This window comes from Chiloscyllium plagiosum, unplaced genomic scaffold, assembly GCF_037043375.1.
Source record: "Chiloscyllium plagiosum isolate Xiang-an unplaced genomic scaffold, Cpla_swu_hap1 HiC_scaffold_8, whole genome shotgun sequence".
In the NCBI taxonomy this organism is placed as follows: Eukaryota; Metazoa; Chordata; class Chondrichthyes; order Orectolobiformes; family Hemiscylliidae; genus Chiloscyllium; species Chiloscyllium plagiosum.
The window spans coordinates 111,912,064-111,984,152 of NW_028270146.1; the positions used below are offsets into that span (position 1 = coordinate 111,912,064).

General features: G+C 45.2%; 1 long non-coding RNA gene across 1 annotated transcript; it reads left to right on the forward strand.

The window, feature by feature from the left end:
* The first annotated feature begins 17,683 nt into the window (after nt 1-17,683).
* Nucleotides 17,684-48,036, forward strand: LOC148149508 (uncharacterized). The gene is made up of 4 exons (XR_015757785.1): nt 17,684-17,873; nt 24,983-25,117; nt 40,526-40,645; nt 47,663-48,036. It is a non-coding gene; the product is annotated as an uncharacterized LOC148149508 (long non-coding RNA).
* The last annotated feature ends 24,053 nt before the right edge of the window (nt 48,037-72,089 follow it).

A 72,089-nucleotide genomic window follows, 5' to 3' on the forward strand; every position in this document is an offset into this window, starting at 1 on the left:
AGACCATGTAACGATCCACAACCCAACACACATCCCTATCTCTGGAATCTAATCAAAGACGCTTTATCTCTCTAACTTCCTCCAAACAATAAAAACTTTTCTCCTGTGAACATTCTGTAGCAACTGTAACTATGTTTAACCCTGCAACATTGTCGTGTCCCCAAACATCTCTCCCACTCTGTGACCTCTATCCATCCCTCAAAGGCCCTCTCTCGGTGACACGCGCCATGCATTTGCAGCAAGGCAGATGGAATGACAGCCTTAACTGAAGGGAACAGATATGATCGAACTGTTATTGTGGAGGTGTGTCTGCAGAATGACCATAGCTGGGATGTGATTATTGAGGGGTTGTAGGGATTTAGGCAGGATCAGCAAACACCCAAACAAGGTCCCGTTTTGTTGTGAAGAAAGGACGCAGTCAGTGCATTAGTGAGACAGACAATTTAATCTGGGAATCAAAATATAGAGTCATTTTGAATGGACAGCTTCCAAATAGCAAGGGGGATCTGGAAGATCAAATCACAATCCATGCCCGTTGTTAAGTTGGATACAATATTTTCTTGGTGATAGTAGACAGAGGCATGTGGAGTGTTGAATTCTGATTGGACGTCTGTGGCCAATGAAGTTTCACAAGGATCTGTACTGCGATGTCTGTGTGTAATTTATATCTGAGATTCAGATGGAAAGGTCAGCAGTTTGATTAGTATTTTGCAGACGACATTTGGAAAGGCATGTAATGATTAGGGGTAGTTAGGGGAATTGTGGATAGTGAGGAAAAGTGTTAAAGGTTGCAGCAGTGTGTAGATCAGCTGGAACACTGTGCAGAGAAATCGCAAATCGAATTTCATCGGGACAAGTGTGAAGTGATGCATCTATGAAGTCAAATGGAAGAGAGAAGTACACTCAATGACTAATTGGAAACATTGATAAACAGATGACCTTGGATGCAAATCCATAGCTCCCTCAAAATAACAACACAGTGGGATGTGGTGGTAAAGGAGGAGTATGGTAGGCTTACCTTTATTGGTCGCAGTATTGAGTACAGATGTTTCCATGTCATGTTGTGACTGAAAGAAACTTCATTCGGCCATGTTTGGAATGTTGTGTGTCGTTCTCATTGCCACACTACAGGAAGGATGTGGAGGCTTTTGAGAGGTTGCAACAGAGGGTTGGCAGAATGTTACCTGGATGAGAATGTGTTTACTGTAAGGAGGTTGGGCGCAGTTGGATTGTCTTGCGAGAATACCGGAGACTGAGGGGTGACCTGGTACAGGCATATAGCATTAGGAGGTGTGAATAGTTGGAATCCTTCTTCCAATGTAGAAATATCAAATACTCGGGCGACCGGTTTAAGGTGAGCGTGAGAAGTTTTAACTGAGATGAATGAGGCCAGTTGTCTTTACCGAGAGGGTGGAAGCTGCTCAGGAGGTGGGAGAGGTGGCAATGAGAGCAAAGTTTTGAAGTGGCATTTAGACAGAAACATTAACAGGCAGAGAATAGAGGGATATAGCCCATGTGCAGGTAGATGGGATTAGTTTAGAATAGCATCATGGACAGCACAGCCATGGTGGGCCGAAGGGCCTATTACTCTGCTGTACTGTTCTATTTTCTAACTTAACGGCATCTAACCTGTCAAAGCCCCTCCGAATCCTGGATGTTTCATTCAATTTCTCTCCCATTCTTCAAAACCCCAATAGGTTCAAGGTCCATCTGTTCATTATAACCTAGGTGTGGTCTGACTTGTACCTTGCATCGTTTTAGCAAGACCTTTCCATTTTTAGACTCCGTTCCCTTTGTAATAAATGCCAGCATTTGATTTGCCTTCTCAATTACCTGCTGATCCTGTAAACTACATTTTTCAGATTGGTAAACAAGAACTCCCTCAACCCTTTGTGCAGTCAGTCTGAAACCAAACGGTGTTAGCCTGACAGTAAGTCTGGAACGTGCTGCAATGTGTTATAAATGTTATGACAATAAATGGTAACCGGATGCTTAGAAACAATGGGAGATGCATGATTTTATAAAAAAAGGGGATATTTTTAAATCTGTTGGATTCTATATTTTGGTGTGACCATAAATGGCAGAATACATAAGGGTGGGGGAGTCTATTTGTGGTAGAGGGATATTTGAAATTTCAGAAGCATTTTGACAAGTTTCAGCAAGGGCTAAAAATTAGCTTAGGAGAGAATAGGGCCCCTGAAAGGTCAATGAGGCTGTCTGTGTGGAATCACTGCTGATGGGTGAGATACTGACCAAATATTTTGCGTTCGGATTTACTCTGGAGAAAGACATGGAAGCTCGGGAACTTGGGAAAATACATAGTGATGGCTTGAAAATAATGCACATTGGAGAACAGGAGGTGCTGAATGTCTTAAAATGCAAAAAGTTAGATAAAACCTTGGGACATGATCAGATGTATCCCAGCGCCTTGTGAGAAAGGAGGGAGGAAATTACAGGGCGCCTTCCAGAGATATTTGTATCATCGACAGCTACTATGGACCAGTGAGACTGATGCAGGGGTGGTAAGTTGTTGGAGGAGATTCTGAGAGAAACGATCATCGTGCTTTTGGAAAGGTAAGGACAGGTTAATAATCGTCAGCATGGCTTTGTGCATGGGAAATCATGCCTCAAACGTTAGTGTGGAGGTAGACAACTGACAAATCAAAGCAGAGCAGTACATGATGTCCACATGAACTTTAGCAAGACCTTTGGCACGGTTCTGCATGGCAGACTGGTTTGTATGTTTAGATCACACATAACCAGGTAGCACTCACCAACTGGATACAAAACAAGATTGACGGTAAGAGACAGAGCGTGTTCATAGAGGGTTGCTGCTCAAACTGCAGGCCTGTGACCAACGGTGTGCCATGGGGTTTGGTGCTGGGTCACTGTTGTGCATCATTTATATAAACAGTTTGGATGATAACACAGGAGTCATGGTTAGCAAGTTTGTGAGTGAAAATGAAATGGGTGATAAAGTGGACAGTGAAGAGAATTATCGAAGAGTGCAATGGGATCAACAGTACTGCTGGACCAGTGAGGTTAGGAATAGCAGGTGGAGAAATACAAGATGTTGTATTGTGGTAAAGCAGACCAGGCTGGACTTGTACAGTTAATGTTCGGGCCCTGGGTCGTGTTGTCAATCAGTTCAGTGACCCAGGGATGCAGGTACACAGTTCTATGAAAGTAGCGTCACAGGTAGACAGGCTGGTGAAGCAGAAGTTTGGGACGGTTACCCTTCATTGGGCAGAGCATTGAGAGTAGGAGTTGAGATGTCATGGTGTATCTGTACAGGACATTAGTGAGGCCACCGTATAAACATTGTTGATTATCTGGTAAAAATCAACTTGTTCACGTATGTCCTTTAGGGAGGGACATCTGACATTCTTACCTGGTCTGGCTCACATGTGACTCCAGACCCACAGCAATATGGCTGACTCTGAGCTGCCTCTGGGCAATTAACAGGAGGGCAATGTATGCTGGTCCATCCGGTGACATCCTCAGGCCATGAATGAATCAATGAAAAATACATATGTCCATCCCTACCTCTGCAAACAGCTCTAGCTGCAGCAATTCTGGTCTTGTTACATTGATCAGGCCTTTGCCCCTCTCTGTAACACTCTCACCACCTCCGGCACCTTCACCTCTCCCTGTTCCGATCATCTGATTAAATGCTGACAATGTTTCCTCTTCCTACTGTACTCCTGCTAGGAGAATCCCTAGCGATCTCTTTAACAAATGTGTCCACGTTTCTAAACATTGGCTTCTTCAGAATTGATCGTTTTTTTTCATAGAACATAGAACATAAAACAGTACAGCACAGAACAGGCCCTTCAGCCCACGTTGTTGTGCCGACCACTGATCCTCATGTATGCACCCTTAAATGTCTGTGACCATATGCATGTCCAGGAGTCTCTTAAATGTCCTCAATGATCCTGCCTCCACAACTCCACATCTCTTCATCAAATCTGTTAAGTCCTGGGCCAAGACCATCCGAAGTGGGGAAGGAGCATTGGAAAGCTCCACGAGACTTGCTGTGGGGAAAATGGGAATCCAGGAGAAAACAGCACAAGGAGCGTGCTGTCACCCCAATGCCCCACCCACCCCCTTTCCATGTCCACCTTCTGCCCCAAGTGTAACAGAGTCTGTGGAAGGCCACATTGGTCTGTACAGTCAACTCCAGACTCCTCCCCCACCCCCAGCTGAGAGTGGGAGAGAGTCAGCCTCATTTGTGATCTACCGCCAAAGAGATGATAAGATACCAAGGTTGAATCCCCTCACAATTCTCCCAGTGCCTTTGTTACAAATTCAAACAATTCCCTGCTAATGCAGTGTCTAATAATGTGCTATCACTCAGTATCTCTCCATGTGGCATCCCTCGCTGTGTCGGTCTATTTGCTGCCTTTGTCAGCATTTCTCCCTCTTACAGATGGTCTGAGATCCTGAGTCAACAGAATTCTCCACTCCAGAGAGATGCAGCAGCACAGGCAAGGGATGGAGACTGGGATTTCCGCGATCTCTGCTGGACTCAGTGCCACTCTGCATGTGTTATCCTCACTACATCAGTCTAATTTCCCATTCTGTCTATTTCTGTCCCATGCAAGTAATCAGGATGTTCCTAACTCCTGTCTCATCCATCGCCTCATTGAAACTGGTTGGTCAGCCAGAGAGAGATGGAGAGGGAGATCTGGAGCCTTCAGTAAATCCTGCAGCCGGTAAGATCACTCGCAGTAAACAGTACAGGGTGGAGGTAGTAGACTTCTATATTCAGACCCAGAAGACAGGACATGGATACAGAGCTGGGCAAGGAACAGCAACATTCTAGGTTTCATTCCCACCATCTTGTGAGGGTCCTGCTTTCACCTCTGCTGTACTGGTCCTCAATGCGACAGCACAGGGGATCGCAGGCATCAATCCTGGCCCATGCTGTGTTAGTCATCTCTGTAATATTCTCCAGTCCCAATAATCCTTCCTCTGTTTGGAATCTCCACACCATTCTCTCTATCTCTGTCTCTGTCAGGTTCTCCAATCCCTAACACCCTAATTCCTAAATTTCTGCAGTAGATACTAAATTCCTTAATGCCTGTAAACCCTGACAGTCCTGTCTATCCCTGTAGCTCCTCCCACCAATACCACCCTCCATGTCACTGTATTTGCCTTTAACCTCTCCATCGGTCCCTACCTAGGTAATCTTCTCCAGTTCCTACAACACCTCATTAGCTGTGAAAAAATTGTAATCTGCTTATCCTTCTCCAATTCTTTGATCTTTATCTTGTTAAATTTCACCCTCATTCCCAACACTATATCCCTCCTGACCACAGGAACCTCTTTCAGTTTGTGCAACGCCCCCATTTGTGTAACTGTCTCCAACCCAGTAACCTGGCATTCTCCATTGCCTTCCTATCTATGTAGCCTCCAGAGCCTAGAAACCGCCTTATATCTGTAAACATCTTCAGTCACGACAACCTTCCATATCTCTGTTAGTATACACAATACTCTCCTAGATGAAACAGCTCCCTGTCTGTGCCTCTCAGCCTGCCTACCTCTTCCTTTCTCCATCCCTATCCCTATCTCCAGAATCTAATCTAGCTCCCTCTATCTCTGTAAATTCCTCCAATCCCCAAACCCCTTTGTCCCACTGATATTCTTGACCAGATGTAACTCTGTTTAACTCTAACATCCTTGAGGCCCTGTACGCCAGGCTTATGAAGAAGGGCTTATGCCCGAAACGTCGATTCTCCTGTTCCCTGGATGCTGCCTGATCTGCTGCGCTTTTCCAGCAACACATTTTCATCCCTGTAAGCCACCCTATCTCTGTAACCTGTACCCATCTGTTCAACCTCCCCACTACTGAGGAATGACTCCCTGTATTCGCCATAAGGCAGATGGAATGACAGTGAACAGATATGATGGAACTATCTGTTAGCTGCAGAATGGCCATCGCTAGGAGGTGAATGCTGAAGGTTTGTTGGGATAGAGCCATAGAGTCAGAGAGATGTACAGCATGGAAACCGACCTTTCGATCCAACCTATCCATGCTGAGCAGATATCCCAACCCAATCTAGTCCCAATCGGCAGACTTGGTAAAAAGCCAACAAGTTGTGAAGGAAGCATGCAGTTAATGCATTAATGAGACAGTCATGTGGATCTGAATATGAAAAGTGGAGCTGAGAATAAGCAAGCAGCAGCAACCGTTAGCAGGAATTCTTTTGTAGGCACCAACCAGTGATGGGAATGTCAATATGGTTACAGTAAGGACACTGAATGTACTTATGGCAAGGGCAGTACAGTAACTGTGTGTGACAGTGGTCTCCATGCCGAATGATACAGCAATGAGTATCAGTGCTGTAATGGATAGAATCCTGGATTGTATGTGAGATGGTTTTCTATAACATCATATCATATTTGTAGATCAAATGCTGTGTACTAATAAATATCCAATAATCCCATTATAAAGGAGTTTTGAGAGCAGAGATCCATAATATTATGCAGGACATATTGGGTTTGTGCTCAGACTATGACATGTAGGAGGGGAATGAGGCCATTTGGCCCATTGGGTATGCTCTGTCCTTCAATCAGACCATGGCTGATCTGATACTGCTCAACTCTACTTTCCTGCCTTTTCCACAAAACCCTTGTTTCCCTGATTCATTAAAATCTGCAGTAGTTTACAGAACAGTTGGAGAGATGGACAGAAATAGCAAATTGAGTTTAATCTGGACAAGTGTGAGCTGATGTCAAATTCAAGAAGAAAGTTAGCATACTGAGGGATATTGATATACAGAAGGATCTTGGTGCAAGTCAGTAACTCCCAGAAAATGGCAACAGAAGTGTTTCAGATGAGAAGGAAAGCAAATGGAGCACTGGCCTTCATCGGTCACAACGTTGGGTAAAGTGGTTTGCATCTGATGCTGTAATTGTATCAAATGTATGTTTGGTCACATTTGGAGTACTGTGCCCAGTTCTCATCTCCACAAAACAGGAAGGATGTGGAGTCTTTGCACAGGGTACAAAAGTGGTTTATCAGCACGTTACCTGTTATGTTTTTAAGGGTGTCTTAGGTGTTAAGAGGAAATTAAACAAAGTTGGATTGCTTTGTGAGAGTATCAGAGGCTGACAGGCGACCAGGTATAGGGATATAACATTAGGACAGGGATAGATAATGTGGATAGTCAGAATCTCTTTTCCAATGTGTAAGTTTCAAATACTAGAGCGCAGAGATTTAAGGTGAGAAAGAGAAAGTTTAAATGAGATTTGTGAGGCAAGTTTTTTTTTTAACAGAGAGTGGAAGTTGCCAAGCAAGGTCATAGAAACAGAAATGTGAGTAAAGTTTTGAAGTGGCATTTAGACATGAACGGGCAGAGAATAGAGGGTTATGGACCCATGTGCAGGCAGATGGTATAAGTTAGAATAGCATCATGGACAGCATAGACGTGGTGGGCAGAAGAGCCTGTTGCTGTGCTCTACTGTTCTATTTTCTAACTTCCCAGCATCTGCCCGATCAGAGCCCCTCAGAATCTTGGATGGTTCATTCCATTTCTCTCTCATTATCTAAACTTCAATGGGTTCAACCTCAACCTACTCCACCTCTTCTCATTAGAAACTCCCTCCATTCCCAGGATCAGCCGAGTGACCCTTCTCTGGACTGCCTCCAATGCGACAACATCTTTCCTTCGGGCACTCACACTATTCATAATATTCGAGGTGTTGTCTGACTTGTACCTTGCATAGTCTTAGCTTGACGTGCCTATGTTTAGACTCCATTCCCTCTGTAATAAATGCCAGCATTTCATTTGCCTTCTCTATTACCTGCTGAACCTGTGGTCTACCTTTTTCAGATTGATAAACAAGAACTCCCTCAGCCCTTTCTGCTGTCAGTCAGAAACCAAATAGTGTTAGCCTGATAGTCAGCATATTGACATTGTTAGAAAGGGTATGTCAATATGCAATAACTGGCCATTTGGAAACACATTTGATAAAAGAGAATTTGTTTTTGAGCCTGTTGGATTTAATTTTTTGGTGTGAATATAAATGGCAGGTTTGAAAGGGTGTAGAAGGGGTGGAGTGGTATCGGGGTATGGTGTATTTGAATTAGCAGAAGCATTTATGCAAGTTTCAGTAAGGGCTAAAGAGTAACTTGGGAGAGAATAGGGCCCCTTAAAGATCAGTAAGGTCGCCTATGTGTGGAACCCGAGGAGATGGGTGAGATATTAGACAAAATAGTCCTGTCAGTATTTACTGTGGAGAAAGACATGGGTGCTCGGGAACTTGGGGAAATAAATAGTGATGTCTTGGAAAGAATCCTCAACAGAGAAGAGAAAGTGCTGGAATCTTAAAACAAATAAAGGTAGCTCAATCCTCAGTAGCTCATTAGGTTTATCCTAGAATATTGTGGGAAGCTAGGGAAGAGGTTGCAGTGTCCCTTACAGAGATATTTATATTATCAACAGACGCAGTGAGGTGTCGGAAGACTGGAGGGAACATTATGCTGTTCCATCACATAAGGTCTGCAGGGAAAAGCCAGGAAATTACAGCCCAGTGAGCCGAGTGGTGGGGAAGTTGTTGGAGGAGATTCTGAGAGAAAGGAGCTATGTGTATTTGGAAAGGCAAGGGCTGATTAGAGATAGTCAGCATGGCTTTGTGAGTGGAAAGCCGTGTTTCACAAACTGAATTGACTCTTCAAGCAAGTGGCCAAGAGATTGATGAAGGCAGAGCAGTCAACATTGTCCACATGGACAGCGAAGCATTTAACAAGGTTGAAAGGGATGTAGAACATCGAGTCGAGAGGAGGAAGGAAGCTTTTTTTAGGTTGAGGAAACAAGGATCAGATAGGTTTCCAGAGGAAATAGCACGATGGCCCAGTGGTTAACACTGCTACCTCATAGCACCACGCACTCTATTTCGATTCCAGCCTCAGGTGACTGTCTGTGTGGAGTTTGCACGTTCTCCCCGTGTCAGCATGGGTTTCCTCCGGGTGCTCCGGTTTCCTCCCACAGTGCAAAGATGTGCAGGTCAGGTGACTCAGCCATGCTAAATTACCCATAGTGTTCACGGATGTGTAGGTTTGGTGCATAAGTCGGGGCAAATAGAGAGAATTAGGTTGGGGGAATGGTTGTGGTTGGGGTACAGTTTGGAGGGTTGATATGGAGTTGTTGGGCCAAATGGCCTGTTTCCACACTGTAGGGATTCTCTGAAGGTACCAGGAACGAACTGAAGAATGGACTTAGGACAGAGAGAAGGGGGTATGAAAAAGCTTTGTTGGAAAGGATTAAGGAAAACCGTAAGGCATTCTCCAGTTATGTGAGGAACAAGAGGATGGACAGAGTGGGGGTAGGGCCGATCAGGGATAGTGGAGGGAACTTGTGCCTGGAGTCACAGAAGGTAGGGGATTTCCTTTATGCATACTGTGCTTCAGTATTCACTACTGATAGGGACCTTCTCATTTGTGAGGATAGCGTGAAACAGGCTGATATATGTGAACAGGTGGATGTTAAGAATGAGAATCTGCTGAGTATTGTGTAAAACATAAGGATAGATAAATCTATTGGACCAGACTTGATGTGCCCAAAGTTACTACGCGAAGTGAGGGGAGAGATTGCTGTGCACTTGGCAATGACCTTTGCGCCCTCACTGTCCACTGGAGTTGTACCAGATGGTTGGAGGGCGGCAAATGTTATTCCCTTGTTCAGGAAAGGGAATACCGATAACGCTGGGAATTTCAGACCTGTCAGTCTTATGTCTGTGGTGTGCAGATTATTGGAGAGGGCTCCGAGACAGACTTTATAATTCCTTGGAAAACCATAGTTTGATTAGAGATAGTCAGCATGGCTGTGTAAGGGGCAGGTCATGCCTTACAAATCTTATTGAGTCATTTGACGATGTGACAAAACACCTTTATGGTTCATTCAGAAAGTACGGAGATATGGGATACAGGGAAACCTGTCTGTCTGGATACAGAATTCTTGGTCCAAAGAAGATCGAGGGTGATGATGAATGGAAAGCATTCATTCTGGAGCTCGGTGACCAGTGGTTTTCTGCAGGGAGAGGTTACAGGACGTCTGCTCTTTGTGGTTTTATAAATGATTTGGATGTGAGTGGAAGAGTGGGTTAGTAAGTTTGGCAATACCACGAAGGTTGGTGGAGTGGCTGGTGTAGGTTGCAACGGGGAAATGACAGGATGCAGAGCTGGGCTGAGAAGTGGCAGATCGAGTTGAATTTGCAAAAGTGTGAAGTCATTCATTTTGGAAGACTGAATTTGAATGCAGAATGCAGGGTTAAAGGTAGGATCCTTGGCAGTGTGGAGGAAAAGAGGGATCTTGGGTTCCAAGTCCAGAGATCCCTCACAGTTGCCACACAAGCTGATAGGCTTGTTAAGAAAGAATATATTGTGCTGGATTTCATTAGCTGGGGGATTGAGTTTTAAAGCCGTGAAGTTATGCTGCAGCTCTGTAGAACCCTTGGAATATTGTGTTCAGTTCTGTTCCCCTCATTACAGGATGGATGTGAAAGCTATAGAGAGGGTAAAGAGGAGATTTACCAGGATGCTGCCTGGACTGTAGAGCATGTCTTATGAAGAAAGTTTGAGGGAGCTAAGGCTTTTCTCATTGGAGTGAAGAAGGGTGCGGGGTGACCTGGTAGAGGTGAACACGATGATGAGAGGCAAAGAGAGAGTGAATAGTGAGAGACATTTTTTACTCTGACATAAATAGCTACTCCAAGGGAGTATAATTTTCAGGTGATTTGCGGAAGATTAAGGGGAGATTTCAGAGGTAGGTTCGTTACATATAAAGTGGTGGGTGAGTGGAATGCACTGCCAGTGGTGGCAGTAAAATTAGATGCATTCAGGTCATTTAATATACTTCTGGATAGGCACATGGATGGTAGTAAAATGAAAGGTAGGTAGGTTAGTTTGATCGTACAGTCAGATAAACGGTTGGCATGGCATCATGGCCGAAGGGTCTTGTGCTGTACTGTTCTGTGTTCTGTGTCTGGTAAACTGGGTAATAAGCTCAGATCACTGTAAAAGGATATGGCATTCAGGAGGACCGAGGGGACTGGATGCAAAATTGGGCTTAATGGTAGGAGACAGAGGGTGGTGAGAGACATTTTGTTTTTCTGACTGGAGGCATATGACCAGCGGTGTAGTGGGCCCACTGTTGTTTGTCATTTGGATAAATGGTTTGGATGGGAATATTGGTTTTGTGGTAAGTAAGTTTTTTGGGTGGCACTGAAATTGGTGGTAAAGTGGACAGTGAAGAATGTTATCTGTGGTTCAAAGGATGAACAGTACTGCTGGGATAGTGGGCTGAAGAATAAGAAATGGAGTTTAATTAGATAAAGGTGAAGTGTTCCATTTTGGTGAAACAAACCAGGGTGGGACCTGTACAGTTAATGTTCGGACCCTGGGTAGTGTTGTTAGTCAGAGACCCGGGGATGCAGGTACACAGTTCTTTGAAAGTGTTATCCCAGGTAGACAGGCTGGTGAAGTAGGTGTTTGGGATGGTCACCTTCATTGGTCAGAGCATTGAAAGTAGGAGAAGGATGTCATGTTGAATCTGTACAAGACATTGGCAAGGCCACCATGAAACCATTGTTGATCAGCAGGATGAACTCATCTAGTTCACTTACCTCCTTTAGGGAAGGACATCTGACACTCTAACCTGGTCTGGCCTACACGTGACTCCAGACCCACAACAATTCGTCTGACTCTGACCTACCCTCTGGGTAATTAGCAGTGGGGGCAAATATTGATGGTCCAATCAGTAGCATCCTCATCCCATGAATGAATAAATAAAAATACATATATCCCTCCCTACCTCTGCAAACCCCTCCAGCTGCAGCAATCCATACTGGCTTTGTAACACCGTTCAGACCCTGACCACTCTCTGTCACACTCTCACTACCTCCAGCACCTTCAATTCTCCCTGTTCCTATCGTTTCAATATGCCCTGACAATGTTTCCCCTTCCCAATGCCCTCCCCATGCTAGCAGACCCGTTGCAATCCCTTTTACACTTACGACGAAAACACTTTCTCACTTCAGAATTTTAAGTACTTTGTGGTGATCTTCTCAGCCCCATAATCTAGTATGATCCCTTTTGTCCTGAGTGAGGGAAAAGTGGGGATTTCTTGTTGAAGTTATGTCTATTTCAATGGAATGTCCTTTATTTGAATGATTTACACTGTTCCTTCAAATATTTTCCACTGTCCATTTACAGTCACATATTTCAGTCTGTTTAGCCTGTTTACCTTGGTCAGTTCTCCTTTCAAACTCATGTCATTGGCTGTTTTTGTTTCTAGTTGTAGCTTGCCCTTTCTGTGATTCACTTTAAAACTTTATATTTCTTTTCAACTGCACTTTATCACAATTTCCCAGAGGATCTCTCCAGGTGACATTACTCATTCACTAAGTTTCATCACACAACGGTCGCTCTGAGATAGTTACATCTCTAGCCAGTTGCACAATGTGTTATTCAAAGAAACACTAAAAAAAACCTCTGAACTCCTCTTCCAATATCACTCTTGTCAGTGTGAATGTCCCAGATTTTGGGAATATTGAAGTTTCCCAAAATTATCACAATGCTTTTATTAAAAATTCTAATTGATTATTGTTTATTGCAGTGATGAGCAACGAAATGCTGTTCGGTGGCTAAAACTGTTCTGCTGTTTGTGTCCTTGGCAAGTAGTCGCCAGTATTTACATTCAGACTGACTCTACTTCATGATCTGATGCCAAATGCTTTCTCTGTAATGCCTTTGTTATCCATTATTGTTAGCGTTACCCATTTTGCCTGAATTTCCACAAGGTTGTGAAACATTGAATATTCATGTTCCACCTTTTGTTCACCTTGGAACCATGTCTCACTGCTGTCTCAATCTCTTTTTTTCTCTGTGTCACAAATCCATCTACCCTATTGCAGAGACTTTGTCCATTCCAAACAACACGTAACGTACTCTTTCCCACAATTTCCTGTCACAAACCAATTCACTGATGTACAGTTTTAACTAAACTTTTTCCCATCCTGTTCCTTTCTGCTTGTCTTCAGGCACATTCCCATGCTGTTCCGATGCTTCCCGTTTCTATTTGGATTTGGAAAGCTCCTTTCACCTGAATCCTGTCTCTGCATCCTCTCGGTCAGTTTACAGCCCCGTCCATAAACCTACTGACATGATTGGCCAGGACACTGGTCCCATCATGGTTCCAGTGGGGCCCAGTGAACGGGATTGTTTTTATTAACTCGTGGGATGTTGGTCTCTCTGTCTGACCAGCTTTTCTTGCCCACCCCTAGCTGCCCTTTAACTGAGTAACTTGCTCGGCCATTTCAGAGGGTCATTGAGAGACAAACACTTTGCTGTGGGGATGTTGTGCAGACCATGTGAGGATAGGTAGGTGTCCTTCTCGAAATGACAAGTGTTTGTATTTTCTGTACATCAGCAATTGTCTCATATTTATTTATGGATTATTAATTATTATCTTTAAAAGTATTGTTTTCAAATTCTCCCATCTCTGATGGTGGGATTCAAACTTGTCTCCCCTGAACATTAGCTGAGGTTTTGGATACATGCTCGAGCAATAATACCACTAGGCCATCACTTCGCCTGCTCACAGCTTGGTCATTCCTGACCAGTTATACCATCATGAAGCAGAACCCCTTCTTCCCACACAATTGATTGATTCTGAAGCCTTCTGACATGATTGTTTGAGCCTGATACCTTCCAGCACTCTGGTGATATCACTCAGTATCTCTCTCCATGTGGTATCCCTCACTGTGTGGGTCTAATTGCTGCCTCTGTCAATGCCCCTCGCTCTTAAAGTTACTCCAATTCCTGAGTCAACAGAATTCTCCACCCCAGAGAGACGCAGCAGCACAGGCCAGGGACGCAGTCTGGGATTTTCCAGATCTCTGTTTTACTCAGGACCATTCTCTATGTGTAACTCTCACTACATCAGTATAAATTCCCATTCTGTCTATTTGTCTGTCTCCTGTAGGTGCTCAGGAAGGTCCTGACTCAATAGATTTCACAGCTGCGGGGTGTCTCGTCCATCACCACATTGAAGATGGTTGGTCCGACAGAGAGACAAAGGGAAGGGAGATCTGGATCCTTCAATAAATCCTGCAGTGAGGTAAGATCACGCACAGTGCACAGAGCAGAGAGCAATGAGAGGGCTCCATATATTGGCTAACAAGACATGACATAGATACAGTGCTGGAGGGGGAGCAGAGTACAGACACACCTCAGGCTCAATCACCACCCCTGCTGTAAGTTTTGTTGTACTGAGACAGTATCTGGAGTGTCACAGTTGTCAATCCAGGCCTGTGCTGTCTTAGTGAGCATCAGTATAACAGAGGGGAAAGTAGGCTTCCCAAGAGAGGGTGGGAATGCTGCCTGGGATTTCTCTTCTGTATTTCCCTCTCCAACATTGTATCTATGGCATGTCGCATGGACTGGTGTCTTCAATAATTTTTAACTCCTATAACAGTTCCTGACCCTGTAACCTCCTCCCTTCTCTGTCGTCCCTCCACATATTTTAAATGTACTGCATTCCAGCCTACCATCCCTATCTCTGTAACTTGCTTCAGTGTCTACAACATGTCTTATCTCGGTCGTCTCCTCCTCCAATGACAGAGTCATGCAGCACGGAAACAGAACCTTTGCTTTGATCCAACTAGTCGATGCTGAACACGGTTCCTGAACGAGTCGTGTTTCCCTGCAATTGACCCGTATCCCTTCAAACCTTCTCCTCTCCATGTATCCACCCAAATGTCTTTTTCATGTTGTCATTGTGCTTCTCTCCATCTCTTCCCCTGGCAGCCCATTCAATTTGTGCACCATGCTCTCTGTGAACAATGTTCTCCTCTGATCACTCTTAAGTCTTCCCTCTCCCACCTCACATTTCTGCCCTCTAGTTATGGACTCCCCTACCCTGGTGTAGAGATCTTCACTATTCACCTTACCTGTACCCCTCATGGTTTTGAAAATGTGTTGCTGGTGAAGCACAGCAGGTCAGTCAGCATCCAAGGAACAGGAGAATCGACGTTTCAGGCATAAGCCCTTCATAAGGAATTTTGAAGAGCTTCTGTGCAGAGGAGATGACCTGGGGTGTGCAGTGAGAGAGGGACTCACTGAAATCCTTGTAGAGGGAGGAAGAGAGCTTCTTCAAGGAAGGCATCCTTGTAAGAGGATTCGCAGTAAGTTGAAATCTTCGAGGAGAAGGTGAGGTCTGCAGATGCTGGAGAATCAGAGCTGAAAATGTGTTGCTGGTGAAGTACAGCAGGTCAGTCAGCATCCAAGGAACAGGAGAATCGATGTTTCGGGCATAAGCCTGGGATACAGTTGTTCAGGACCTAGGGTTTTTTCTATGTTTGTGTTCTAAGACATCCAGCACCATCTCTCCTGTAATGGGGACTGTTTACAAGACATCACTGTTTCTTTTCCTTTGTTTTCTAGTCTTTGTCCACAGTATGTTCTGACATGAAATATTCATTTAGGGTCTCGCACATCTCCTGTGGTTCCACACCGGAGGGGCCTTATTGTCTCTCTCTTTGCTTTTTTGTACTTGTATGCTGTAGAATTTCCTTGCATTCTCCTTATCCTTATCTGCCAAAGCTATCTCATTCCCACTGTTGTGCTTTCCAGCTTATCCATCCTATCCTTGTAAGTCAAACCCTCCAGTACCAGTAACATCTTCGTCAGTCTTTGCTCTGTGTACAGTTTCAGAAAATGCTTCCTAAATCGGGAAGATCAGGATTCTACACAGTACTCCAACTGGGGACCCAGCAATGTCTTGTACAGCCGTAGCATTATGTACCAACTCAATGCTCTGACCCATGAGGGCAAGTGTACCTAATCTGCTTTCACCATCCTGTCCACCTGTGACACCACTGACAAGGAACAATGTCACTGCACCCCTTGGTCTCTCTGTCTGTACGACAGTATTGAACAGAGCCCTACCATTAACAGTGTTAGTCGTCCCTGTTTTGTCTCAACAAAATCCATTAATTAAAATCCATCTTTCATTCCTTGAACCACTTGTCCAGTTGATCAAGAGCCTCTTCGATAACTGTCTTCACTCCCCACTGTAACACTTATTTTGCTTACTAACAATGATTCCTATATTCTCGTTTATGTAAATAATGCACATGTGGCTTTGTAGCATTGTTCAGGCCTTTGCCCCTCTCTGTAACACTCTCACCACCTTCAGCACTGTCAATTCTCCCTGTTCCGATAATCGCATTAAACCTTGACAATGTTTCCTCTTCCTAGTCCACTCCTCCTGCTAATAGACCCCTAGTGATCCCTTTAACAAATACCTCCATATTTCTAAAGCATTGCTAAGAAGACAAAAGAAAGCTTAACATCGCTTAATGAAGTCTGGTAAATCCTGGGAATAAGTGGGCCAAGACCGTCCAAACTGGGGGAGGAGCATTGGGAAGATGTCGAGCTCCTTGAGACTTGCTGTGGGGGAGAAAGGGGAATCCAGGAGAAAACCGCACAAGGAGCACACTGTCACACCATCGCCCCACCCACGGCCACCTCCTGGCCCAAGCGTAATAGAGTCTGTGGAAGGGCACATCGGTCTGTACAGCCACCTATAGACTCCCCCCTGAGAATGGGAGAGAGTCAGCCTCGTATGTGACCCACCGTCAATGAGATGGTGAGATAGGAAGATTGAATCCCCTCACAAATATCCCAGTGTCTTTGCTACAAATTCCAATAATTCCCTGTTAATGCAGTGTCTAACAATGTGATGCTGTAAAGGGGCCTTTACACTGCCCTTCCACTTCTGTATTCTGACCATTATTACACAGAATTTGGATTCATACTCCCTCATAATCTGAGGCCACATATTTTCTTGGTAATCCCAATGTTATCCCGAACAATGAGAGTTCCCCATCCACTTCCCATTCTGCCTGGCTTTCCACAATGTTGTGTAGCCGTGAATATTCATGCCCCACCTTTTTGTTCACCCTGCGACCACATCTCCCCGATGGCGATTACATAGAAATCACAGTTACACGTGCATGTCCCTTATTGCAAATGCTTCATGCATTCAAATTAAGAACCAGTAATTTACTTTTTTACCACAATTTCCTGTCACAAACCTATCTGCTGATGTACAATTTTAGTTCAACTCAGTTTCTTCCTCTTTCTTTCTGTTTATCCTCAGCCACATATTTCAATATTCCAAACTTTCTCTATGGAATTGGGAATTTCCTTTCAGTTGAGCCCTGTCCCTCCTCATCTGTGTCAGTTTAAAGCACTCTGCATAGTACTGGTCATATGATTGACCAGCGCATTGGCCCCAGCACCGTACCATCACATTACAATAGCTGACTCTTTCCTGATTACTGGTAGCAGTGCCCATTACATCAGATCCACTTCTTCTGACACCATGGTTTCATCCTGAAATCTTCCAGCACTCTGGTGCTATCACTCAGTGTCTCTGCATGTGGTATCCCTCACTCTGTGGGTCTAATTGCTGCCTCTGTCAGCGTCTCTCGCTCTCCTGATCCTGAACCAACAGAATCCTGCAATACGGAGAGATGCAACAGCACAGGCCAGGGACGGTGACTCGGATTTTCATGATCCCTGCTGGACACAATGCTACGATACATGAGTTACCCTCGCTGCATCAGTCTAATTTCCCATTTTGTCGATTTCTATCTCATACAGGTAATCAGGATGTTCCTGACTACTGTCTCGTCCATCACCTCATTGAAGATGCTTGGTTAGCCAGAGAGAGATGGTGAGGGAGATCTGAAGCCTTCAGTAGATCCTGCAGCCGGTAAAATCACTCACAGTAAACAGCACAGAGGGGATTAGTGGCCTTCTATATTCAGACCCAGAAGAGAGGAAACAGATACACTACTGGGTAAGGAACAGCAACATTCTCGGCTTCATTCCCACCATCTTGTGAGGGTCCTGCTTTCCCCTCTGCTGTACTGGTCCCCACCGAGACAGCACAGTGGGTCCCAGGCATCACACCTGACCCATGCTGTGTTGGTGATCTCTGTAATATCCTCCAGTCCCGATAATCCTTCCTCTGTTTGGAATCTCCTCCAGTACACACCATGCTCTCTGTCACTGTCAGGTTCTCCAATTCCTTAACACCCTAATCCCTAAACTTCTCCAGTAGATACTAAATTCCTTCATCCCTGCAAACCCTGACAGTCCCGTCTATCCCTGTAAGCTCTTCCTACCAATACCACCCTCCATGTCAATGTATTTGTCTTTAACCTCTATATCCGTCCTCATCTGGGTAAACTTCTCCAGCTCCTGCAACCCTTCCTTATCTGTGAAAAATTTGTAACCTCCTTATCGTTCTCCAATTCTTCGATCTTAATCTATTTAAACTTCACCCTCCTCTCCTCCCCCCCCCCCCCCCACCCCGTCCCACCCTCCGGCCATCCTGCCCGACCGCAGGAACCATGTTCAGTTTACCCAGCTGAGGAGCAACCCTCCTCAGCTGTGTAAAAATCTCCAATCCAGCAACCTGGCATTCTCCATTGCCTTCCTATTTCTGTAGCCTCCAGAACCTAGAACCCACCTTATATGTGTAAATCTCTTCGGTCACTACAACCTTCCATTTCTCTCTCAGCATGTACAATACTCTTCTCCCGGAAACACTCCCTGTCTACGCCTCTCAGTCTGCCTGCCTCTCCCTACTTCCATCCCTATCCCTATCTCCAGAATCTAATCCAGACTCCATTCCCTTTTTAATAAATGGCAGCATTTGATTTGCCTGCTGTGTTGCTTGCTGACCCTGTAAGTTACCTTTTTCAGATTGAATCGCAAGAACCCCCACAACTCTTTCTGCTCCCACTCTGAAACCAAATAGTGTTAGCCTGACAATAATTTGGGAGCATACTGAAATATGTTATAAAGTATTTATCAATAAAGTATAACCCTTAGAAACACATTTTATAAAAAAATATGTTTTTGAAACTGTTGGATTTTATTTGTTGGTGTGAATATAAATGGTGTAGGAGGGGTGTGGTTGTACAGGGGATATGGTGCATTTGAATTTTCAGAAGCCTTGACACAAGTTTCAAAAAAGGGCTAAAAAATAATTTGGTAGAGAATAGGGCCTTTAAATATCAATAAGGGCGCCTATTAGATTAGATTCCCTACAGTGTAGAAAAATGCCCGTTCGCCCAACAAGTCCACACCAATCCTCCGAAGAGGAACCCATCCATTCCCCTACATTTACCCATTACTAATCCACCTAACATGAGGGTAATTTGGCATGATCAATTCATCTGACCTGCACATCTTTGGACTGTGGGAGGAAACTGGAGCACCCGGAGGAAACCCACACAGATACGGGGAGAACGTGCAAACTCCACACAGACAGTTGCCAGAGCTGGGAATCGAACCCGGGTCTCTGGCATTATGAGGCAGCAGTGCTAACCACTGCTGCACCTCATTGTTTTTTATCTGCTGCTTCCGTGTACCCATTATCAATTCCCAATATGTGGAACCAGAGGAAATGGGTGAGATATTAAATAAAACAGTCTTCTCAGTATTTCCTATGTAGAAAGACACGGAAGCTTGGGAACTTGGGGAAATAAATAGTGAATACTTGGAAAGAATCCTCAACAGAGAAGGGAAAGTGTTGGAATCTTAAAACAAATAAAGGTAGATCAATCCTCAGTAGCTTATTCGGCCGATCCTAGAATATTGTGGGAATCTAGGGAAGAGATTGCAGTGTCCCTAATAGAGATATTTACATTATCAACAGACGCAATGTGGTCCTGGAAGACTGGAGGGATCATAATGCTGTTCCATCGCTGCAGGATGAAGCCAGGAAATTAGAGCCCCGTGAGCCCAGTGATGGGGAAGTTGTTGGAGGAGATTGAGAGAAAGGAGCTACGTATATTTGGAAAGACAAGGGCTGATTAGAGATAGTCAGCATGGCTTTGTGAGTGGATAAGTGTTTTACAATCTGGATTGACTCTTCAAGGAGGTGGCTAAGAGATAGATGAAGGCAGAGAGGTCAGCATTTTCCGCATGGACTTTAGCGAAACATTTGACAAGGATTTAAAGGATATAGAACATCCAGTCAAGACGAAGAAGGAAGCTTAATTAAGGTTGAGGAAGCAAGGATAAGATAAACCTCTAGAGAGTTATATGGGGTGGCAAGGTGACTCAGTAGTTACCACTGCTGCATCAGCACCATGGACACGATTTCGATTCCAGCCCTGGGCAGTCTGGTGAATGCACATTTTCCCCATGTCTGCGTGGGTTTCCTCCAGTGTGCTCTATTTTCCTCCCATGGTCTAAACGTGTGCAGGTTAGATGACTCAGTCATGCTAAATTACCCATAGTGTTCAGGGATGTGTAGGTTTGGTGCATTAGTTAGGGCAAGTGTAGAGTGATAGGGTGGGAGGATGGTTCTGGGTGGGATATAGTTTGGAGAGTTGGAATGGAGCTTTTGGGCATAATGACCTGTTTCCACACTGCAGGGATTCTCTGAAGGTAGCCAGGAAGAATGGACTTAGGACTCCCAAAGGGGACATGGCAAAGCATTGTTAGGAAGGATTAAGGAAAACCATAAGACATTCTCCACTTATGTGAGGAACAAGAGCATGGCCAGAGTGAGGATAGGATCGGTCATTGATAGTGGTGGGAACTTGTGCCTGGATTAGGAGGAGGTAGGGGATTTCCTTAATAAATACTGTGCTTCAGTATTCACTACTGAGAGGGACCTAGACATTTGTTAGGTCAGCGTGAACCAGGCTGATATATGTGAACAGGTTGATGTTAAGAAGGAGGATGTGCTGAGTATTGTGTAAACCATAAGGATAGATAATTCTATTGGACCAGACTGGATGTACCCGAAGTTACTACAGGAAGCGATGGAAGGGATTGCTGCGCCTTTGGCGATGACCTTTGCGTCCTCACTGTCCCCTGGAGCTGTATCAGATGACTGGAGGGTGGCAAATGTTATTCCTTGTTCAAGAAAGGGAATAGGGATAATCTTTGGAATTACAGACCTGTCAGTCTTATGTCTGTGGAATACAGATTATTGGCGAGGGTTTACGAGAGACCGGATTTGTGATTCCTTGGAAAACCATAGTTTAATTTAAGATAGTCAGCATGGCATTTTAAGAGGCAGGTCATGCCTCACAAATCTTAATGAATCCTTTGAGAATGTGACAAAATAGCTTTATGGCTCATTCAGAAAGTACAGAGGCATGGGATCCAGGGAAACCTGTCTGTCTGGATACAAAGTCCCTGGTCCATAGAAGACAGAGGGTGATGATAGATAGAAAACACTCAGCCTGGAGCTCGGTGACCACTGGTGTTCTGCAGGGATCGGTTCCAAGATCTCTACTGATTGTGATTTTTTTTTTTAAATGACTTGGATGTGGCAGCAGAAGAGTGTGTTAGTCAGTTTGCCAATGACACCAAGGTTGGTGAAGTGGTTGATAGTGTAGCTGGCTGTTGTAGGTTGCAACGGGACATTGAGCTGGGCTGAGAAGTGGCAGATGGACTTCAATCTGGAAAAGTGTGAAGTGTTTTGTTTTGGAAGGTCAAATTTGAATGCTGAATGCAGGGTTAAAGGCAGAATACTTGGTAGTCTCGAGTAACAGGGGAATCTTGGGTTCCACGTCGATAGATCCCTCAAAATTGCAATGCAAGCTGATAGGTTTGTTAAGAAGGAATATGTTGTGCTGGATTTCATTAGCTAGGGGATTGAGTTTTAAAGCCGTGAGGTTATGCTGCAGCCCTATAGAGATCTGGTTAGACCACACTTGCGATATTGTGTTCATGTCTGGTCCCTTCATTACAGGAAGAAGGTGGAAGCTTTAGAGAGGGTAAAGAGGATGCTGCCTGTTCTGGAGAGCATGTCTTATGAAGAAAGCTTGAGGGAGGTAATGCTTTTCTCACTGGAGTGAAGAAGTGTGAGGGGCGACTTGGTAGAGGTGAACAAGATGATGACCGTCATAGATAGAGTGAATAGTGAGACTTCTTTATCCCATGGCATAAATGGCTATTACGAAGGGGCATAATGTTCAGGTGATTGGAAGATGGTGAAGGAGCAATTTCAGAGGTAAATTCTTTACATAGAGAGTGGTATGTAGATAGAATGCACTGCCAGCAGTGGTAGTAAAATTAGATACATTTGGGACATTTAATGGGCATATGGATGATAGTAAATTGAACGGTATGTAGGTTAGTTTGATCTTACAGTCGGATAAAAGTTTGACAAGTCATCACGCCCGAAGGGTCTTGTGCTGTATTGTTCCGTGTTCTACATTCCGTATGGTAAACTAGGTAATAGTATCAATATAAAAGGATATGGCATTCAGGAGGAGCTAGGGAAATTGATACAAAATTGGGCTTGATGGTCGGAGACAGTGGGTGATGGGAGGCATGTTATTTTTCTGACTGGAGGCATGTGACCAGCGGTGTAGTGGGTCCCCTGTTGTTTGTCATTTGGATAAATGGTTTGGATAAGAATATTGGTTTCGTGGTAAGTAAGTGTTTTGGTTGACACTGAAATTGGTGGTAAAGTGGACAGTGAAGAAGGTTATCTATGATACAACAGGATGAACAGTCCTGCTGGGATAGTGGGCTGAAGAATAGCAGATGGAGTTTAATTAGATAAAGGTGAGGTGTTCCATTTTGGTGAAACAAACCAGGGTGGGACTTGTATAGTTAATGTTCGGGCCCTAGGTCGTGTTGTCAGTCAGTGACCCAGGGATACAGGTACACAGTTCTTTGAAAGTGGTGTCACAGGTAGACAGGCTGGTGAAGCAGGCATTTGGGATGGTTACCTTCATTGAGCAGAGCATTGAGAATAGAAGCAGGGACATCAGATTGAGGCTGTCGAGGATATTGGTGGGGCTACCATAAAAGCATTGTTGATCGGTAGGAAGGTCTCATCTCATCCATTCCATGAATGGAATGGACATCCCTCCCTACCTCTGCAAACCCCTCCAGCTGCAGCAATCCGTACTGGCTTAGTAACAGTGTTCAGGCCCTAGTAACTCTCTGTAACACTGTCACCAACTCCAACGCCTTCACCTCTTCCTGTTCCTATCGTGGCATTAAACCCTGACAATGATTCCCCTTCCCACTGCCCCCCTCCGACTAGCAGATCCTTTGCATCCCTTTATCGCTTACTCCTAAAACACACTCTCACTTCAGGATTTTAAGTACTTTTTGGTGATCTTCTCAGCCTGATAATCTAATATGATCCATTTTGTCCTGAGTGAGGGACCGGCGGAAATGTCTCGCTGAGGTTTTTCCTGTTTCAACGGAATGTCATTTTGCTGAGTGATTTACAATGTTCCTTCAAATGCTTTCCACTGTTCATTCACAGGCATGTTTCAGTTTGTTTAACCTGTTTACCTTGGTCAGTTTTCCTCTCAACCTCATTTCATTGGCTGTTTTTGTTTCTAGTTGTAGCTTGTCCTTTCTGTGATTCATTTTAAAACTTTATATTTCTTTAAACTGCACTTTTTCACAATTTCCCAGAGGATCTCTCCAGGTGACATTACTCTTTCACTAAGTTTCATTACACAACACTCGCTCTGAGATAGTTACATCCCTAACTAGTTACACAATGTGTTATTCAAAGAAACACTGAAAGAAATTCTTGGAACTCCCCTTCCAATATCACTCTTGTCAGTGTGATTATCCCGATTATACGAATATTGAAGTTTCACTAAATTATCGCAATGCCTTTATTAAACATTCCAGTGAGTTCCTGTTTAATGCAGTAATGAGCAATGAAATGTTGTTCGGTGGCTAAAACTGTTCTGCTGTTTGTGTCCTTGACAAGTAGTCGCCAGAATTTACATTCAGACTGATTCGACTTCATGATCTCAGGCCCAATGCTTTCTCTGTAATGCCTTTGTAATTCAGTGTAATCCAGGAAACTATTTTGCCTGAGTTTCCACAAGGTTGTGAACCATTGAATATTTATGCCCATCTTTTGTTCACCCTGTAACCACATCTCCCTGGTGTCTAAATCTCTTTTATTTCTGTGTCACAAATCCATCTACCTTATTGACGAGACTTTGTCCACTCCAGAAAAATATAATTTACTCTTTCCCACAATTTCCTGCCCCATATCTATTGGCTGATGTACAGTTTTAGTTAAACTCTGTCCCATCTGTTCCTTTCTGCTGTCTCCAGTCACATTCCCATACTGTTCCGATGCTTCACCTTTTCTCTTTGGATTTGGAAAGCTCCTTTCACCTGAACCCTGACCCTGCATCCTCTCTGTCAGTTTACAGCCCTGTCCATAAACCTGCCGACAGGTATGGGATGTGGGTGTCTCTGGTTGGCCAGCCTTTCTTGCCCAGCCCTAACTGCCCTTCAACTGAGAAACTTGCTCAGCGATTTCAGAGGGTAATTGGGAGGCAAATTGCTGTGGGTATGTCGTGCAGACCACGTGAGGATGGGCCGATGTCCTTCGCGAAAGGACAAGTGTTTGGGCTTTTTTGTACATCAGCAATGGTTTCATACTTATATATGGATTTTATTTGCAATATTTAAAATTATTGATTTCAAATTCCACCACTTCTGATGGTGGGATTCAAACCTGTCTCCCCTGAACATTAGCTGAGGTCTTGGATACATGCTCTAACAATAATACCACTCGGCCATCACTTCACCTGTTAATCCCTGAACACTGATACCAGTGCATCACGAAGCTAAACCCATTCTTCCTACTGCTTGATCCTGAACTCTTCCAGCATGCTGGTGATATCACTCAGTCTCTCTCCATGTGGTATCCCTCACTGTGTGGGTCTAATTGCTGCCTCTGTCAGCGCCTCTCGCTCTTGCAGCTGCTCCAGATCCTGAACCAACAGAATCCTCCAATTTGGAGAGACGCTGCAGAACAGGCCAGGGATGGAGACTGGGATTTTCCAGATCTCTGTGGTACTCAGTGCCATTCTCCGTGTGTAACTCTCACTTCATCAGTCTAATTTCCATTTCTGTCTATTTATCTGTCTCCTGTAGGTACTAGGGAAGGTCCTGACTCAATAAACTCATCAACTGCTGGGTGTCTCGTCCATTACCACATTGAAGATGTTTGGTCAGCCAGAGAGACAAAGGGCAGGGAGATCTGCAACCTTCAATAAATCCTGCAGTGAGGTAAGATCACTCACAGTGCACAGAGCAGAGACCAATGAGAGGGCTCCAAACATCGGCTAACAAGACATGACATTGCTGGAAGGGGAGTACAGTATACATAAAATGTTGTACTAAGACAGCATCGGGAGTGTCACAGTTATCAATCCAGGCCTGCGCTGTCTTAGTGAGCATCAGCACAACAGATGGGAAAGCAGGCCTCCTAAGAGAGGGTGGGGAAGCTGCCTGGGATCTTTCTGTTCTGCGTTCCTTCTCCAACACTGTATCTATGTCATGTCTCATTAACCAGTGTCTTTAATAATTTATAACTCCTATATCAACTTCAGTCCCTGTAACCTCGTCTCTTCCCTATCGTCCCTCCACACATTTGAAATGTACTGCATTCCAGCCTTCCATCCCCATCGCATAACTTGCTTCAGTGTCTACAGCATGCCTTAACTCGGTAGTCTCATCCTCGAATGACAGTCATGCAGCCCAGAAACAGAACTTTTAGTCCAACTAGTCCATGCTCACCACGTTTCCTGAACTAGTCACATTTGTCTGTGTGTGACCCATATCCCTGCAAACCTTCTCCCCATGCTTCTGCCCAAATGTCTTTTACACGTCATCATTGTGCTTCTCCCCATCACATCCCCTGGCAGCTCATTCAATACGTGCACCATCCTCTGTGTGGAAAATGTTCTCCGCCGATCCTTTTTAAGTCTTTCCTCTCCCACCTCAACGTTTCTGCCCTCAAGTTATGGACTTCCCTGCCCTGGGTTAGAGACCTTCACTCGTCACCTTAGGTATATCCCTCGTGGTTTTATATACCTTTATAAGATCACCCCTCAGTCACCTACGCCTAATGGAAAGATAATGATAGAAATATCTCTGCTAGGGTCACTGCCACAATGTTCTGGGATACACTTGTTCAGGGCCTAGGGCTTTCTCTATCTTTGTGTTCTAAGATCTCCAACACCACCTCTTCAGTAATGGGGACTCTTTACAAGCCATCACTTTTCTTTCACTGACTTGTCCACAGTAATTTCTGACATAAAATGTTCATTTAGGGTCCCACCCATCTCCTGTGGCTCTACACTTGGATGGCCTCATTGAGCTTTGAGGGGCCCTGTTGTATCTCCTGTTGCTTTTTGGTACTTGTATGCTGTAGGATCTCTTTGCATTCTCCTTAACCTTTTCTGCCAAATCTATCTCATTTCCCTGTTTTGCTTTCCAGCTTATCCAGCCTCTCCGTTTCTGTCAAACCCTCCAAAATCAGTAACATGTTTGTCAATCTTTGCTCCATTTGCAGTTTCAGAAAGTGCTTCCTAAAGCAGAAGGATCAGTATTCTACACAGTACACCAACTGGAGACCCAGCAATGCCTTGTACAGCCGTATCATGATGATCCAACTCATGTCCTCAATGCTCTGACCTATGAGGGCAAGTGTGTCAAATCCGCTCTCCCCGCCCTGTCCCCCTGCAATGCCACTTCCAAGGAACAGTGTGACTGCACCCCTTGGTCTCTCTCTGTTTTGACAGCACTGTCCAGGTTCCAACCATTAACTGTGTTAGTCCTCATGTTTTGTCTTAACAAAATCCATCACCTGAATTAACTCCATCTTTCATTCCTTGGCCCATCACCTGAATTCAACTCCATCTTTCATTCCTTGGCCCCCTTCGATAACTGTATTCCCTGCCCACTATGACCCGTGTTCTATCCGGACTTTTATCAACAAACGTACTAACAATGGCTCCTATGGTCTTACTGAAATATTTTCTGTAAATGATGCATAACAGTGGACCTAACACTGTTCTTTATGGGACACCACTGGTGATAGGCCTCCAGTCTACACAACAACCCTCTCCCATCACTCTGTCTCCTACTGTCAAGCCAATTTTGTACCCAGTTGGCTAGCTCTCCCTGATCCCATGTGATCTTACCTTACTAACCAGTGTTCCACGTTAAACCCTGTCCAAGGCCTTGCTGTGGTCAGTATAGATAAAGTCTCCTGTTCTGTCTTTTATCTTCTTCGTCACGTCTTCAACAAACTCAGTCAAGTTTGTGAGACACTATTTGTGTACTTTGCATCAACTGTACCTAATCAACCCTTGCCTTTCGAAATGCATGTAACTCCTGACCCTCAGAGCTACCTCCAACACCGTACGCACCACTAACATCAAGCCAATTGGTCTTTCGGTGCCTGGCTTTCCCTCACAGCAGTTTTAAATACTGGCACAACATTAAACACCCTGCAGGTTTCCAGCTCATCACCCGTGGCTATCACTGATATAAATACTTCTTTAAGGGGCACTTCTTCCTGAGTTTCCCCCAATTCCCTCGGATATATATGATTAGCTCCAGGGATTTGTCTATTTTCTATACATTTTAAAAACTCCATCACCTCTGTTCTGTTATGCGGAGTCTGTTGAAGACTTTATTTCCTTGACTTCCCCAGTCTTTAAGTACTGACGTGAAATTTTTGTTAAGGGTCTCACCCATCTCTGGTTCCACATATGGATTGCCACATTGATTTTCAAGGGGACACATTCTGTCCCTAGTTAATCTTCTGTCGTTAGTATTCATGTAGAATCACTTTGGATTTTCCTCAGCATTATCAGCCAAAGTTTTCTCAGGTTTCCTGTTTGCCCTACTGCTTTCCCTCTTCAGTATATTACTGTACCCGCAATGTTCTTCGAGGAATCCAGCTGGCCATATACGACCTGGACTACTTTTTTCTTGACCAGAACCTCAATATCCCCAGTCATCCAGAATTTTCTACTTGTTATCAGCATTGTCCTTCACACGAACAGAAATATCCTCACCCTGAACTGCAAATCGTCTCCACAATCAACTGTTAAAAGCTCTTGACCAATACCTTCTGGATTGGGGCAGGCCAGTTTTGATGTTTCACTGAAGGACCAGGCCTGTCCTTTACCATAACTGTTTTCAAACTAATACTATTGTGTCATTTTGTCAAAGTGCTCCCCAACTAACACCTCAGTCCCTTTCCCTACCGTGTTCCTCAAGGGGAGGTCAGGTTTTGCCCCTTTCTCCAGGGGGAGGGTGAACAACCAGTGGTAACTGTGCACATCAGTACACATGGCATAGATACAGTTGGATGGGTTCCGGTCAAGTGAGTATCGGGAGTTAGGTAAGAAGGTAAAAAGCACGACTACAAGGGTAGTGAGCTCCAGATTCTCCCAGTGCCTCAAGCCAGAGAATATGGGAATAGAAAGATAGGCCAGATGGATACGTGGCTGAGTAGTGGTGGAGAGGGAAGGGTTTTCACGCCTTGGATCATTGGGATCTCTTCTGAAGTGGAGGTGACCTGGACAAGGGGGGCGGGTTGAACTTGAACCAGAGGTGTACTAGCAACTTTTGGGGGGCGGGGGAGAGATTTGTTAGTATTACCTGGGAGGGCTTAATCTAATTTGCCAAGGGATTGGGATTCTGAATAAGAGAGGGACCATCGGCCAGTCAGAGGAAAATACATCCGCCACCGAGAGCAAGGTTCCTATTCAGGATATCCTGGGGCACAGTCAAGGGAGGGAAAAGAATTCTGGTTTAAAGGATATTTATTTCAACGCACAAGATCTGATTGGGAAGGCAGACGAGTTCAGAGCATGGATTGGTTCTGGGGACTGAGATATTATAGCCATAACAGAAACATGCTGAGAGAAGGGCAGGACTGGCAGCTCAGTGTTCCAGGATGCAAAAGGTACAGGCGTGACAGAAAGGCAAGTAAGTGAGGAGGAGGAGTTGTCTTTTTCAACAGGGAGGGCAGAAAACAGTGCTTAGAGAGGATACTCCTAAAGAGTCATCAAATGAGGTCATAGGGTTAGACGTTAGCAAGAAGAAGGGGGTGGTCACTTTGTTGGGACTGTATTACAGACTCGCAAATAGCCAGTGGGTATGTGAAGAGCAGGTGTGTAGAGAGATTGTAGATAGCTGTAGGAATAAGAGAGTAGTATTGATTGGAGATTTTAATTTCCCCTGGATTGACTGGGCCACTCAGAGAATAAAAGGCCCATATGGGTTGCAATTTGTCAAATGTGTCCAAGAAAGTTTCCTTGATCAAAATGTAGACGGTCCTACTCTACTCAGGTGGGTGCGACATTGGACCCCCCACTGAGAAAATGAGGTCAAGCAAGTGACTGAAGTGTCAGTCGGTGGCCACAACGGTCTTAGTTTTGACATAACTACAGAAAACGATAGGAGAGGTCCACAGGTTAATGAACTATGCTGAAACACAGCCAGTTTTGGGGCCATGAAACAGGATCTAGCAGAGGTGGAGTGGGTGAGTCTGTTTGAAGGAAAAGAAACGACAGGGAAATGGGAGGCTTTTAAAAGTGTGATACTGAAAATCCAGGGTCAGTATGTACCTGTTAGGGTGAAGGGAAAAGTGGCAGATTTAGGCTTCCCTGGCTGATGAGGGATATTGACCCTCTGGTCTGGCAAATGAAGGTGGTATACATTGGGTTTAAGGTTTCCGTATCTACCTAACCTCTTCCAACCCTAAAGACACAATCAATCTGTGGAGACACTATACTCTTCTCAGGTCCCTGCCACACTGATCTGTAGAACCCACTCCAGTCCCTGTGACTGTTTCAATCCAGTTCCTAAAGGACCTGTGATCTTTGTAACATGCTCTCATCACTACCACCCACCCTGTCAATGTAAGCTCTTCCAGTGTTTCCATCCATCTACTCATCTGCATAAACCTCTCCAGCTCTTACACCCCTATCTGTGTGAACATCACCGTCCCCTACAACACTTCCCCACTTAGGCCAAACTGGAGGAGATTACTAATGCTCCTTTATCTGTGAAACGGTCTCTAACCAAAATTGCTGTTCTCATCTCCAGGAAAATCTGTCCGATTCTACACTCTCCATTTCTGAATAACCCCGGAACATAAGAATTTCGATATCTCAGTTCCGACTACACTCCATTTGTGTGTTTTTTCATCCAGTTCACACAACCTACATTATCTCTGTTATCTGCTCCATTCCCTAAATAGTCCCTGTCTGTATAAACCAGCCCTGTCCTATCAACTGCTTATCCCTGTAAACTGCTCCATCCCTCCAAAACCTCATCTCCAGACCTCCTGCAGGCCCTACAGCTCTCCACTTATCTGGAACGTCCTATTTCTCTATGGCCCTATCCCTGTGAAACCATCCCCAGTCCCCAAAACCCTCCCAGTCTGGGTCCTCTGTTCCAGATCAGACCATTGCTGTCTCTGTAAACACCTCCACCTCTGACAACTCTTCCCATTTGTGTAACCTCGTTCAGACCCCACTCTCTGCAGCTTCCTGCATCCTCTTCCTGCCATTGCAACCAAAACCACATGTTTATGTAATATACACCAGTGCTTACACCCTCCCGAACTCAGTCACCTCTTGCAGCCCTAACAAAACACCTAAACTGTGAAACCTCTCATTTCCCTACAATCCTCCTTCCCTCCCTCCTCAAATGCCTTCATCACCATGAAACCTCCCAATTACTGAAGCCTCCTTTTGGCACTGCAACCCTCCTAATGTCTGCAACATCCTCCTGTCCTGATATCTCTCCCTGACTCTGTAACCCCCACCACCCTCCAGTGCCCTTCTGGGGAACATGGCAGAGGAGAGATGATTTGTAGCATCTGGATCATATTACGGAGGTAGAATTCTGGAAATTACAGATTTGGTCTAATGTCTGTCATGTGCAGATTATTGGCAAGGACTCTAAAGACAGGATTTATGACGACCTGGAAAACCATAGTTACATTAGAGACAGTCAGCATGGGTTTGTGAGAGGCAGGTCATGCCTCACAAACCTTTTTGAATTCTTTGAGGATATGACAGAATACATTGACGGCTCATTCAGAAAAGAAGGAAAATTGGGATACAGGGAAATCTGTCTGTCTGGATACAGGATTGGATGGCCCACAGAAGACAGACGCTGGCAGCAGATGGACAGTATTGAGCCTGGAGCTCAGTGACCAGTGGTGTTCTGTAACAATCGGCTCTGGGACTCTGCTCTTTGTGATTTTTGTAAATGACTTGGATGTGGATGTTGGAGAGTGGGTTAGTAAGTTTGTCAATAACATGAAGGTTGGTGGAGTGGTGGGGAATGTGGAGGGCTGTTATAGTATGCAATGGGACATTTGCAGGACGCAGAGCTGGGCTGGAAGTGACAGATGGAGTTCAATCTGGAAAAGTGTGAAGTGATTCATTCTGGAAGGTCGAACCGGAATATAGAATACAGCGTTAAAAGGCAGAATACTTGGCAGTGTGGAGGAACAGAGAGATCATGGGGTCCATGTCCATAGATCCCACAAAGTTGCCTCACACGTTGGTAGGGTTGTTAAAAAGGCATATGTTGTGTTTGCTCCCCTTAGCTAGGGGATTGATTTTATGAGCCGTGAGGTTTTACTGCATCCTTATAGCGACCTGGTGAGACCACACTTGGAATATTGTGTTCAGTTCTCGTCCCATCTTTACAGGAAGGATGTGCAAGTTTTAGAGAGCATACATAGGAGATTTACCAGGATGCTGCCTGGAATGGAGGGCATTCCTTATGGAGAAAGTTTGAGCGAGCGAAGGCTTTTCTCATTGGAGTGAAGAAGGGGGGTGGGGTGACTTGGTAGAGGTGAACAAGGTGATGAGAGGCACAGAGAGTGTGAATAGTCAGAGACTGTTTCTCCTATGGCATAAATGGCTATTACAAGGCGGCATAATTTTAAGGTGATTGGAAGATTGATAAGAGGATAGAGAATGGTAGGTGGTTGGATGGACTGCCAATGGTGGTAGTAAAATTAGACACATTTGGAACATTTAATAGACTCTTGGACAGACACATGGATAATAGTAAAATGAAGGGTATGCAGGTTAGTTTGATCTTATAGCCGGATAAAAGGTTGGCATAGCATCATGGTCGAAGGGTCTTGGGCTGAACTGTTCTGTGTTCTACGTTCTGTCTGGTAAACTGGGCAATAACCTCAGATCAGTGTAAAAATGATATGGCATTCAGAAGGAGCTAGTGAACTGGATACGAAATTGGCTTTGTGGTAGGAGACAGAGGGTGATGGGAGACATGTTGTTTTTCTGACCGGAGGCATGTGATCAGCGGTGTAGTGGGCCCACTGTTGTTTGTCATTTGGATAAATGGGTTGGCGGGGAATATTGGTATCCTGGTAAATAAGGTTTTTGGGTGTCACTGAAATTGGTGGTAAAGTGGACAGTGAAGAAAGTTATCTATGATACAACAGGATGAACAGTCCTGCTGAGATAGTGGGCTGAAGAATAGCAGATGGAGTTTAATGAGATAAATGTGAAGTGTTCCATTTTGTTGAAACAAACCAGGGTGGGACTTGTTCAGTTAATGTTCGGACCCTGGGTAGTGTTGTCAGTCAGTGACCCAGGTACACAGTTCTTTGAATGTGGTGTCACAGGTAGACAGGCTGGTGAAGCAGGCGTTTGGGATGGTTACCTCTCATTGGGGAGAGCATTAAGGGTAAGAGTTGGGATGTCATGCTTTATCTGTAAAAGACATTGGTGAGGCCACCATAAAAACATTGTTGATCGGTAGGATGAACTCATCTAGTTCACTTACCTCCTTTAAGGAAGGACATAAAATATTCTAACCTGGTCTGGCCGACATGTGACTCCAGACCCACAGCAATATGGCTGACTCTGAGCTACCCTCTGGGTAATTAGCAGTGGGGTCAAAGAACGTTGTTCCAGGCAGTGACACCCACATCCTATGAATGAATAAATAAAATTACATATGTCCCTCCCGACCTCTGCAAACCCCTCCAGCTGCAACGATCCATACAGGCTTTGTAACACCGTTCAGACACTGACCACTCTCTGTCGTACTCTCACCATCTCCAGCACCTTCACCTCTCCCTGTTCCTATCGTGTCAATAAACCCTGACAATGATTCCCCTTCTCACTGCCCTCCTCCTGTGAGCAGACCCTTTGCAATCCATTTAACATTTACTCCTAAAACACTATCTCACTTCAGAATTTTAAGTACTTTGTGATGATCTTCTCAGCCTCATAATCTAGTATGATCCATTTTGTCTTGAGTGAGGGACCAGTGGGGATTTTTGCTGAGGTTTATACTGTTTCAATGGAATGTCCTTCTGCTGAGTGTTTTATACTGTTCCATTATATGTTTTTCACTGTCCATTTACAGACACATGTTTCAGTCTGTTTAAAGTGTTTACCTCGGTCAGTTCTCCTCTCACACACATGTAATTGGCTATTTTTGTTTCTATTTGTAGCTTGTCCTCTGTGATTCACTTTAAAACTTTATATTGATTTAAACTGCACTTTATCACAATTTCCCGAAGGATCTCTCCAGGTGACATTACTCATTCACTAAGTTTCATTACATGGTCGCTCTGCGATAGTTATGCCCCTAGCCAGTTGCACAATGTGTTTTTCAAAGAAACACTGAAAAAAAATTAACCGAAGCCCTCTTCCAATATCAATGTTGATCGTGTGTTTGTCCCAGATTATACGAATATTGAAGTTTTCCAAAATTATCACAAAGCCTTTGTTAAAAAATTCCAATGAGTTCCTGTTTAATGCACTGATGAGCAATGAAATGCTGTTCAGTGGCTAAAACTGTTCTGCTGCTTCTGTCCTTGGCAAGTAGTAGCCAGAATTTACATTCAGACTGACTCTACTTCATGATCTGCAGCCAAATGCTTTCTCTGTAATGCCTTTGTTATCCAATATTTTTAGTGTTACCCATTTTTCCTGAGTTTCCGCAAGATTGTGAACCATTGAATATTTCTGTTCACCCTGTATCCATGTCTCCCTGGTGTCAAAACTCTTTTATCTCTGTGTCACAAATCCATCTACCTTATTAGAGCGATGTTGTCCATTAAAACAAAAACATAACTTACTCTTTCCCACAATTTTCTGTCACAAATCTATTCGCTGATGTACAATTTTAGTTAACTCTGTCCCTTCCTGTTCCTTTCTGCTTGTCTTCAGCCACATCCCCATGCTGTTCCATTGCTTCACCTTTTCTCTTTGGATATGGAAATTTCCTTTCACCTGAACCCTGTCCCTGCATCCTCTCTGTCAGTTTAAAGCGCTGTCCATAAACCTACCGACATGATCGGCCAGGAGCCTGGTCCCAGCACGGTTCCAGTCGGTCCATCCTAATGGATTATTTATTAAGTCAGGTATGGGATGTGGGTGCCTCTGGCTGACCAGCCTTTCTTGCCCAGTCCTAGCTGCCCTGAAACTGAGTAACTTGCTCGGCCTTTGAAGAGAGTAATTGGGAGGCAAATACTTTGCTGTGGCTATGTTGTGCAGATCACGTGAGGATGGGCAGATGTCCTTCTCTGAATGACATAGCAGCCTGGGATACATTTCATTGGGCACTGGGGATTTCTCCACCTTTATGCCTGTGAAAACATTTAATACCGTCTCCCTATTGATCTTAACATGTTCTGGAACCTCAGCATCCCAAGTGAAATCCCCGGCTACAATGCCTTTCTCCTGTGTGAATACAGATAGGAAGTATTCATTGAAGACCTCACCTGCTTCCTCTGGCTTCATGCACAGATTGTCCCTTTGGTTTCTCACAGGCCTTCCTCTTTCACTGGGAATCCTCTTTCTCTCACGATGCTGATAAAATACCTGTGGCTTTTCCGCAATTGTATCTGCCAAATATATTTCATGACCATTGTTTGTCCCTCATTTTCCACAATCCCCTTGCACTCTCTATACTTGTGAATGGCTTCACCTGATTTTATTGCACTGTACTTTCTTTATCAAACTCACGATATCCCTTGATCAGTATTCGCTGGACTTGCTGCCTTTACTATTCACTCTTCAAGGAACACACTGGCCCTGCGTTCTCACTGCATCACTTTAAAATACTCCCACGTTCCTAACATGGACCCAACTGCAGGAAGTTCATCCCAGTCTATGTCTGCCAGATCCTCTGTAATGATCGTGATACTGATAGGAGGCTCAGTTGTGAGGGGGAGAGACAGGAGACTGTGTGGCTGCAGAAGAGACCCCAGGATGGTGTGCTGCCTCCCCGGTACTAGGGTCAAGGATGTCTCTGAGTTGTTAGTGAACATTGTGAAGGGGGAGGGGGTGAACATCCAGAGGTCATTGTGCACATCGGTCCACATGACAGAGGTAGACAAAGGGATGGGGTCCTGTGAAGTGAGTACAGGGAGTCAGGTGAGAAGTTAACAAAGCAGGATATTGATATTAATGATCTCTAGATTACTCCCAGTGCCAAGTGCCAGTGAGGATAGAAATAGAAAGGTAGGCCAGATGGATGTGTGGCTGAGGAGCTGGTGTAGCGGGCAGAGTTTTCAGTTCTTAGGTCATTGGGATCTCTTCTGGGGTAGAGGGGACCTGTACAAAGGGGATGGTTTGCACTTGAAGCAAAAGGGTACAAGTATCCCAGGGAGGAGATTTGCTAGTGTTACCCAGAAGGATTTAAATTAGTTTGGCAGGGAGTTGAGATTCTGAGTGAGAGAGGGACCATCGAAAAGTCAGGGGAAATACATCAGCCATCAAGAGCAAGTTACCTATTCAGGATATAGAACATAGAACATAGAACATAGAAGAATACAGCGCAGTACAGGCCCTTTGGCCCTCGATGTTGCGCCGATCCAAGCCCACCTAACCTATACTAACCCACTATCCTCCATATACCTATCCAATGCCCGCTTAAATGCCCATAAAGAGGGAGAGTCCACCACTCCTACTGGCAGGGCATTCCATGAACTTACGACTCGCTGAGTGAAGAACCTACCCCTAACTTCAGTCCTATATCTACCCCCCCTTAATTTAAAGCTATGCCCCCTTGTAATACCCGACTCCATACGCGGGAAAAGGTTCACACTGTCAACCCTATCTAACCCCCAATCATCTTATACACCTCAATCAAGTCACCCCTAAACCTTCTTTTCTCTAATGAAAACAGCCCCAAGTGTCTCAGTCTTTCCTCATACGATCTTCCTTCCATACCAGGCAACATCCTGGTAAACCTCCTCTGCACCCGTTCCAGTGCCTCCACATCCTTCCTATAGTATGGCGACCAAAACTGCACACAATATTCCAGATGCGGCCGCACCAGAGTCTTATACAACTGCAACATGACCTCAGGACTCTGGAACTCAATTCCTCTACCAATAAAAGCCAGTACGCCATATGCCTTCCTCACCGCACTATTTACCTGGGTGGCAACTTTCAGAGATCTGTGTACATGGATACCAAGATCCCTCTGCTCATCCACACTACCAAGTATCCGACCATTAGCCCAGTACCCCATCTTTTTGTTATTCTTCCCAAAGTGAATCACCTCACACTTAGCTACATTGAATTCCATTTGCCACCTTTCTGCCCAGCTCTGCAGCTTCTCTATATCCTGCTGTAACCTGCCACATCCTTCCTCACTGTCAACAACTCCTCCGACTTTCGTATCATCCGCAAACTTGCTCACCCAACCTTCTAACCCCTCTTCCAGGTCATTTATAAAAATGACAAACAGCAATGGTCCCAAAACAGATCCTTGCGGAACACCGCTAGTGACGGCACTCCATGAAGAAACTTTGCCATAAACTACTACCCTCTGTCTTCTTCCATCCAGCCAATTCCTAATCCAAACCTCCAACTCACCCTCAATGCCATATCTCCGTATTTTCTGCAGTAGCCAGGGGCACAGTCGAGGGAGGGAAATGACATCTGGTTTAATGGGCATTTATTTCAATACACGTGGCCTGACTGGTAAGGCAGACGAGATCAGAGCATGGGTTCGCTCTGGGGACTGGGATATTATAGCCATAACAGAAACATGGCTGAGAGAAGGGCAGGACTGGCAGCTCAGTGTTCCAGGATAAAGAAACTACAGGCGTGACAGAAAGGCAAGTAAGTGAGGAGGGGGAGTTGTCCTTTTGATTAGGAAGGACATAACACCTGTGCATCGAGACAATCCTGTTAAGCAGCCATCAAATGAGGCCGTAAATTTAAAAGTTAGAAACAAAGAGGGGATTGTCAGTCTGCTGGGATCATGTTCTAGACCCTCAAATAGCCAGCGGGTATGAGAGGGGCAAATGTGTAGTCAGTGTGCAGGTATTTATAAAAATAATAGAGTAGTATTGGATGGAGATTTTAACTTCCCCTGGATTGACTGGGTCACTCAGAGTGTAAAAGGCCTGTACTGTGTGGAATTTGTAAAATGTGTCCAAGAAAGTTTCCTAAATCAAAACGTAGATGGCTCTACGCGACTCAGGCAGGTGCAACACTGGACCTGTCCTCAGAAAACGAGGTCAGGCAAGTGACTGAAGTATCAGTCGGAGAGCACATTGCATCCAGTCACCACAATTGTCTTTGTTTTAACATAATTGTGGAAAAAGATCAGACAGGTTGACAGATTTAGGTCTTAAACTGGAACTGGGCCAATATTGCTACCATTCAGCAGGATTGAGCAGGGGTTGATTGGGTGAAGGTAAAACTCACACAACACCAGGCTGTAGTCCAGATGGTTTACAGAGGAACCTCGATTATCTGAACGAGATGGACAGACACTATTTCGTTTGGATAATTGATTATTCGGTTAATCAATTCAATGCCTTTCCTCTGGGGCTCGGAGTTTTCATTCCAGTCTGCTCCCTGTTCAGGTGACTCGGCAGCAGCAAGCCATGAGCGAGCCCCCACACCCTGTCAGACCCCAAAAACACACCCCGCTCGCCTCCAAACCCAGCCAACACCGCCCCCATCCGCCCCCTCAATGTCGGCCCCCAAACCGACCCAACAGCGAATCCCGCCCCCAAAACCGTCCGACACCACCCTCCATCCGTCCCCACCTCCCAGACACGTCTGACATCACTCTCAGCCCATCCCCAAACCTGTTCAACACCGCACCCCGACCGTCACACCCACAGTTCCAATCCATGTCCACGCCCCCCCCCCGCCCGTCACACCCACAGTTCCAATCCATGTCCACGCCCGCACCCCCCGCCCGTCACACCCAGAGTTCCAATCCATGTCCACGCCCGCCCCCCCCGCCCGTCACACCCACAGTTCCAATCCATGTCCACGCCTGCCCCCCCCCGCCCGTCACACCCACAGTTCCAATCCATGTCCACGCCCGTGCCCCCGTAAGTGTTACCCAGGTAAGCGGATAGTGAAGAAGGTGTTAGGTATGCTTTCCTTTATTGGTCAGAGCATTGATTATAGGAGTTTGGAGGTCATGTTGCAGCTGTACAGCACACTGGTTAGGGCATTTTTGAAATATTGCATGCAGTTCTGGTCTTTTTCCTATTGGAAGGATGTTGTGAAACTTGCAAGTGTTTAGAAAAGTTTTACCAGGATGTTGCCAGGATTGGAGAATTTGAGCTATCGGGAGAGGCTGAAACGACTGAGACTGTTTTCCCTGGAACGACAGAGGCTAAGGGGTGACATTCTTGAGGTTTATAAAATCATGAGGGGCATGGGTAGGATAAACAGACAAGTTCTTTTCCCTGGGGTGGTGGAGACCAGAGCTGGAGGGCATAGGCTTAGGGTGAGAGATGAAAGATTTAAAAGGGACCTAAGGGGCAACCTTTTCATGCAGAGTGTGGGTATGTATGGAATGTACTGCCAGAGGAAGTGGTGGAGGCTGGTTCAATTGCATAATTCAAAACGCATCTGGATTGGTATATGAATAAAAAGGGTTTATTGGGATATGGGCCAAGTAATGGCAGATTGGACGAGATTAGGAAAGGATATCTGGTCGGTGTGGACGAGTTGGACCGAAGGGTCTATTTATGTGCTGTACGTCTCTAGGTCTCGCTGGCTCTAAATGTTTTCCACTGTTCATTTACAGCCTGCCATTTCAGTCTGTTTCCCCTGTTTACCTTGGTCAGTTCTCTCTCTAGATCATGAAATTGGCTTTGTTACTAACGCTCGGATTTGCTTTCTGGTCACTTTAAAATGTCATAATCTCTTTGAATTCCGGTATAATTTCTTGGAGGATCTCGGTGTGATATTATGCATTCACTCAGCTTCATCACCCAACGGTCGATCTGAGATAGTGACATCCCTAGCCATTTGCACAATGTGTTATTCAAAGAAACACAGACAAAAACATTCAAGGAGGATCTCGGATAATATCACTCTTGCCAATGTGTCTGTCCCAGATTATACAAAGATTGAAGTCTCCCAGATTGATCACACCTCCTTTGCTACAAATTCTAATGAATTTTTGTTTAATGCAGGGATAAGCAATGAAATACTGCAAGGCAGCATAAAAACTGTTCTCCTGCTTGTGGTTTTGACACAACATCCAGAATTTGCATTCAGGCTGATTCAGCTGCATAATCTGAGGCCAAATGCTTTCTCTGTAATACCTGTGTTATCCATTAGTGTCATGGTTCCCATCTTGCTCTTCTGCCTGAGATCTGTAAGGTTGTTTACCGTTGAATATTTACGTTTCACCTTTTGTTCAACCTGTAATCATGTCTGTCTGCTGACTAAATCTCATTTTTCTCTGTGTCACAAGTCACCGTAATGCAGATACTTTGTCCATTCCAAAAAAAATGATAATTTCCTCTTTCCTGTCACAATCCTATTCGTTGGTGTACAGTTTTAGTTTAGCTCTGTCCCTTCCTGTTCCTTTCTGCTTGTCCTCAGCCACATCCCCGTGCGGTTCCGAGGCTTCACATTTTTTCTTTTGATTTGGAAAGCTGGTTTCACCTGAACCCTGTCCCTGCATCCTCTCTATCAGTTTAAAGCCCTGTCCATAAACCAACCGACATGATTGGCCAGGACTCTGCTCCCAGCAGGGTTGGTTTTAATGCACTCATGGGATGTTGCTGTCTCTGGCTGGGCAACATCCCAGGCCAACCCTGACCAATCTTAGAGCTGAGTGGTTTGCCAGACCATTTCAGAGGGCATTTGAGAGTCAAACACATTGCTCTGGGTCTGGATTGATATGTAGGACAGACCGCCAACCTATAACATATTTCCTTACTTAAAGGGTATTAAGTAGTCAGATGGGTATCCCTGCTACCAGCATTAAATTCTGGATGAACAGTCGAGTGAAATTAACGCGAGGCCATTGCCTGGCCCACTGATAGCTCCCTCATCCCTGAGTACTGATCCTAGTGCACCTTCTTCGTGACTGTGGTTTGATCGTGATGCCTTCCTGAATTCTGGTGATATCACTCAGTATCTCTCCATGTGGTATCTGTCACTTGGAAGGTCTAATTGATGTCGGTGACTGCAGCTTTTGCAGCTACTCCAGATCCTGAGCCAACAGAATTCTCCACTTCAGGGAGACGCAGCAGCACAGGCCAGGGATGGAGACTGGGATTTTCCAGATCTCTGTGGGACTCGGTGCCATTCTCCATGTGTAACCCTCACTGCATCAGTCTAATTTCCCATTTTGTCTATTTCTCGGTCTCCTGTCGGTAATCAGGAAGGCACTGACTCAACAGAATTCCCAATTCCTGTTTCGTCCATCACCACACTGAAGACAGTTGGTCAGCCAGAGAGATGGAGAGTGAGATCTGGAGCCTTCGGGAAACCCTGCAGTGAGGTAGGATCACTCTCACTGCACAGAGCAGAGTTTATTTCAGGCATCGAGTTTTGGTCCAGAAGACATGACATAGATACAGTGTTGAAGCACGAACACAGGTCATGATGGTTTCCAGGCTCCATCTCCACCCTCTTTTTTACTTTTGTCTCTGCTGTACCTGAGCCTTCCCACGTCAATATGGGAAGTTGACAGTTACCAATCCAGGCCTGTGCTGTCTTAGTGAGGATCTGTACAACAGAGGGGAAAGCAGGTCTCCCCCCCAAGGAGATGGTATTGAAACCTGGGATCCTTCTGTTCTACATTTCCCCCCTCACACTGTGTCTTGTCATGTGATAGAGTCATACAGCAAGGAGACATACCTTTCGGTCCAACTCATTTGCACCAGTATCTTGAATGCTTGTACTTCCCAGAAAATTTCCTGTTTTTATAACCTCCACTCCCCCCCCCCCCCATATTCCCGCTGTATATTTGAAACCTACTCCAATGCTGACGACTCTCCCTATGTGTAAATTGCTCCAATGTCGATAACATGCCCAATCTCTCTAATCTCATACTGTACTCAGTAAAATAATCCCTATTTCTGTAGTCTTCCACAATACTTACAGTGCCCCCGTTTCTGTAAAATCCTCCAGCCTGGACCAAAATAAACATCTGTGTACCTTCCTCAAGCCCCAGGAGAACATGATATCACTGTAACCTTCTGCAGGCCCTATAACACTCCTGCCACCTGGCCTACAGCGTCACGCGACCACAGTAACCTTCTCCCATCCCTACCGCGCTTCTTATCTGTATAAACACCTCCAGACCCTTTTCAAGCCACAACAGCATTCCACGTCTCTGTTTGCTCCTCCACTCCCTGCAGCCCTCCCAGCACCTCAAAACATTCTCTCTTTGTGTAATTCGCAAATTGGGGCAGCACGGTGACTCAGTGGTGAGCAATGGTGTCTCACAGCACCAGGGACCCAGGTTCGATTTCTGCGTTGGGTGACTGTCTGTGTGGAGTTTGCACATTTTCCCTGTGTCTATGTGGGTTTCCTCCCGGTGCTCCTGTTTCTTCCCACAGTCCAAAGATGTACAGGTCAGGTCAATTGGCCATTCTAAGTTGTCCATAATGTTAGTTACATTGTCAAGGAGAAGTGGGTCTGTGTGGGTTACTCTTTGGAGAGTTGGTGTGGCCTTGTTGGGCCGAAGTACCTATTCCCATGCTGAAGGGAATCTAATCTAAACTCTCACTCTGCATTCCATATTACTGTCCCTAAATATATCCCTATATCCATAAACAGCCTCAAAGCCTTCAAACGTCCGAGTCTCTGTGAACTCCCACAGCTCCGTCCTTAACTGTGTAACTTTTTCCAGTCCTGAAACACTCTGAAAATGTGAACATCCCTATCTGCGTAATCCTCTCAGGTCCCTGTAACGGCCCCCCCACCCCACCCCCGATCTGTGGAACCAGCTCCAATGCTTGTGACTCTCCCGGTCAGTTTCGACAAGACTTACTAACTATGCAACATTCGCCCGTCGCTAACACTAGCCCTGCCAATGTAAGCTCCTCCAGTCTCCCCATCAATCTAATCATCTCCATAACCTTCTCCAGCTCTTACACCCCTATGTGTGTAAACGTTACACTCCCCTACAACCATCCCTAGAGCAGAAACCTCCCCCAGTGTCTGCAATACTCCTTATCTGTGTTAGTGTCTCCAGGCTCTATTGCTGTTCCTGTCTCTGTAAGTTCTGACAGATTGTCCAGCTTTCTGGTCCATATAATTTCCAGAATCTCAGCATCCGACATCAACAAATGTCTTCAGTAACCAGAGCCTTCCATATCTCTGTTCGTTCCTCAATTCTATACAACTACATAATCTCTGTAAATAGCACCATTCCATAAAATACTCCCTGCCTGCGTAAACTGCCCCATCCTGCACTGAGAAGCCTCACTGTCCTTTTGATCACCTGTAATCCCTTCAGATCTCCCTGTATCTTCCCTGACTCCATTGCCTACAGCTCATCTCATGTTATAACTCCTCTAACTCATATGTTACTCCCCATCTCTGTGATATTCTTCAGTTACTGCAATTCTCATTCTTTATCTCCAGAGCTTCCAATCCCCCTGATCGATGTAAGGTTATTGATCCCTTGCAGCATGTTTAATACCTATAGCAGCCTCCAACTCCTCAATGCATCCGGTCGCTGTAACCTCCTCAAATACTACAGCTTACTGCCTTTGTAATATCTTCCAGTGTCTGCAACCCTGTTGATTTCTGTAACCTCCTCCAGAACAGCCCTCCACATCTCTGTGTAACTGATGGAAATGCTGCAAACCTGCCTTCACAGTCCTCACTAACTCTCTGAACTCCTGCAGCCCTACAACCCTCCGTATCTCTGGTCCCTCCAATCCCTAAACTTCTCCCTGGCTGATTGAACTGATCCAGCCCCTTCAACCATCCCTATCTCTCACACTCCTGCAGCTCCAACTATTGTCCATGTTAGTGTAATTCCCGGCACCAACAATCCTCAAGGTCTCTATAAACTCCTGTAGCTCCAACTACCACCCCAATCTGTGTAATCTCTAGTCCGCCCAAGCCTCCCTTTCTCTATAAACTCCTGTAGCTCCAAATACCACCCAATCTGTCTAATCTCCAGGGCCTACAACCTTCCCTTTCTCTAAAGACTTCTTTCGCTCCAACTACCACCAATATCTGTGTAATCTCCAGTCCCGACAACCCTCCAAGTCTCTCTATCTCCTGAAGCTCCAACGACCACCATTGTCTGAGTAATCTCCAGTCCCTGTATTCCTCCTGATCTCTGTAACTCCTTCAGGACTGATAATCCTGTAACTATCCTTGACATTTTTCAGCCTGACAACCCATCTGAGCTCTAACCACCAACAGTGATCTCAAACCACCCAAACTCTGTAACATTCTACAGTCTCTACAATCCAGCTTTTCTCTGTTAGCTTCTCTGGTGTCTGCATTCCTCTTTATCTCCAGTTACAGATCCTTGTTCAGTGAAACAGCAAATCTGTAAGAACACAAGAATCTTCGGTGTATCAATAAATTTGCCTCATTTTCTAAATTTAAATAACTGCAAGTTCAACCTCTCCACCTCTTCTCATCAATATCCCTCCATTTTGAAGACCAATCTGGTGAACCTTCTCTAGGCTGCCTCCAATTCAAAGACATCTTCCCTCGAGATAGTGCACCAAACCTGTTGACAGTATTCTCAATGTCGGCTGACTGGAGCTCTCTATAGTTGTTACAAGCCTTCCCTATTTTATTCACCATTCCCTTTGGAATCAATGCCAGCATTCCATTTGCCTTCTCTATGTCCTGCTGGCTCTGTATGCCACCTTTCTGAGATTTATACACAGTGATTCCCAAGTTATTTTGTGATGTAGCTTTCTGCAGTTGATCTGAAACCAAGAGGTGACAGTAATAATCAGGAAAGTTCTGGAATGTATGGGAAACAAGATGCCAGAAATGATAACTGTACACTTAGAAACCTATGAAAAAAGCGCAGTCTTTAAGACCATCATGTATCGGTGCAGAATTAGGCCATTCGTTCCATCGGGTCTATTCCACTATTTGATTATGGCTGAATTGTTTCTCAACCTCATTCTCTGACTTACTCCCTGTAACCCTTGATCTCCTAACTCATCAAAAACCTAGCTATCTCTGACTTAGATACATTGAATTACTTAGCATTCACAGCCCCATGAGGCAGTGATTTCCACAGGTCCATCACCCTGTGGCTGAATAAATTCCTCCACATCTCTACTCTAAAGGGTCGTCCCTTCACTCTAAAGCTGTGCCCTTGGCTCCTCGTCTCTCCTGCTCGTCCTCTGGCCCCCATCCACTCCATCCAGGCCCCTCAGTATTCTGTAAGTTTGAATGAGATTCTGCCGCCGCCTCTGAAACTTCGAGTGCAGGTCCAGAGACTTCACCTGCTCCTCATATAACATGAATTTCATCCCTGGGATCTTTCTTGGAAACCCATTTCTCATACCCCTTCACTTTCTTTGTCCAGACTGTAAATGTATAACGTGTCGAGTGTAGTCCTAACACTGACCCCTGCGGAGCTCCCCTCATCACCAGTTCCCATCGTGAACTTTCTTCACTCTCTGTCTTGTGCCAATCACACAAATCCTCTCTCCATGCTCAGCATGTTGTTCTGAAACCGAAATTTCATTTCACACCCACCGCTAGATTTATTTTTCTGTCTGGCTGTAAACAGCAGAGTTTCACCCTTACCTTCCCACCTGTAATTCCCTGGAGAAGGTGGTGGTGAGCTGCCTTCCTGACCCACTCTTATCCTTTGGGTGTTGGGAGGATGAAGTGTGGCTTGGAGGGCACCTTGGAAATGCTGGTGTTCCCGTGAATCGGGAACTCCGGTCCTTCCAGGGTATAGTTTTTCCGGGTTTGTGAAGGGCTGTTGAAAGACCCATCCTGAGTGACCTCAGTGCTACTTGTAGATTTTATTCATCCATTCATGAACATGAGCTTTGTTGGCTGAGCCAGCATTTACTGTTGATTTGGAGTTGTCCCTGAGAAGGTGGTGGTGAGCTGTCTGCCATTGCAACAGCCATTGGAACAGTTGTTATCTGTGTCCCCTCCAGCAGGCGCGACAACACTCCTCATGTCTGAAACACATACAGACAATGCACCTCTCTCTGTATATGTGACATCCTTCTCTGCTCAGAATTCTTATAGTACCTCACAATACCTCTCCTCCTTCATTCCCATCTGTGCTAGACATCTCTAAAATGTCTTTATTCTTGTTTAAACTTCTGGTCACCTAAAATTTCTCCCTTGGTATATTTGTCACCCATTCAGCTTCTGTAACTCCATATAGCTGTGATCAATGACAGCACAGGTTCCCTTCCTAAATCTCTATAATTACAATGTTGAGCAGGTGTGTATGCTGGAATGGATAGAGATAGAGGAAGCTGATGTGCTGAAACTTTTGTCAAACATTAAGACTGACAAGTCGCCAGGCCTGGACCAGATTTGTCCTCGGCTGCTTTGGGAAACGAGAAATGCAGTTGCTTCACTACTTGCAAGATCTTTGCATCCTCGCTCTCCACTGGAGTCGTACCTGAGGGCTGGTGGCATGAAAATGTAATTCCTCTCTTCAAGAAAGGAAATAGGGAAATCCCCAGCAATTACAGACGAGTCAGTCTCACGTCTGTCGTCTGCAAGGTGTTAGAAATTATTCTGAGGGACAGGATTTATGACCATCTGCAAGAGCATGGCTTGATTAAATGCAGTCAACACGGCTTTGTGAGAGGCAGGTCATGCCTCACAAACCTTACTGAGTTCTTTGAGGATGTGACTAGAAAAGTTGATGAGGGTCGAGCTGTGGATGTGGTGTACATGGACTTCAGCAAGGCATTTGATAAGGTTCCACATGGTAGGTTCATTCAGAAGGTCAGGAGGAATGGGATACAGGGGAACCTAGCTGTCTGGATGCAGAATTGACTGGCCAAAAGAAGACAGCGAGTGATAGTAGAAGGAAAATTTTCTGCCTGGAAGTCAGTGATGAGTGGTGTTCCACAGGGCGCTGTCCTTTGGCCTCTACTCTTTGTAATTTTTATTAATGACTTGGATGAGGGGACTGATGGATGGGTCAGCAAGTTTGCAGACAACACAAAGGTTGGAGGTGTTGTTGACAGTATAGAGGGCTGTTGTAGGCTTCAGGGGGACATTGACAGGATTCATAGATGGGCTGAGAGGTGGCAGATGGAGTTCAACTGGATAAATGCGAGGTAATGCATTTTGGAAAGTCGAATTTGAAAGCTGAGTCCAGGATTAAGGATAGGATTCTTGGCAGTGTGGAGGAACAGAGAGATCTTGATGTGCGGATACATCGATCCCTTAAAATGACCACCCAAGTGGACAGGGTTTTTAAGAAAGCATATGGTGTTTTGGCTTTCATTAACAGTGGGATTGAGTTTAAGAGTCGTGAGATCTTGTTGCAGCTCGATAAAACTTTGGTTAGACCGCACTTGGAATACTGCGTCCGGTTCTGTTCGCCCTATTATAGGAAAGATGTGGATGCTTTGGAGAGGGTGAAGAGGAGGTTTACCAGGATGCTGCCTGGACTGGAGGGCTTATCTTATGAAGAGAGGTTGACTGAGCTCGGACTCCTTTCATTGGAGAAAAGGAGGAGGAGAGGGGACCTAATTGAGGTCTCCAAGATAATGAGAGGCATAAAGAGAGTTGATAGCCAGAGACTATTTCCCAAGGCAGAAATGACTAACACGAGGGGTCATAGTTTTAAGCTGGTTGGAGAAAAGTATAGAGGGGATGTCAGAAGCGGGTTCTTTACACAGAGAGTTGTGAGAGCATGGAATGCATTGCCAGCAGCAGTTGTGGAAGCGAGGTCATTGGGGACATTTAAGAGACTGCTGGACATGCATATGGTCACAGAAACTTGAGGGTGCATACATGAGGATCAGTGGTTGGCACAACATCGTGGGCTGAAAGGCCTGTTCTGTGCTGTTCTGTTCTATGTTCTAGAATGGTTGCGTGTGCTAAATTGGCACTTTTCTTCCTCCTTATCCATCTCAGGACTTCCAGCCCTTACAATCCCACTATATGGAATGCTCCCTTTCTCTGCTCCTCTTCATGCCCTGAGGGTCCTTGAACACTGTCAGAGCTCCAAAAGTTTATATTCCCCCCAGTTACTGCAACTTATAACTCTGTAACACCCCACAGTCTCCAGTACCATACAACACTTGCTGGCTGTTAATTTGCATTTGTTGAAGTCTACACATCTCTGTAAGCAGCTCAGAAAAAGCCCTTTAGACTCTACAAAGCTCCGACATGAACAAGCCACCATCTCTCTATTTCCTTTGCCTTCTTCAGTGTCTGCACCTCTTGCTGTATCTTGCAGCCAATTTCTTTCATTGCTGCAGGTCTACCTAGCTCCCCAGATAACCTGTTCCATCCCATATAGTTCGCTCAATCACTGTAACACCCTCTGTATTATCTAATCCTCTTTTTCTCCACTGTCTTCCAGGCACAACAGCGATCCTGTAAGAGAGCAGTGCGGAATGGGATGTTATAAATCGCCGCTGAGGCTTGAGGCCTACCATTACTGGGAGTCACAAGGGGAAAGAACCCGAGAATGAAAAGCACAGAGCGGGAGATTATAAATCAGCAGCGAGGATCGAGGTCGACTGGGACTCGGAGTTGGAGAAACAGCAGAACAGGAGGCTGGAAATCAGTAGCAAGGGAGTGACCATGTGAGGGAGCAACTTGTAGCAGGAGCTTAAGGCTCACTCAAACCGAGGAGGTGGAGGCACCAAAGTGGGAGGATATAAATCAGCACTGAGGATCGAGGCCTACACGTACCTGGGAGTCACAGAGACGGTGACCCTGTGAGGGAGCAGAGTAGAGTGGGCGCTGGAGGATTACACATACCTGGGAGTTACAGAGACAATGAACCTGTGAGGGAGCAGACTAGAGTGTGACCTGGAGGATTACAAGTACCTGGGAGTCACAGAGACGGCGACCCTGCGAGAGAGCAGACTGCAGTTGGTGCTGGAGAAATACATGCGCCTGTGAGTCAAAAAGACGGTGATTCTGTGAGGGAGCAGAGTGGAGTGGGAGCTGGAGGATTACACGTACCTGGGAGTCATAGAAACTGTGACGCTGTGAGGGTGCAGAGTGGAGAGGGACCTGGAGAATTACACGTACCTGGGAGTTACAGAGACGGTGACCCTGTGAGGGAGCAGAGTGGAGTGGGAGCTGGAGGAGGACACGTACCTGGGAGTCACAGAGAAGGTGACCCTGTGAGGGAGCAGAGTGGAGTGGGAGCTGGAGGAGGACACGTACCTGGGAGTCACAGAGACGGTGACCCTGTGAGGGAGCAGAGTGGAGTGGGAGCTGGAGGAGGACACGTACCTGGGAGTCACAGAGACGGTGACACTGTGAGGGAGCAGAGTGGAGAGGGAGCTGGAAGATTACACGTCCCAGGGAGTCACAGAGAGGGTGACCCTGTGAGGGAAGCAGACTGTAGTTGGACCTGGAGGATTACACGTACCTGGGAGTCATAGAGACGGTGATGCTGTGAGGGAGCAGAGTGGAGAGGGACCTGGAGAATTACACGTACCTGGGAGTCACAGAGACGGTGACCCTGTGAGGGAGCAGAGTGGAGAGGGAGCTGGAGGATTACACATCCCTGGGAGTCACAGAGACGGTGACCCTGTGAGGGAGCAGAGTGGAGAGGGACCTGGAGAATTACACGTACCTGGGAGTCACAGAGACGGTGACCCTGTGAGGGAGCAGAGTGGAGAGGGAGCTGGAGGATTACACATCCCTGGGAGTCACAGAGACGGTGACCCTGTGAGGGAGCAGAGTGGAGAGGGAGCTGGAGGATTTCACATACTTGGGAGTCACAGAGACGGTGACCCTGTGAGGGAGCAGAGTGGAGTGGGAGCTGGAGGATTACACATCCCTGGGAGTCACAGAGACGGTGACCCTGTGAGGGAGCAGAGTGGAGTGGGAGCTGGAGGATTACACGTCCCTGGGAGTCAAAGAGATGGTGACGCTGTGAGGGAGCAGAGTGGAGAGGGAGCTGGAGGATTACACGTCCCTGGGAGTCACAGAGACGGTGACCGTGCGAGGGAGCAGAGTGGAGTGGGAGCTGGAGGAGGACACGTACCTGGGAGTCACAGAGACGGTGGCCCTGTGAGGGAGCAGAGTGGAGTGGGAGCTGGAGGAGGACACGTACCTGGGAGTCACAGAGACAGTGACCGTGCGAGGGAGCAGAGTGGAGTGGGAGCTGGAGGAGGACACGTACCTGGGAGTCACAGAGACGGTGGCCCTGTGAGGGAGCAGAGTGGATTGGGAGCTGGAGGATTACACGTCCCTGGGAGTCACAGAGACTGTGACCCTGTGAGGGAGCAGAGCAGAGTGGAGTGGGAGCTGGAGGATTACACGTCCCTGGGAGTCACAGAGACGGTGACCCTGTGAGGGAACAGAGTGGAGAGGGAGCTGGAGGATTACACGTCCCTGGGAGTCACAGTGATAACTTTCTGCTGCTGGGACCTGCCTGCACTGAGTTTGAAAGTAGTGGAACAGCCATCACAGAAAAGGCTGTAAGTTCATTCGCCGACAATAAACCGTTATTAGTGACTGTCAGTTAATTGCTGTAAGTCAGCAAATTTATTTTTTTAACTTCTGAAGTAAGGATTGAAATCAGAAATGAGAGGGAGAAGTGAAATTCTGAGCCAATATAATAAATTACCCTCAGTAAGCCACAATTGAATAAGGGACTTAACCACATTGTAATGCCCTGGATGTTAACTTCTTTCTAAGTCATTAAGTAAGTTACTCTAGACATGTTGCATTTTACGACATGGTAAGATATATTTGTCAGATGGGAAATGTGTTCTGTTACATTGGGAAGTCATAACCCCGCTCGTGTCCGAGATGGATACGGGGTCTTGGAGCTCAGACAGTGACTAGAGACTCTATGAATCTGAGAGTTATGGGGATAGCACGCACACAGAGCAAATCACCCTGCAGACATGACAGCCTGGAATAAGTAAGGGAACGGGGGATTAGGCAATCGAAGAGAAACAGCCAGGCAACCCAGGAATAGCTTGACGTCTCCCTCCCAATTCAGTTTCCCAGTTTGGAAGCTGATGAATTTGAGGCCTGCTCAGGGGAGGGCAGTCAGAGCCATGTCTGTGGTACCACAAGCACCCTGACTGTACAGGAGGGTAGGGAGAAGGAAGGAGGAGCAATAGGCACAGGGGAGTCAAGAGGGTGAAGAAGGTGTCAGCGTTTCTGTAATTCCAGGGTAGTGGGGTTAAAAATGTCACGGTGTCTGCAGGACATTCGTCTGGGGGACAGTGAGCAGACAAATGTCATGCCCATGTTGGTAGAATGACCTGGGTAGGAAGGGTGAAGTGGTCTGGGAATCAGAATTTAGGTAGCAAGGTGGATGGTTAGCAAGTGGGACCTCAAATGTAGCAATCCCTGGAATACTCCCAGTGCTGTGTACAAGTGAGAATAGGACTCTGAATTTTAGGTAGATGAGAGTCTGACTGGAATGATGGTGCTGCAGGAAGGGCTTCCGATTCCTGGGACATTGGGACTGGTTCTGGGGAAGGCAGAAACGGTACGAGCTGAATGGGCTAACGTGACAAAGCTGGGACTGAATTTGTTACGGGCTGATTGGGAGGGATTGAAAATAACTTGGCGTGTGCTTAGGACCCAAAAAGGCATAGTAGAGGAGAGTACCAGGATTCTCAAAATAATGGGAGAAGCAATTGGTACTAATTTACAACAACAAGTTTATCAGTTGAAGATGGAATGAGAAAGAAAGCCTTAATCTGATGTACTCTGCACGGTCATGACTACTCAGAGTGTGGTGATTTACAGATATAGATTAGTGCGTGGAAATCTGATGTACTGATCACCGAGAGCTGGCTCAAGGATGCCAGGACTGGGGGTTAAATGTTGCTAGGTATAAAAGATTCCAAAATGATCGAAGTGAAGGGAAAGGATCGAGGTAGAAGTATTGGTTGAGATTAGCGTTAGTTAAGGAGTCCAAGAGAAAGAGGATCCGTCCAAGGACAGAATGAATTTGGCTGGAGCAACAGAACAAAAAGTGAACAATTAAACTGTGAGGTACAGTCTGTCGGCCAGCAACCATTGGAAAGGTTGGAGAGAATAAATATGCAGGGTCATTTGAGAGCGATGACCATAGTACAGATTAGATATACTGAGAAACTTAATTTATCCAGATATTGACTGGGTTACTGGTGGTGCAGGGTCATGAGGGGCCAGTATCCCTGGATTACATGGAGGAGAGCTCACTTCAGGAGTATGTGTCCAGCCCAAGAAAGCATGTACTGTTGGACCTGGTCCTTGGGAAAGAGATGGGTCAAGTGGATCCAGTGTCAGTAGGGGAACGTTTTGGGGCGCAGTGATCATTTTATTGTAACGTTCAGGATGATGGTAGAGCATGATGTGCAATAATTGAGAGTGAGAAACATTAGTTGACTGAGAGCAACTTTCGTAGGGGCAATAATAAAGCTGAGAACTTTTCAGCGAGGCCAATGAAATGGTAGCTTGAAATAGAGTGAACCAGGTCCAATGGAGCTGGGATTATTGAGGCGTGGATGCAGTGTGACCATGACTGGGAATTGGATAATCAAAGGTTTTCCCCATTATCACAGGAAGGATAAATAGGCCAACACACTAAAGTAGCATTGTGTAAAAGGATGGGATCAGTGATATTGTGATGCTAATCAATTCGCACACTGCTCCTCCCTGCCCTCTCCCCTCATCCCTGCGTATTGATCCTATCAGATATTGGTAACCTTTGAAAACTTCAGAAAATAACAGTATAGAGGAGATGACTCTGTCCACTGTCTGCATTGGAAGATGTAATGTTATTTTTGAAGCCCTCGTTCTATCTCCCCGGATACTATAGGACTTCAGCTGCAGATCCCGGCCCCTTTTTAAAATGGTTTGAGAATTCCTGCATCTACTCCGCTTCCATGCGTGACTCCCAGGTCCCTACGGTACTCTGGATTAAGTAACAGCTTTCCTCACCACTTCTCTAATATTTCCACCAATTGCATTAAATATTCACTGCTGGTAACTGAGCTGTCTGACAGGAGTAAGATGTTCTCTCCCTTTCTACCCAGGCTCCTGACAATATGTGCACCCCAATCGAATCTCCTCTCAGCATCCTCCATTCCAATCTTTCCCCATAACTGCACTTCCACTGTCACAGGGTGAAGAATCTCCTCTGTACTCTCTCCAGTCCAATTCCATCCTTTCTCTGTGATGGGGTGACCAGAACGGCACACAGTCCCCAAGCTGTGACTGAACTCAGTATTTATACAGTTCCTGCGTAAGCTTCCTGCTCTGAAATTCTGTATTTTGTCTGATGGAGGATATAATGCCATTTGTTACATTAATGAGATTATTGATGTTTCCATCTTCGTTCACTTATTTGCCCACACAGACTATGCTCTCATTTATTGTACATTCCTCTCTATTGTCGATGTCCTCAAATGCCTTGTCTTGCAATTCTCTGGGTTGTTTACTCCATTCACCTGGAATCCAAGTAAGTCACATGCAGTTACAAGTCACTGCCTCAAACCGACACAGTCAGATGAACTGCTCACGATCTTCCTTGAACAAATCCAGACCGACTGTCCTAGAGTCCCTGGGACTTCCTCAGTGACCGTTTATTCACTGTCTCAGAATTCCAGCCTCGACCTATTCAATCAGTCCCTTGCTGCACATTAAACAAAGCTGCGGTGTAAGGCGTAGTCCAGGTCTCTGGCACCATTCCTGCATCCAGTGAGGATTGGATAATGTCGGTAACTATAAGGCAGGGGATTTTCCCCAGCTCCTTTTAAAAGTCTGGAACATTGTATTGCCCCTTTTTAAGGATTTGAATCTCCTGTTTAATTCTCTGCTCCAAGCTCTTTACTCCCAATATTTCATGCTGCATCCCTGTTTTGATTCAGACAGACAGAGGCCTCAACCATCTTATGATTTGGTCAAGCCTTATTTTAGTCGAGTTTCACGGAGGGTTTCTCTCCACAAGGTGAAGTGTATTTTGTCATGATACCATCCCCAATCTGCCTCATTAACTAACCTCCCTGCCCACGTGGTCTTCCTCTCATCTGACACGAACCCAATGATATTTCACTTCGTCATGACAACCGCCCGCTGCTTGGATATTCCAGAATGCACCGGCCTCGCTGTTACAGGTGACATCTTTAAAAAGTCATTACACTCTTGGATGATCAATCCAAAACTGCCGTGGACATGGCAGAGGGGGTAAAACTGGGACCCCACTTTGTGGCCAAGCCCCTGAGGTCCTGGTGGATGACATGGTGCAGGAGAGGGACATTATCTTCCTCCAGGACTGGCAGGGGAGACCATGACACCAGATCCTGCCAGCTTGGTCCGAGGGGGACCCCTGGGTCAGTGAGGTGCCAGCCTTCTGGGTGAACGGCCAGCAGTGTAGGAAGGAGATCAGTGACCTTCTCCACTCCACCAGGGGAAGTGCCACCATCTGACGTGTGTGAACTCACCCTCATTCTCTGTGTTATTGCACCCACCTCCCACCAAGGCTCATGTTCCCCCACTCTCACTGAATGCAGCACCTCCTGTTGGTCTCTCTCTAACCTCTTCTCCATCCATCTTCCCAACTCTCCCCAATTCTCCCTGTGCTGCCTACTCACTCACTCATGATACTTCGCCACCTTTTCCCCAGCTGTACCAGCACTAACAGCTGTACCAACCACTTCCATTTCCCTAATCTTTCTTGGTAATTCCCACATTCCAGAAGGAAACATCCTGAAATAGGGCAGAAAGAGCCAAGTGAGATAGGGGTCTCCCAACATTCAGCTCCTCACCCCCTCATAGGGGAAGGATCCTGTCCCTAACAACCACGAGAGGCTGACTGACCGTGTCCAAGCTCCCAGACTGGGATCTGAGACTTCCCTTGTCTCACTGTGCTGAACACCGTGACTGACTGTGGACAATGATATCAAGATTCCTGGGTTTATGTCTGCGCTAAACACCAAGACAATACAGCAGATGGGTGAGCCTGGTAGCTCTGGCTGAGGGGTAACACTGCTAAAGGTGGGGTGAGGTAAGGCAATAATTTTGTGAGCATTCAAGTCAGCTCAAAGTGAATGTGTACAAACACGGAGTGAGCAGCCCAGAGGGACAGGCCATGAGGTGAGTGTATGTTCCTGAGCACAGTGTATTGCAACTGCATTGAGAGTGTACATACACGGAGTGAGCAACCCAGAGAGACAGACCATGAGCTGGCTGTGTGTCCCCGAGCACCGTGCCCTCGCAGCAGCATTAAGTGTGTACAAACACGGAGTGAGCAGCCCAGAGGGACAGGCCATGAGCTGGGTGTGTGTCCCTGAGCACAGTGTCCTTGCAGCAGCATTGCAATAAGAGTTGGCGGTGCACCCTGAGCTGCAGCATTGAAGTACAGAAGCGTACTGTCAGTGGGTCGGAGATGAGATGGGATGGCATGGTGAGGCTGGCATGTGACAGATGCCATCGTTGGAGGGTGTGGACTACATGCAGCTTCTGTCAGTGCCGTGTCCACCGAGACATTGATGTTTAAGATAGAAGGCCGCAGGAGCGTGGGGCGAGATGGAGTCACCAGTTACCAGCTCGGACTTTCACGTCCAATTCTCCATATTCCCCACAGGGGAAGGGAGGATATGAAACTGCAAGTTGTTGAGGAGAGATCCACTGAATGTGGCTGTTGATCATCAGTAATCATTCAGTCAACATCTTGACACTCCCGCAATCAAATCTTGTTTTAAAGAGCAGTCCAGCACAGGAACAGGCCCTTCATCCCAGCAAGCCCACGCTGACACATGATGCTGTTCTAAAGTTAAAAAGAAAGTTTTTGCTCCGACACCCACTATGTCATTCAGTTCCCTACTTACTCATATTTGTGCCAAGATCCCTCTTAAGCCTTGCTATATTAGCTTCTTCTCCTCTATCAGTCCATTCCTGGCACTTGCACATTCTGTCTGGAAAAGCAAAACAAAAGACTTGCCGATCATATCTCCTAAACTTTCTCCCTTTTACGTAAAACTTATGGTGCTGAGTAATTGATATTTCTACTCTGGGAAAAAGGCCTCTAACTGTCCTTTTATCTATGCCTCTGACAGTTTTGTAAATATCTATCAGGTAGCCCCAAAGCCAGTGATGTCCAATTGGAAACAAACCAAGTTTGTTCAATTTCTCCTTCTGGCTAATACCCTCCAAACCAGACAACATCCTGGTAAAACTTTTCCATACCCTCTCCAACACTTCCACATCGTTCTGCTGGTGTGGCAACCAGTACTGTACACAATATTCTAAATGTGCCCGAAGTAAGCTTCTCTATAGCTGCAATATGACCTGCTAATTTTCATACTGCTCACTCCGATGCCTGTCTGCAAGTTTGCCATCAGATTCTTGATTACCCTATCCACCCGTGTTGCCACTTTCAGGGAATTGAGGAGCTGTATACCGAGATCCATTCGAATGTTGATGCGGCCAGTAGTTTTTCCATCCACTTTATACTTCTCTCCTGCATTAGACCTTCTAAAACGCATCACGTCACAATTGTCCAGATAAAGTTACATCTGTGTTTTCTCTGTCCAGGTCTGCAGCTGACCTATATCCCGCTGTATTCTCTGGCAATCATCCTCACAATCTGCAACTCCGCCAAGTGTTGGACAGCAGTATGATTCTGCTGCTGCTGATGGCCCATTGCACCTCATAGATGCATCATCACTTGTTGCTAAATCTGTTTTACGCCTGTCCGAGTAGAAACCCATATCATGGTGAGGTGGGTCTGCAAAATGTAAAGGTAGCCCTTGCTCCCCATAAGGACTGTGCAGTGACCATTCTTACCGAAATATGAAATAGAGAGGTGTATCTGCAGCAGGCAGATCGGTGATGATGTGGTCAATGATATGTTTCCCTTTTCCCGATTCCCCCATAACCTGCCGCAGAGCAGTCTAGCAGCTACAGGATTCAGCATCAATGCTGAGCACTGTATTGACTATATGCCAAGAACTGCCCCCTCAGCCTGGCTATGTCCTGTAGTAGGACAGAACATACCAGAGAGGATGGTGAAGTTGCCAGTGACATAGTCCTGTTCACAGAATCCTGCTTTACAGGCAATATCTGACTGTTTTTTGGTTAGTTTGTGGGAAATATACAACAGGTCACTTTTACGTTTTGTATAATGAAGTGTTAATATCACTTTGTCTCTTACATATTTTAAAATAACCCAAACATCAATATTTTTCAATTGAAAACAATTGAAGTGAACAATAATTGAAATACCAGAGCGCACACCTAACTATTACACAATTCAGTGACTGTCGTAAACAGCTGATTGATGTTCAGATGAATGAGCACACCATCTTGCAGGCAGCAAAGCTGTTGGAAATGACTTTGAGGAAAAGCCTGAATTCAGACACAGTGTTACTGGCCCTCACTATGACCTCCAAAACACTGACCATCTCCAAATTCTGTCCAGAGTGCTTCCAAACTGGAGCTGAGCAGTTACTCACGCAATAGACTGGTTAAAGACATACCTGAACAATAGGGAGAGGTGTGTGGGGCAGACTGGTCAATGGACTAGCACATGGCACAGTTCAACATTTGTAATAATGATCTGTAAACAACCATGTCTTGCAAATATATCGCTTCTAGTATGGCATCTAAACTCTGTAATTCTGCACCTTGGACCTGATCCTGAATGAAGGTGTTATAAAGGTGCAGCACATGGCATCTTACATTGAATCCCTCATAAACCATATCCAGTGTCTGTTAGCCCCACAATGTCAGTATCCAAACAGAATTGTGCAGTTCCATTGATGGCCGGCATCATTCCCAGACCAACGTTCTTGTGTGTGACTTGAGCTGGAAATCTCTGTGTAAATGTTTGCAGCATTGTTCTAACCGTTAACAGCAAAGTCTCTTTACTGAAGGTTTATAATACCAACTTTTAGATGGTCCAAGAAGCACAAAATCCACCCATGTATTCAGTTCACTTCTATAACAACAATATGATGAAAACAGTGCCCAACTCACAGTAAGGAGCATTGATATGATGAGTCTCATTACCGCACCCAAGACCAAATTATGATTAAGTACAAGGAATTTGAAGATATACATTTATTTTCCCTGTTATTAATATTGTGAACTCATAGTCGACTCTCCTGCTCCTCAGCAGCTCCATGAATGGTTGTGCTATTTTTTCAGAAACACACTTTTTGACTCTGATCTCCAGCATCTGCAGTCCTCACTTTGTCCCTGCTAATATTCACTCATAATCATTTTTATGGCAACAATATCACTGCGTGTTTAAACCTTTTACAGTCAGATCTGGGTACATTATGAATTGCTTCTGTCTATCTCAGAGCTCAGTAATATGGGATGTAAATGGCAGTGCCTGTGTGATGTTCAGTATGTAGGCCATGTCTCTGAGAGACTGACAGGTTGTTTAAAACAGCACATCCCTTCAGCTATTTACAACAAACACGTTGCTGCCTAGACACTAACAGCCTGAGATCACAAAATCCAAAGCACAGTGTCCAACAGTGGGCAGGTCTGGACAATATTTTCATTTTCATTTCTTCATGGAATATGATTGGGCCAGTATTTATTGTCCATCCCTTGTTGCCCTTGAGAAGGTGAGGGTGAGTTGCCACATTGAACCACTGCAGTCGATGTGCTGTAATTAGATTTGCAATACTTTGAGGATCTGACTAGAAACGTTGATGAGGGTCGAGCTGTGGATGTGGTGTATATGGACTTCAGCAAGGCATTTGATAAGGTTCCCCATGGTAGGCTCATTCAGACGGTCAGGAGGAATGGGATATGGGGAACTTAGCTGTCTGGATACAGAATTAGCTGTCCAACAGAAGACAACGAGTGGTAGTAGAAGGAAAATATTCTGCCTGGAAGTGAGTGGGTGTTCCACAGGGCTCTGTCCTTGGCCCTCTACTGTTTGTAATTTTCATTAAAGACTTGGGTGAGGGGATTGAAGGATGGGTCAGCAAGATTGCAGATGACACAAAGGTTGCAGGTGTCGTTAACAGTATAGAGGTCTGTTGTAGGCTGCAGCGGGACATTGACAGGATGCAGAGATGGGCTGAGAGGTGGCAGATGGTCTTCAACCTGGATAAATGCGAGGTGGTGCATTTTGGAAGTTTGAATTTGAAAGCTGAGTACAGGATTAAAGATAGGATTCTTGGCAGTGTGGAGGAACAGAGGGATCTTGGTGTGCAGGTACATCGATCCCTTAAAATGGCCATCCAGGTGGACAGGTTGTTAAGAAAGCACATGGTGTTTTGGCTTTCATTAACGGGGGATTGAGTTTAAGAGTCGTGAGATCTTGTTGCAGCTCGATAAAACTTGGTTAGACCGCACTTGGAATATTGCACTTGGCATCTGGTCGCCCTTTTATAGGAAAGATGTGGACGCTTTAGAGAGGGTTCAGAGGTTTACCAGGATGCTGCCTGGACTGGAGGACTTATCTTATGAAGAGAGATTGACTGAGCTCGGACTCCTCCTTTCATTGGAGAAAAGCAGGAGGAGAGGGGACCTAATTGAAGTATACAAGATAATGAGAGGCATAGATAGAGACGATAGCCAGAGACTATTTCAAAGGGCAGAAATGGCTAATACGAGGGGTCATAGTTTTAAGCTGGTTGGAGGAAAGTATAGAGGGGATGTCAGAGGCGGGTTCTTTACACAGAGTTGTGAGAGCATGGAATGCGGTGCCAGCAGCAGTTGTGGAAGCAAGGTCGTTCGGGACATTTAAGACACTGCTGGACATGCATATGGTCACAGAAATTGGAGGATCAATGGTCGGCACAACATTCTGGGTTGAAGGGCTTGTTCTGTGCTGTACTGTTCTATGTTCTATGTTCTAATACCATTAGGGGGGGACCTTGAAATAGTGACACTGAAGGAATGGCAATATATTTCCCAATCAGGATGGTGGTTGGCTTGGAACGGAAAGCGAAGATGATGATAATCCCATGTGTCTGTTTCCCTTGTCCTTCTTGACGGTCATGGGTTCAGAGGTAGGTTGTAAGAAGCCTTGTTAAATTTCTTACAATGTACCTCTGAACCCATGACCGTGCAGATGGCAGGTATTGATGCTCCTGAGTGTCAGTGGTTGAGGGGTGAAGCTGCATTCACAGGGAAAATGGGGAGGGGGTGGGTATTTCATCGCACACACATTCAATGTGTGTCTTATAGATGGTGTACAGGCTTTTGGAAATCATGAGGAATGTTATTTCTGCAGGATTCCTAGCCCTTGAGATATTCTTGTAGCCAATTAATTTATATCCGTCAAAGTGTGACACTGAAAAAGCAGAACAGGTCAGGCAGCATCTGAGGTACAGGAGAGTCGACGTTTTAGCATAAGGCCTTTACAGGAATGGGTAATGAAAGTATACGGTCAGTCCAGTTCTGGTTAACGGTAATCCGCAGGATATTGGTCGTTGGGAGTTCAGTGATGATGGTGACATTGAACGTTAGAGGATATGATTCCATTTTCAATTATTAGAGGTAGTCGTTGTCTGGCATGTGTGCAATGGGAATTGTACTTTTCACTGTTAAACACACACCTTCATATTTCCAGGTCCTTGTTGCATTTGGATAAGGATTGCTTCAGTATCAGAATAAATCCCTAATAGTGGTGAATATTGTCCAATCATTGGCAAACAATCCCAGTTGTAACTTCACTTGAGTAGGGATGGTCATTTATGAAGCAGCTGAAAATTATTGGGCCTAGGGCAGAGAGCACTTTTACAGCTTACTGATGCTGTCCCTCTCTCTGAGCTAGGAAGCTGGCTTCTAGTTCCACCTGCTCCAAAGGTGTTTAGCAACATATCTGAACAGAATAATATTACAATACCTACCACATGGAGCTGAGTGATGACTTGGTTAGTTGGACAGCTGGTTTGTAATGCAGATTAATACTAACAGTGTGGGTTCAATTCCTGCACTAAGTGAGGTGCATGATAAGGGCTGTCCTACTCAAGCTCTCCCTCACTTGATGCATGATGACTGTCCAGTTAATCTACCATCAGTCGTCTCTGTCTAACGAGAGAGCAGCCCAATCATCCTGTCGGGGTATGGTGCCCTACCTTTCCATTTCAGATCTACAGGCTTAACCAGAAACCCCTCCCTTGGGGAACTGTGGCAGAGCTGAGATGGTTGCTCTCCACCACCCCCAGCCACCTTCCTTTGTACCAGGTATAACTTCTGCCAATGCAGACGATTCCTATTTGCTCCAGGTTTGCCGTTAATCCTGGATACGGCATTTGGTCAAATGCAGTTTGATCATGTTAAAAGTGAAGTCACTGTCACCTCACCTCTCGAATTCAGCTGTATGTTTTCTTGGTGTAAATAGTTTAGCTGAAGACTGCCATCTGGAGGAGACTTTTCTATTATTGTGCTGGACTCTTCAATCTTTAAGGAAGGTGGTATTTGTGGATCCTCCTCCTCCGGTGAGTTGTGTGATTAGATTAGATTAGATTACATTACAGTGTGGAAACAGGCCCTTCGGCCCAACAAGTCCACACCGACCCGCCGAAGCGCAACCCACCCATACCCCTACATTTACCCCTATACCTAACACTACAGGCAATTTTAGCATGGCCAATTCACCTGACCCTGCACATTTTTGGACTGTGGGAGGAAACCGGAGTACCCGGAGGAAACCCACACAGACACGGGGAGAACGTGCAAACTCCACACAGTCGCCTGAGGCGGGAATTGAACCCGGGTCTCTGGCGCTGTGAGGCAGCAGTGCTAACCACTGTGCCACCGTGCCGCCCACGGTGTCCACCACCACTCACCCAGACTGGATATGCGAGGATTACAGAGATGAGTCCTGATTCATTGGATAGATCTGTGTATCATTTTCTGTTTATACTATGTGGTGAGTAAGTAGCCCAATTTAGTAACTTCATCTCATTCTGAGGTGTATTTGGTGCTACTATAGGCAGGCCCTCCTGTATTATCCATTTAACAAGGCTGTATCCCCGGCTTGATGGTCAGGATAAAGTGGAGCATACAACAGGCAGTGATAGTGAAACTTATGCTGGAGTACAATTCTGCTGCTGTTGGTAATGACCCGAACCGCCTCACACAGGCCTGTGCAAAGTTCCAAAATCTATTGGAAATCTGCCCTGTTTAGCACAGTGATGGTGTTACTCATACACAGGGGGTGTTCACGGTGTAAAAGTGGAACTTTGTCTCCAGAAATACTGTGTGCGGTAGTTCACCGTTCCCAATACGGTCAACGAACAATGTGTCTGCAGCCGGTCGGTTGGTGAGGATGAGGTCAAGGATGTTTCTACCTGTCAGTCATTCCCCCAGACCCGGTGCAGACGCAGTGAAGCAGTTGTGTCCTTTTGGACCCGACCACCTCGATCAGCAATGCTGCTGCTGAGCTCCCTTTGGTGGTGGTTTTGAAATGGCCCACCCAGTATACATCCGCCAGCTCTGTCACTCTCTCAGTGCTTCCACCAAATGTTGTTCAATGTAGAGGGACACTGATTCACCAGCTGAGAAGGGGAGTCAGCAGGATGTTTCCGTGTCAGTGTTTGATCTGAAACTGAGAGGTCGAGGAAGGGGAGTCAGCAGGAGGTTTCCGTGTCAGTGTTTGATCTGACACCGTGAGGCTGAGGGAGGGGAATCAGCAGGAGGTTTCCGTGTCAGTGTTTGATCTGACACTGTGAGGCTGAGGGAGGGGTGTCAGCAGGAGGATTCCGTGTCAATGTTTGATATGAACGCATGAGGTTTTGTCATGTCACATTGTTGCTTAACAGTCTGGAGGACATCTCTCTCAATTCTGGCATAAGCTCCAAGGCATTAGGAAGGAGGAGTTTGCACGGTCTATAGTGCCTTTTATTTTTATTACACTCAGCAGAAGGGCCTCTCCTGTGTGGATGACACTGACTCCTTGGATCTCGTGATTGGACACTCCAAGGTCTCACTCCTTCAAATACTCTCTGTCCCTTGTCTGCCATTCATCAACCAATCCATCTCTGTAAATATTTGCAGAACCTTCCTCCACCCTATCTCTTTAAACTCCTCCAAATTCTATGCCCCTCCCTATCTGTGTAACGTCTTCTTAACCCTGTACCCCTCACTATCTCACTAAGCACCTCCAAACCCTACGTTCCTCCCTATCTCTCTAACCTCCTCCATCATCTATATATCACCCTTTATCTATGACTTACGTCAGCCCATACAAACCCTACATATCTGTCTAAGCTGCTCTCCCATATACCCTGCCGCTGTAACCTTGTCCAGCCACTCCCCGCTCCGAGACCTTTGTAAACCTCATCCAACCACTAGACTCTCATTATCTTCATAACCTCCTCCAGCATTTCCATACCGCCCCATAATTCTTGCATTCTCTAGTACCTCTACCTTTTCTTATGGATATAACCTCCAAAAACATGTTTTGTTTAGTGAGGGAAAGGGATAGGTACATGCCACAGGGCAAGAGTTATCAATGGGGCAAGGGCAGTTGTAACGCAATTAAGTAGAACTTATGATGCATAGAACAGGGTAGCAAAATGTAGGGGATGGGGATAATCGAAATGTGAAGCTGGTTTAAAGAACAGAGGCAGGGAGGAAGTGATAATGTAAGGGAACCGTGGTCTACTACAGAAATTACATCTATTGTTAAGAAGAAGAAGGAGACTTATGAGACTGTGGAGAGTTACAGATTAGTTAGGAAGGAATTAAAGAGAGTTAAGAATAGCAAACAGAGGACATGAGCCATTTTTAGCAGGTCGAATAAAGGAGAATCCTAAAGCTTTGTATAGGTACGTTAGGAAGACAAGGATAACTAAGGTAGGATTGGAGCCAGTCAAAGACAGAAGTGGGAAGTTGAGTGTGGATTCTGTGGAGATCGGGCAGGTGTTAAACAAACATTTCTCATTGGTTTTCACTCATGGAAAGTAGAATATTACAGAGAAGAATGAGATGCGAGATATTTGATGAGAAAGGATCGAGATTGGTAAGGAAGATGTGTTATCAATTCGAGAAGGAGTGGAAGTGAAAATGTGCCCTGTGTCGGATGGGATTTATTCGAGCTTCCTCTGGGGCGCTAGGAAGGAGTTGTTGGAGCCTTTGGCTTTGATATTTGAGTCTTCATTGTCTACAGGTTTAGTGACAGAGGACTGGAGGATTGCAAATGTTAGCCCATGTTCAGGAAAGGCAGTACAGATGACCCAGGCAGTTACAGACCAGTGAACCTTATGTGTGTGTAGGAAATATTTTGGACAGGATTATAAGAGATAGTATTTATAATCATCTCGCAAGCAACAATTTGATTGCAAATAGTCAACATGGTCATGTCTCTCAAACCACATTGAGGTGTTTGAGAAGGTGACCAGGCATGTTTAAGAGGGTAAGGCAGTTGATGTGGTGTACATGGACCTCAGTAAAGCATTTGATCAGGTTCCACATGGTAGACAGTTGGAGAAAATGCAGAGGCGTGGGATTGAGGGGGATTTAGCAGTTAGCATGGAGTCCGGTAACTATGGTGAGCCACAAGGATCTATTTTGGGACCACTACTGTTTGTCATTTTTATAAATGACTTCGATGCAGGCATAGATGGATGGGTTAGTAAGTCTACAGATGACACAAAAATCAGAGGAGTAGTGAACAGTGTGGAAATATGTTGCGGGTTGAAGGGGCACTTGGACAAACTGCAGAATTGGGCTGAGAGGTGGCAAATGGAGTTTCAATGCAGCTAACTATGAGGTGATTCCTTTTGGGAAGAATACCAGGAAGGCAGAATACTTGGTGAATGGAAAGATTCTTGGTAATGTGGATGTGCAGATGGATCTTGGTTTCCATGTACATACATCCTGAAATTTTCTACCTAGGTTGATTGTACTGTTAAGAAGTCATACGGTGTGTATTGGTAGAGGTATTGAGTTATAGAGCCATAATGTCATGCTGCAACTATGCAAAATGCTGGTGTGCAAAATGCTTGGGCTATTGTGTGCAGTTCTGGTCGCCCCATTACAGGAAGGGTACAGGAACATTGGAAAAGTTGCAGTGTAGATTTACCAGGATGTTGCCTGGTCTGGAGGGAGGGTCTTATAAGGAAAGGCTGAGAAACTTGGGTCTGTTCCCATTGGAGAGACGAAGGCTAAGTGGGTATTTGATAGAGGCATATAATGTGATCGGAACATTAGATAGGGGAGACAGTTAAAGCCTTTTTCCTCAGATGATGACATCAGCTTGTACGAAGGGGCATAGCTACAAATTGAGGGATGGCAGGTTTAAGACTGATGTCAGAGACAGGTTCGTTACTCAGGTGGTGGTAAGAGCGTGAAATGCCTTGCCTGCCAATGTACTTAACCCAGCTACGTCAGGGGGATTTATACAATCCTTGGATAAGCACATGGATGATGATGGAATAGTGTCGGGGGATTGGCTTCGATTAGTTCACAGGTCAGTGCAACATCGAGGGCAAAAGGCATGTTCTGCGCTGTATTGTTCCATGTTCTATAAACCCTTACAACCTACCCACTTCAGTAACTACACGCAGTCACTACAGCCCTCTTCATCTCTGTACCTCCTCCACCCACTTCATTCTTCTCTATCAACGTAAATTCCTCCAGCCGGTCTACCCCTCCCCACCTCTGTGTACTTCATTCATCATCGATGGACTTCCTGACCTCTGTCTCCTCCTCCAGCCTGTCCACACCTCTCTATCGCTGACATCCTCCAACATCTAAATCTATTCTTATCTGCATAACCTCCACCAACATATAAATCTTCCAGCCCTCCAACCCTACTGATCTCTGGAATCTCCTGCAGTATCTTCAGTCCTTTCTACCACTGTGGCTTCCTTCATCACATATATCCTTCCATATCTCTGGACCCACTCTAACAATGACATTCCTCTCGTTATAAACTTCACAAGCTCCTCCATTCCTCCCTGCCTTTGGAAACACTTTCAGCTCCTACAGCCTTCTCTAATTTTGTATAGTCTTCCAGCACATACACCCGACCGAATCTCGGTAATCTCTCTGTTCTATTGCAGCTTCCGTCCATCTGTAACACCCTCCTGAAGATATACCTCCATATCACTGTAACTTTATCGAACCCGAAGCTCCTCCATATCTCGGTGAACTTTTCACTGTATTCATTGATATGCATCCACAAACTTTGAGATGGCGAATACTAAATATTCTGAGACGCATGGAGGGAGGTAATTTCACATCATCTTAGTTCCAGATAAGTTGCCCCTTATCCTGAGATCCTGTCATCACCTTTTGGATTCCCAGACCAACAGAAATAATTTCTCAGCATCGGCCCTATAAAGCTCTTTCCACTCAGAAGCTTTTGCTCGTCAAACAAATCACTTCTCCATTTCCGGAGACTCAAAAATATCGATTAAATCTATTCACAAATACAGCAAGGGACACTCAGATGCAAAAGAGTGAAACATTTGTGTATTATTCATTGATAGGTATCAGACATTGCTGGGTGGGCCATCATTTATTGCTCATACACTGTTGTTCTGGACAAGGTGGTTGTGTGCTGCCCATGCAGCAGGGTCATCCACAGTAATGTTAGGGAATCAAAGGCAGGATATTCATCAAGTGACACCCGCGAGACTGAGATATATTTCCCAGTTAAGATGGTCATTGACTTTATGTGCAACTTGCAGGGTTAGTGTTTCCGTCGATCTGTTGCCCTTGCTACTTCAGATGATCAAGGCTTGAAAGGTGCTGTCGAATGGACTTTGATAAATGTCTGCAATGTACCTCGTATCTGCAACACACTGCCTCCATTGAGGGTTGATGGTGGAAATAGTGCATGTTGTGGATGTTGTGGCAATCGAGCTGGACTACACATCTACCCATTCTTATACAGGGGCAGCATAGCTGTTCTCGATATGGTCTTAGCTACTTTTTGGCAATACGACTTCAATTTGTTACAGTCAGTGACTCCATGTAATTTAATTGAACAATTATCTGCTGAAATGAGTTTGTAATTGGCTGCATGGTCGCCATGCCATTGCCACGTGGAACACAATACGATCAGGACAGGATGTGGTTGTTGAGCGCTTTGCGCCTGTTCCATAATTTAAGGAGATTATAACTGATTTATTACATAACTCCTTTTACCTGCTTTTGGCCCAAATCGGTCACGACCCTTCCTTCACGAAAGAGTTTCTATCTCAGGTATTCGGGTGCAAACAAAGAACGAAACAATACCAACCAAATCAGGAAACAAGATGGATGTTGAGTGGATAACCTGAAAAGTGTCAACTCAGTGTTGACTACAGAAGGCTGTAGAGGGACAATTTGAATGATGGGGTAATGTCCTTCGCTCATTGCCTTTACTTCGGTTGCGATTAGTTTCTTCAACAAAAAAAGTTCTTCAGCTTTTCAAAGTAAGAAACAGATTGTGTTTGGCATGCGACAAGGAGGTTGCATAGTAAAAGTGGGAAATTGGGTGGAGGTAATAATGGTCATTCGAAGTGCCAGTGAGAACACTATGGGCCTCCTTCACTCGATCAAAGCTATAATTATGAATGTACTCGGATGGATTAAGTATTCATGAAAAGACAGGAAAAAGAGTGAAGAATTTACAGTAAATTTTTGTGTGGAAATGTGTGCTGTGAGGAAGATGTAAATATTTATGAAAATTGAACGGGCCTCCACATGAGCAAGGTCATTGCAAATGACATATGATGCAGAAACGTGAAGTTATCCACTTTATTGGAAGAAATTAATAGACATTATATTTCATAAATTGTGAAACGTTGAAAAGTACATATATAAATAAAACCCAAAGTGTCCTTGTCTATATGCTGCTGATGTCTAACTTACAGGTGCAGCAGGCTATTTGGAAAGACAATGGAATGAGAACCTTTATTGTCAGAGGAGATAAGCACAAGGGGAGAGACGTCTTGTTTCAGTTGAATTGGAGCTTGGTCAGACTGCACCCGGAGGACTCTGTGCAGTTTTGGTTCTTTCTCAGTAAATATTTTATTGCCATAGAGAGAGGAAAAGGTAGGTTGAATAGGCTTCTACCAAGGACAATGGTATCAAAGATGTCCATGAGTAACTTGACCTGTGTTCCCCAGTGTTTCAAGGAATGAACATTATTTTCCTTGGAAGTTACAGAATACTGATTACATTCCTGCTTCTAAATAATTTCTGGCTATTTGTGTGCTACTTATAAATTCAGTTTTATTCCAAACTGTGTCTCACTCCAATGGGAGACAAGTTGTTGTTCTCACAAACACAGGGATAGTAGCAGACTGGATACCATTAGGCATAGGGACAGTAATATTTCCAGCAGCTCTCCGAGTATGTTCTGCCTTTCAGTTCAATCATGTTTGTTCTGATTGTTCTCAACTCCAGTTTCCTGCACTTTCCCCGTCACCTATGAATCACTGACTAAATAAAAATATATCTCTCAGCCTTGAAGATATTTTCAAAATCTTCTGTAATTGTTTCCCTCACTGATGTGAGACTTGGTCGTCTTTACTTCCGTTGTTTATTTCTATCGGACTTTGTTGAAACGAAATTAGATGCCGACCTCTCCATCGCACCTCCACTCTGTTCAAAAGCACAATAAATAAATAAAGCTCAGAGCCTGTTATTTTCTCCCTTTCCTTTCATATTAATTTAAGATACAGCTCACAGATCTGGGGATTTGTCCAGCTTTTACTCTGCCAAAACTTTCAGTTCTTCCTTCCGGTCGCTATCAATCTGTTAAAGGGTCACACAGTCACCCTCCATGAATCCAGGAACTCCTTCGCCCAAGTGAAGACGGATATGAAATACATGTTTCACGTATTTTCTGCCTGTGTGCACAGGCTGCCTCCTTGATCCCTCCTACTCCCCGTTCTTTCCCTTGTTATCCTCTTCCCCCGATATGTGGATGGAATTTCTTGGGTTTCTTACTAATCTTACCCACTAATGTTTTATCACACCTCCTTAATTCTCTTCTACTGACTTCCTTAACTTCAGCGCTGCACGTTCTACATTTCTACAACGCTCCCTATCTCTGTAACATTTCTACCCCTCCACCCCAACTGATCTTCAGCATCTTCATCTCTTCCTGTAACTGAGGATTCCTCCAGCACGTACGTTGCTCCACAGGACTGGAACCCACTCTCGAAATTACATACCTCCCTATCACTATAAACATCTCAAGCTCCTCCAGTCCTCCCTATTGTTGTAAACTCTTCCAGCACCTACAGCCTTCTCTAACATCCAGCCCATAAACCCATCACTGTCCAGGCAATATTTGTGTCCTGTTACAGCTTCCCTGTATCTGTAACATTCTCCTGCACCTTTACCTCCCTATTTCTGTAACCTCCTCTAACCCTGAGCTCCTCCATATCTCTGTGAACTTTACACTGGTTTCATTCACAATGCATCCAAAATTCTTAAGATGGTGAATACTAAACACTCTAATACCCTTTGACTGAAATGATTTCACATCCTCTCAGGCCCAAATAAATTGCCTGTTATCCAGAGACTCTGTTATCGTGTTTTGGACTCCCTGACCCACAGAAATAATTTTTCAGCATCTGCCCAATCAAACACTTGCAATTCAATATCTTTTATATTTCAATCAAATCACGAAACAATTTTCCTGAAACTCAAGAATATAGACGAAATTTATTCCGAAAGTGAAACCCAGATTGCAAGCTGTGAAACGTTAGTGTATTATTCAGTGACAGGTATCAGCCATTGCTGGTGGGCCATCATTTATTACACATAGACTGTTGTTCTGGACAAGGTGGCGGTGCGCTGCCAACTTGAGCATTTGCAGTCAGTTTGGTGCACGGGCACCCACAATAATGTGAGGGAAAGAAAGCCATGGTATTCATCAAGTGAAACCCATGAAATGGAGATGTATTTCCATTTCAGGACAGTCATTGACTTTATATGTAACTTGCAGGGGGTGGTGTTTCCATGGATTTGTTGCCCTTGATATTGCAGATGGTCATGGATTACAAGGTGCTGTCGAATGAACTGTGGTAAATATCTACGATGTATCTTGTTGGATACACTGCTTCCATTGAAAGTTGATGGTGGAGGCAGTGAATGTTGTGGATTTGGTGGCAAACAAGGTGGACAGCAAACGCACCCTTCCTTATACGTGGACATCATAAGATATCCAGGTGTCTTCCTAGATTTCTTTAGCAATACAAATTCATTATGTTACAATCAGTGACTCCATATAATTTAATTAAATATTTATCTGTTGAAATGAATTTGTAATTGGCTGCATGGTCATCATGCCATTGCAACATGGAACGCAAGACGGTAGGAATAGGATGAAATTGTTGAACCCTTTGCGCCTGTTCCACAATTTAAGAACATTTGTTACATAACTCCGTTTACCTGCCTTTGGCCCAAATCTGTCACAACCTTTCCTTTGCAAAAAGGTTTCTTTCTCAGGTATTAAGGTGTAAACAAAGAATTAAACAATACCAAGCAAAACAGGGAACAAGACGGATGTCGGGTGGATAACCTGAAACGTGTCAACTCAATCTTGACTATAGAAGGCTGCTGAGGGTCAATTTGAATGCCGAGGTGATATACTTCATTCGTTGCCTTTTCTTCGGTTGAGAATATTTACTAAGAGGAGATTGTTCTCCAACAAAGACAGTTAGGTTGCTTTTCACTGAATGAAATAAAATAAGTAGATTGTGTCAGGATGAGTCAGGGAGGATACAGAGGAAAGACAGGATATTGGGTAGAGGTAATGATGTGCATTTGAAGAGCCTGTTAATGCACACTGTGCCTCTTGCACCCTAACAATTCTGGCATTACGAATCCACTCGATGGATTAATTATTACTGAAAAGACAGTAAACAGAGTGTAGGATGTAGACGCAATTCTTGTGTGGGAATGTGTGCAGTGAGGAAGATGTAAGGATTTATGAAGATTGAACCGGCGTCCACATGGGCAATATCTGTGCAAATATCATCATGAGGAAACAGGAAGTAATCGAATTTTTTGGATAAATTGATGTGCAGTATAATTCTTAAATCTTAAAATGTTGGAAAGTACAGTTTTAAATAAAATGTAAGTGTCCTTGTCTATAAGCTGCCGACGTCTAACATACAGGTGCAGCAAACTACTTGGAATGTCAATGGAATGGGAACCTTTATTGTCCGAGGATTTCAGCACAGGAGGAGTGATGTCTTGCTTCAGCTGAGTAGGAGCTTGGCCAGATTGTACTTGAAGGACTATTTACAATGTTGATTCTTTATCTCAGGAAATATATTACTGCTACAGAGAGATGGCAAGCAAGGTTCAATTGACTTCTTCCAAGGAACATTCTATCAAAGAGGGCCATGACAAACTAGATCTGTATTCCCTAGTGTTTCAAAGATTGAGACTACATTTCAATGAAAATTATAAAACACTAATTGGCTTCCTGCTTCAAACGTATTTCTGGCTATCGGTATAGTATTTATAAATTCCTTGAATTAGTCAGCTACATTCTGAACTGTGCCTCAGAGAGAGGTTGTTGTTCCTGCGAACAGAGGGATAGTAGCAGATCGAATACACTAAGGCATAGCAACAACAGTCGGCCCAGCAGCTCACCAAGTGTGCTCTGCCTTTCAGTTCAATGATGTTTGTTCTGATAATCCTTAACTCCATTTTCCTCATAACCTTTGATTTATTGATTGATTAAAAATATGTCTCTCACCCTTGAAGGGACTTAATGACCCATGTGATCTAACCTTACTTTGTTGACTTCAATATCGACAAAACCTACTGTTCTACCTTCATTTACCTTCTCGGTCACCTCTTCAACAAAACCAATCATGGTTGAGAGACACTATTTTGTCGACACAAAGCTGTGCCAACTATCCCTAATCAATCCTTGCCATTCCAATTGCATGTAACGCCTGTCCCACGGAATCGCTTCCAACAACATTCTCACCACAGCCATCAAGCTAATTGATCTTTCGTCAATGGCTTTTCCCTCGATGCCACCCTCCAGTCTCCCAGCCCATCACCCATGTTTGTCAGTGATGGAAATATCTCTTTAAGGGGCCAGTAATTTCTTCCCGGACGTCCCACAATTTCCTGGGATATACTTGATTAGCTCCCAGGGATTTTTTTTATATATATGCACGTTTTACGGGAATTAGGTAAAAAGCTAAAAAGCAGGACCTCAAGGATAGTGATCTCCAGATTACTCCCAGTGCCACTTGCCAGTGTATATAGAAATACAAAGGTAGGCCGGTGGCTGAGGAGCTGATGGAGGGTTCATCGTTTACAGTTCTTGGATCATTCGGATCTCCTCTGGCGCAAAGATGACCTGTACAAGAGGTATGGTTTGGACGGTGGTGTGGTGTGTGCGTGGTGGACTGACTGGCAACTAATGAGGCCTGACTGGTAAGGCAGACGAGCTCAGAGCATGGAATGGCTCTGGGGACTTGAATATTATAGCCTTAACAGAAACACGGCTGAGAGAAGGGCAGGACTGGCAGCTTAGAGTTCCAGGATACAGAAGCTACAGGCGGGACAGAAGGTCAAGTGAGTGAGGAGAGGGAGCTACCCTTTTGATTAGGGAGGACATAACAACAGTGCTTAGAGAGGATACTCTTAAAGGGTCATAAAATGAGGTCATTTGTTTAAAGGTTAGAAACAAAAAGGGGATGGCCAGTCTGCTGGGATTGTACTCTAGACCCCCAAATAGCCAGCAGACACCCGAGGAGCAGATGTGTAGAGATGTTGCAGGTACCCATAGAAATATTTAATAGAGTAGTATTGATTTGAGATTTTAATTTCCTCTGGAATGACTGGACCACCCAGAGTGTAAAAGGCCTGGACGAAGGGCAATTAGTCAAAGGGAAATTGGCTATAATCTATTATGTCTT